This window comes from Caloenas nicobarica, chromosome 2 (genome assembly GCF_036013445.1).
Source record: "Caloenas nicobarica isolate bCalNic1 chromosome 2, bCalNic1.hap1, whole genome shotgun sequence".
In the NCBI taxonomy this organism is placed as follows: Eukaryota; Metazoa; Chordata; class Aves; order Columbiformes; family Columbidae; genus Caloenas; species Caloenas nicobarica.
In genome coordinates, this window is record NC_088246.1 from 132,433,960 (window position 1) to 132,506,048 (window position 72,089).

Here is a 72,089-nt window from a genome sequence, read left to right on the forward strand (position 1 = left end):
TGGCAGCAGTGTCCTGTTTTAACTGTGGGTCAGAGGAAAGAGAGAGTTGGGATTACTGGATGCAGAACTGCTGGATATGGAAGACTGATGAAATGGGAGATTCTGAGGAAAAAGGAGTTCTCTAATAAACATCCCTTTATATTTTTTTAGCCACCTGTATACCCATGACACTACTGCTGCCAAATGTAGAATTTGTTAATGCATAACCCATGCTACACAAGCAAAAAGGCAGTAAATAAATGGTTTATCTACTTAGAAATATGTGCCCAGTTATTCTGAGAGGCGAGGTAGGAAGTTAGGGAATTGTAAAGAGCTTGCTCCTAAGCAGGAGTCAGAGGTGCCAATATGAGGCAGGTAAATAAATGCAATAACAAGGTTGCAGAGGCAAAAAATAAAGGGCCAAGTCTCCTAGAGAGGAGTATGGGGACTGCTTGCTTGTCGGTGGAAGGACACAGCAGAAGTATGGAGGAATGGGGGGGAAGTGTGAGACTGGGACGGAAGGAAGTGGGGAGGAGGATCTGGTGCTTGGATGACCTCATTCAACCAACATTCAACACCTTAAAGTTTAACAAAGAAATGAGGCAAGAACGGTTCTTCCTGCCTTGCCTGCACAGCAGACGCAAAGCTGGAAGCTGCTGCTGCTAGTGAGGGTGGCAGCCCATCATGTCACGGTATCCCTGCAATGGTCCTACTCTTCTACAATCACATTCAGCTCTCCCTCATACAACCAGCTGTGCCGCATAGATCAATTCCCAAAGCCATCATTGCCTCAGAAAAAGATACTGCGTCACAGTCCTGACACTGGAAAATAATTTACCCAGCGTGAGGAATGAGTATTTAGAGGTGCTAACAGTCAAGGCTACACACTGAATAGTAAATGACTGGCAAATAAGCTATTAATTAAAATAGAAATTGATTCCATCTTGTGGGATTTAAGGGGAAATAAGATTCTCACAAGGTCTCTTCTGAGTGTTCTTTTAGTACAGCTAAAGGCAGTATTTTAATTTTCAAATAATCCAGCCCTATAATTAAAGTTACATTTTGGCCACAAATTTTAAAATATTAATGAAACTTGAATAAGTCTGGACGAAGTGCTCTGGGCAAAATATAGAAATATGTTAATGAGCACCTTCTTCAAAGATCTATTTATGAAAGAGCCATATTCCAACTGACAAAGTTCATTGCTTTCATTGTCCTTTGTAATTCTAATTAAATCTTCCTTTATGAATCAATTTTTAAACCATTTCTTCCTTTCATGCGCTTGTGGAATCACATATTTTATTAAATTTATATGGAAATTTACAGGAAATACAATAAAATAAAAATTAATAATCTTAACATCTTTGTTTTAAATATTGTGTTGATTTTTGCCATCTAAAATGAGTTGCTATTGAAAACTGAGGTGATATGTAGAACGACATAAATTAATTCTTAATAAGTGGATCATAACTGTCCGTGCTGCTATAATTTATAAAGACCCTGTTTTGCACAGCAGGGTATGAGTAATTTATATAGAGGAAAAAAGAATTACCAATAACTTATAATAGAAGAATTAGCATGCTTAGTCATGCTAACATAAAATGAGAATTAAATATTCTTACTGATCCTTGAACAGTCCTGTTTCAGAGTGTTCCAGCTGCACTATCGGGATGTGGATAGAAGTAATTTCACCTGACCTTTAGGCTGCAGTATCATGAGATAATAAAGGACTCCCAGCACCATATCAGAATTGTAATATCTAAATAATACAATTTTCCTGTGTGATCTACACATGTACTAGTTCAGATTTGCTCAAGAGAAAAAAAAAAAGTGGGTTAACTGTGCAAGAAGTTATTCTATCTTATCTAAAACTATCCTGTGCTCTAGATCTACTAGCTGTACAACAGGCATGATCCCCAGTACCTCCTTTGTTCCTTCGGCTTCTGGTTTTCCTGGGGGCTTCTTCACCCAGAATCCCTTAAAAGCATAAATCCTTTCTCTAGGGGAATGCTGCCTATCACCAGTGGAATTATGATGCCTCTGTCTGATTTTGCCCACATTAAAAAGACATGTGATTCAGCTGAAGCAAGGCCTGAGACTTGTATAATAAATCATTCTGTATTTCACTGCAGGATCTAATATTGAACATTCGTACCTAGGCTGGATGTACCAGATCTCTAGGAGAAAGGTTACTGCCAAGAAGCCACTTACTAGAGCGGATGGTGTGAGATGTTACAGGTACTGATGCAGATGATTCTATATTGGCACCTGAACATGTTTCTCAGATGAAGATGCTTTACCAGTGTTACTGTCAGTCTTGTTTGTTGTTATCTTCAAGTCATAAGAAACTTGAGTGTCAGTGCAAACTTGGTGTAAGTCAGTAGACTGTTCTTCTCCTCCACTTCTCATCCTCAGCATGGCACACAGCTTTTAAGACCCAGGATGATGTGGGAAGCAGAAGCTGAGTCCAAGACAGGGGCACAATCATGGCAGAGGCTGTCCCAGGGTGAAAATGGGTTCCTTAAAGATAGATTGCTCCAGGCCAGACAAGACATCTGAAGTCCTCTCATTATGCTGCAGGGTACTGTAAGTAAAGAAGAGAAATCTGTGTAGAAGCAGTGTCATAGGTCCTTTTTCATATGTGTTTGATTTAAAAAAAAATACCTACTTAACAGGGACAAACCAGACCCAAGAATTTCTGTCAGTAAGCAAGTAAAATATTTCTGCCTTGCACCATTTCTAGCTCTAGGGTCAGGACAGTGCAACTTCCTATACTTCTCATTCCCCTAACCAGTCGTGCATATTTCCCAGGTCGCTTACAAAAGCTCTGAACCTGCAAGATTTGGAGCACTGCGCTGCCATTAGTTTGAGGCACATTGTAGCACTGGTCATACCAGTGCTATGTAACTCAAAGCAGTACTCAGAGGCAGGACCTTTTAGTTTTGCAGCGCAATAGTGCTGCTGAAATCTGATGATTTCACTTGAAGTTACAGTTTGTCACCATCTGCCTTACTGTACCTGTGAAGGATAAAGCCGACAAACATTAATAGGACATCAAATCTGATACCGATGAATCTCTGACTTCCTTCCAGTAGTCAAAATGTGCCTCTGTAGCCAGTTCTACCTCCCAGACCATCTCTGGGCCACATCCACAGGCCCACAGGTACTTTATCAGGTGTTTCAAGACTTTTCCCACCTTAGTGAGGAACGTTCTAGGTCCATGATTTAAACTTGCTGGTTTTGTCCCTCTCCCTGAGATAACTGGCTGTGGATCTGGACTGAGGACCACTTGGCGATGTATAAAGAGAAAGGATCAGAAGGCAAGGGAAGGAAGGAAACAGTATACCCTCTGGAAATGACTGTCTTCCATGCCAGATACATGGTTTCCTCCAGTTTGCTGTTTAAGGGCCCTGTGTGGCTTTGTCATCTCCAGTCTGCTTTACTGGGTGCAATGGGAAGCGTGTAGGTGGTTGATTCTGCACCTGGGTGGGCTCTTTGGATAGTGCTACAAAGGAAGGGTGACGTTCACCAGAAGTGAGTCAACAGCAATCATGTAGTCAGTGCTATCCCCTGTCAGGGCCACCGGAACTCCTCGCTGCACCAAAGGGCTGTTCCTCCTGAGGTACTCCCACAGCCAGCAGGAATAGCACCAAGTTGCTCATGCCGAACAGTTCACTGAGTAGAGGGATCTCTCCTTGACAAAAAAGGGTGACAAAGAACACTTCTATTCCTCTCCATCACACTGTGTGCTGCCACTTGCGATCTTTTCTCGGTAAAAGGAGACCATGTGGTAGAAAGCAAGGTATTTGCAACCCAGTGGGAGAGGGTTGGGGGTGGAAACTGGCCTAGTGAGGCTAGAAAAGGGAAGGAGAAGGGCAGCAGGGGGAAGGAAGAAGAGGAAAGTGAGAAGGGGAATGAAGACTACTTATAACCATAGATACTCAAAGGGGGTGGTGATACTATACACTGAGATTTCCTTCTCCACTGCTATCAGGGTGTTATTCCCCAATACAAAGATGGTCATCTTCTTATATATCTTGGTAAATGATTATCGCAGCAATGTCTGTGTGGGTGTCAGGTTGGGGCAAGACAATGTGATCAATAAGTGTAAAAATTTGCCTTATGCCCTCCCCCTGCCCCCCAACAAACAAAAAAGTTTACCTAGATACTCAGGAGCAGCAAAGGAGAAAGGTGAAGCAAGAGGGGAATAGGACAGAAGTCAACAAGAAGAGATTTTATCTGTCCCTTCCCTTTCAAGGGGAGATAAAGTGAGGAGTCTAGGTGTAGCAGGAGATGTCATTCCTGGCAATAGCGACAGTGGTTGCAGCAGTCCAGACAGTAAATGCTTGGTACTTCTCCCCAGCCCTCAGTGAGGCAGTAGGGATTTCCATTTCTGTGCTGCTGTGGCCAGCAGGCCCTGCCATGAACACAGCCAGCGAGACAGAACTTGTCCTTCTGCCCAGGCTCGCCCTGTCCTTCTGCCTGGACTGGCCTCTGCTGGGCTGCAGCTCGGGCTGCAAGGGGAAAATATGGCAGAAATTAGCCAGGCCCACCTATGCCTCCTGAGCAGCTTCTCTCTGGTTGGCGTTGGAGATAGGGCACTGGGCTAGAAGGACCCTTGGTCTGACCCAGCAGGGCACTCCTTATATCCTTCATTTATTCTTACTATTCAAAGATTTCCTATGTTTAGATTTAGATGTTCAGAAGAAAAACAAAAGCAAAACAAAACAACAACAAAACCAACCAACCAAACAAAAACCAAACCCAAATTCTTCTAATTGCCTGAACTTCACAGCATTTCTGTGATACTGTTTCTGTGCCAGCCAACTCAGACAAGCAGTCAGGATGCTTGGGAAAAGGAAATTTTCTCCATGGGGGGGGAAAAAACAACCAACCAACAACAAAAAAACAAACAGCAACAAAACAACAAAACAAAAAACCAAACAAACAAGCAAACCTTGAGCATTTTCATTGCAAGGTCTTGGTCCAGAGACAGACTTCTCCACAAATTCTCCTTTTCAAACTTTTTTCTCCCTTTTCAAACTTTTTTCTCCCTTTTCATTTTGACTCCTTGCTGTAATTCATTTGGTGATAAAGATGCTTCTTTAAACAGTGATAGTGAAAATATACTGACATTCCCACCTAACTTTAGAAAGGCTGATATGGTGAAGTCAAGCCGTTTATTTTCCAGAGAGTAAACAAGGAATCAATGAGTCTCATGGGGTCAAACTGGACAGGACTGCACCATTAGGATTAAACTGTTAAACTGCTAAGCCACTGCAATGTTAAATGGTTTAACTGGCAGGAAGAGATTCAAAATTTGGTTTCCTCCCTCATACATACGGCTAAAGTGATTCATACATATACATTTAGAAATAAACTGTCAGCCACATTTCATATAAAAAGAATAAGAAAAATACGTGCAGTTCAGTACTACTAAATCCATCTATCTTGGAGTAGAAGTTGTTTTGGGGCAAAATGCTCCCATCCTGCCTCTGCAGCAACACTGACCACAAAAGTAACATTTAATTAAGTTAAACTACTTTATTGGGCAAATAGTTGGAGACAATAAAAAACACCAACGAAACTCCCAGTCCTGTTCCAAGTCAACCAGCAGCAAAAGGACTTGTAACAGTGTTTCTGTGCTTAAGGCCTGAATTTGTTGGAGCAGTCTGGGTACATCGGTTCAGGCAGAAAAAACCCAGCATACTCCTAAGTCCTCTATCCCCCCAAAACAAAAAACCTGAAAGAAGCATATGGTTGTGAGCTTTAGAGAGAGCAGAATCAGGAGACTAAATCAACAAGAATATATATGGTACCATATATCTTCCCCAATTATTTATTTATTTCAAATACATTAAATGTAAATATCGGTTTTCTGTGTGATTTAGTTTTGGCAGAAGTGTCCTCATCACTGGGTTACAAAAGCGTTGCTACATACCTTCCCGGCTCAAAGTATACTTGATTTTTTTGTAAAGTAGAAGTGACGGAGAGAATGCCATCCTAATTCACTGTAATTTAAAGGTTGGGGGAATTAATCAAGGACAATCAGTCTCAAATTCTTCTAGAGAGCCATGGAAATGGAAAACTACTCTTTCAGATGCTGACTGAATATCTCTTGTGGTACTATGTAAAAGAAAAGGGAGTGTGTACTTGTCTTTTGTCATATTTTATGAACAGTCACATTGAAACGATGAGTATATGTGCTAATATCTAAATGTCAGAGACCATTTATTTGAGAGTCTTATTGTTCTTCATTTCAAGAGTTTTATTGTTTGGTAAACAAAATGCTTTTTGATCTTTATATGCTTAAGAGGCAAGAGGAGCAAAGTAACCAGTTTTATAATGGACAAAAGTCCAGAAATCAGAACTATTTCCTGTACGTTTCTTTTAAAATGTATCTTCAAAGTAATTTAAATCATGACATTTTTTATTTTTGGTGATAACCCGCCTTCTATTCACCCCATCTCCCTGGTGGCCTGCGGCTCTGACATCTTTCCATTGGTTTTGATCTTTCTTGGATTTCATATTAGTTGCAGAATGTTAGCTGCTGATAATTTTTGTCCATTGTTGATCTTGGACAAAATTAAACTAAAAAAATAAACTGTTCTCAGTCTCAATTAGAAACAAAGTAGAAGCTCCCCTTAGCTGAAATAATTGCTTCCAATCAGTATAAATACACATGAATGACTTTTTCAAAGTAATACAATGACGGTAAAATTGCAGATCTGTCCTTGTGCAATCATCGTATTCAAATTTTAAAATGAAACTTTTTAAACTAGTTACATAAAAGCAAAATCTTCATGCTATCTATTCATAAGTATAAAAATTCATGTTCAAATAATTGTTTTAGAAATCATTGCATGACTTTATTTCAAATATTTCATGTATCTTTATAATGCAATTTATATTTGACTATTTACTGTTACAGACCTTCGTGATTATTTTTTCAGTCACTCGTGAGTGAGAAAAACATTTCTGACAGTTTTGCTCTTTATCATAGCGGTGGATAATACATAATAATAGGTTCCTTTTTCCAAAGGCCAGAACTGTGGAGTGTTACGAGTATCTTAGTTAAGTCCTGTTCTTTTAAATATTTTTTAAGCTTCTGGAAAAGACAATGAGATACCATGATTTTTGTGAACTCTGCTGGTGAAATATCAAAAGCAATGAATAAAAAACTTTCTCTATGATGCTACAATGCCTAAAGCTGGCCAACTCTTGAATGAACAGCATGTTGTACAACCTGTGCTAGAGATTGCATAGTTAATGCCTGTCAATAAAAGGAAATGCTTGGAAATGTTACCTGGTACATACAAAGTGTCCAGGCACTAGAGTGACTTCTGATAGATGATACAGGATCTTTATGCATCTTTTTACCCTGATAAATCTGGCCACAGGAAAGCTATGTCCCATTGCTTTGTTTTGGCTGAGTTGTGTCTCCAAACTACCAATACAGCTGTGCTTTATGAGAATAAAACAGTTCACAAGGTCCTCCACAATGGATGTGGCCAAGACATTTTCAGCTGAAGGAATCCATCTATCAAAAGATCTTGCAACATTGGAATAATTTTGTTTTGGATAAAGGTTTCCCACCACACCCAGAATAGCACAAATACCAGCATCCATCGTCTCATTTGTTGGCCTTGCCAGAAGCCTTTTGTGACAGTTTTTTAAACCTGATCAGGCAGAAAAACAAAAAACTGTTTGGGAAAAAGCTTAAAGCAAGGCTTTGAGTGCAGTTCCTCCATTTTAACCACCAACTTACAGATGAATATATTTGTTTCTTCTAGCGCTATGAATATTTGATTGAAAAATGGAATAGATTAAACAAGAGCCATTAAAAGCAAAATCAAATCAGACTGCTCAGCAACATGGTGGGCATATTAGGTCCCAGCAAATTAGCATTCAAGAGCCTGGTCCACATCAGGAAAAGATTAAATTTGAAAACTGGTCTCCCAGCTTACAGACATGTCTTCTCAAAAGTCTCCTGCTTAGCCATTTTTGTGGGAGCCTGGAGAAATTTGCCACATTTTTAGGACAAGCAGGCAGAGGGGAGCCTGGTTTGAGAGAGTCACCGGAGCTTACGTTTGTGGCAGCAGGTTTGTGTTATATGCAGTAAAGTAAGCCTCTAGGGATTGAACTTTAGGTGTACAGTACATTTTTCTGGGAAAAAAATGTTCCCATGACTACTAGTTGTCTACAAGAGCAGGCTACAACAAAACACTGTTTTTATGGGTCTAATATTTGGAAAAAAAAAAGTGACACCAAAGTCCTTTAATGGATCAAACTTTTTAATAGTACTTTTTGGTCAATGCAGTGCTGCGATCCTGTAATGTAAAGCAGCAAACCAGAAGGTATATTAACTAAAGATGTTTAAAATCAACAGAAAGATGGACTGGATTTTTCTTATTCCTTCTGTTTTCAATTAAAAGCCCAGATCTTATAATTTAGCAGATTTGCTAAATGTGTGTTTGTATGTAGCAGAGTCTTCCTCTCTGTCTTTCTTACTTGGTGTGTCATTCTTTCTTAACCCAATTATCCATACTTGGGGGCCCTGTGTATTATTTCTAGTAGGAAAACAAATTGGTGATGAAGTAAAATATATCTCATTCAGGCCCTTATTTATTTACCGTGACTGCCAGAATTCTGTCTCCTTGAACCCAGGAAGACTCAAACAGCAGAAGATACTCTTTCTGTTAAACTTGAAATAATTTTTTATTCATAGTTTAGGCTAAAAATCTTCCTTTGTGCCATATTCTCAGTGCTTGTCCAGCATGTACCTGGATTTCTTTTAAGTGGGTTTTTTTTCATTTGTAAGTGTTGTTGTTGCTGCCACAGCTATTCAGAAAACAGTTACTGAATCTGTCTGTCTGCACATGCCCTGTCTGCGTGTGCCTTTGGGAAGGAAGGATAGTTGGTTTTAGTTTCAGGAGACATAATGGTGCTTAACCATTTATTATAACACTTTTAAATCATGAATGGCAGTTATATCCTCAGTGTCAGAGGTTTAAACCAATCCAGAATAACAAAAAAGGAGAAAAGGGTCTCCCCCAAGCTGATTAAGACAACAGATCCAGGCAATTACATTTAATTACATACACAAAATTAGCGGATAGGTCAAAATATAGTAACAACACTTTATGCGGTCACAAGTCATACGGCCATAAACCAAATACAAGGGGCACAGTCACAGAGTGTAAAGGGTTTATTCACTTGCTGATAAATTAATTAACAAAAAAAAAATCAATGAAACCAGCCTCTTTTTGTATTAGTATTTATTTTATTGAATCTAAACCCTACATGACAGTAAAATATCGTCTTCAATCTGACAAATACTTTTCTAAAACGTATGATGAATACTCAAAACGAAAGATGGGAGGTGATGTTTGATCTATATTCTGTTTGAAGCCCAGCAGATGTCCAGTGCTGATAGAAAGGGGCAGCTACTGGGCTTTCCAATGATTGATGAGAACCCCATAAATATATTCATTCCTTTAGAATTTTTCTGATTCTTGTGCACAAGCATTAATGTAAACCTTTTCTGATGCTTTGTAATGAAATAGTGCTTATGACTGTACAAAGAATAAATGGATTTTTATGACACATATTCTTTACTAGGTGATGATGGTGAAGCTGTGTCTTGATGGTACAGAGTCTACATCTTGGCCTCCAGGGGTCTAAAAAGGACGGAAGTCCATCTAGCGAGACAAACAGCAAGTGAGTATTTTAAAAATGCAGATTTGATGTGTAGATTGTATTGAGTTTGTCTAACTGAGTTTGTCTAATTTTTGGTTTCTTTCCCTTCTCTTCAAACTGTTTTTGATGGCCAGACTATAAGTAAGGCTCATTCTTCCATACCAAAAATGTCAGATGTTAAGGCATCTGGGTACATAAACCCTGAAAAAAATCGCATCTAGTCTGTGTATCCAGCTGCACAGTGGCATTTTACCTCACAGAGTTTTGCTAGAAGAAAAAAAAATTGTGCCTGATACTTTGGTGCAGAAAAAATTGTAAAGATCAACCAATACAGAGCATAACAATTTTTTCATATTGCAGTGCCTAACTAACGCAGTACCTATAGCATCTTGTGAGACAGGTTAGTTTCAAAGTCTTCAGGGAAACTACAACTAAAACTAAGAAAGAGGATACAATAACAAGCGGTGTGTTACTTGCATGGCATTGTTTCTCTTGGGCCCATGAAATTTGGAAGCATTTATAGAGTCAATCTGAAGCCAGCTGGCATCTGATGAATTTCAACCTCAGTCTCTCACTTTCTGAAAAAATGAAAATACAGAAAACCTTTGCAAGCTAGTATAGCCGTCCTGTGAAGACTGGAAGCTGGTCAATCCTACCGTTAGCTCAATGTACCAAATTACACTAAATAAGTGGAACATTTTCCCAGTCAGCTTGCATAAAAAATTCAGGTTAGAAGACTTTGATACAAATACAACAAAGTATGTATTGGATTCCTAACCTTGTTGGAAAAAGAAATGAGTAGCTACAAGCTTTTGAATTCTACTTCACAACAAGAAGTCTCGTGGCTGGTCTGAATCCACAATGAAATTCCCGTCCTGATACCTCCAGCCATATCCACGTGTTCCGGACTTTTGTGGAACTTACGTGTGAACACCCAGCGCTTTCTCTTTGCTGTGTGTCACCAGCAGCTGGCTGGCTTAGCATCCTCTTGCCAGCAACAACGGGTGGACGCGGCTGGGAACGGCCCCTCCTGGACCTTTCAGGGTGGTGGCTTTCGCAGGGCCGAGCCCAGCTTGTGGGAGAAGGCTGAGGTCCCGGCCAGGCCGGCCCTTGCTGCCCGCGGGACTCGAGGCACCGCCCGGGGAGCTGGTGCGGGCTCCGCCGCCCGCGGCCGTTCCCGCGCGGGCGAGGACGGGCCGTGCGGGCGCGGGTGCCGCTGCGGGTGCCGGGGCCGGGCGCGGTGCCTGGAGCGCGGCGCGTCCCGCCCCGCGGGTGCCGGGGAGGGGTGTCCGCCGCACGTCAGCGCCGCCCGCGATAAATGCCCGGCGGGGCGGGAGCCGGGAGGAGAAGCGCGAAGTTCCTCGGGGCGGCGGAGGCGACGACGACCCGGAGGCCGGCGGGGAAGGCGGCGGCGCGCTCAGCGGCAGCCACTTGCCGCGGCTCCGCTGCTGGACACGTCCGCACCCGCCGCGCCGCTCCCACCGCGCCTGCCCGCCGCAGCGAGCGGGGCAAGGCCGTGCCTGCGCCCCCCGGCCCCGACGCGGGCCTGGCGAGGAGGTGGGCGGCGGAACGAAGCTGGCTGCGGAGAGACGAGGCAGCCGCCGCTGGAGGGGTAAGGGCATTGGTGAGGGGCGCCCGGCCGCAGCATCCCCCCCGCGGCGGGGGGAAGCTGGAGGGCGGCGGCATCCAGGCCGCCGCGGCGGCGGGGCGCTGCGGTGGGAGAGCGGCTCCTCGGGGCCGGCCGCTCGGTGCGGAGCGCGGCCGGGGCTGGGCTGCCGGCTGCGGGCGGCGGCGCTCCGGGGAAAGCCCGGTTCTGCCCCCTTCGCCTCTTGTTGTTTCCCTCCCGGGGGCTGGGTCCGGCGCGGTCGGTGCGGCGGGATTCACGCTTTTGCACTCAGGATGCGGGAGTGACCATGACTTTCCTACCTGAAGCACTCGGGCATGTAATAGGCAGTGTTGGAATATTGTAGTCTTGGAAGTGGTGCTACTTTTTCTGAGAGTTATCTATGCTTTCCTTTGTTTGGTGAAAAAAAATATAACTCTATTTCCCCTCACTTTCTTGGCCAACTTGAATACCTTTAGTTTTATTAGATTTTTGAAAATCATAAACCAAAAGCTGTAATCAAAGTCATATTTTGAAATGCATCAAGAGCGAATATTTCATATCAACTTTATTGTGTTTTTCAGTTGGGCAAGTCTTTTAACTTTTTTTTTGTTCTTAAATTTCAATACTGGAAGACCTTATCTATAGCCTAATCTTCGTTGGTGTCTGGCTCCTTTTAAGTAAATATGAAAAGCATGCTTTCTGCCATGTGGGCAGTGAAATGTGCGTGCCAGTGTACTATATAACACTACCTGAACAAAGGGAAGTTCGTAAGGTTGAAGATAGCTATCTTCCCAAAGCAACAGTGTATACTTGTTAGAATTAAAAAAGAAAAAAAAAAAAAGTAGCTTCCTGATTTCTCCCACTTAAAACAACATTGGCGAACTCCATGCAAAATACAGTTTGGCTTTTGTTGTTTAGTAAGTTCATACAGGCCAGTACTCCAGCCTCCAAATTACATTACTCTTTCTTGTGCATTTACAGCCAACAGAGCTGGAAGAAAGACTTTGTCTTGGAGCTAACTGCTGAGCATTTTGACATCATTCATCATGAAGTATGTAGTACAGGAATGCCTCAGAGTAACTACCTTGCTATTCATAGCTCAAGCAGTTTCTGCAATGGTTCTTCCCAATGCCACGCTCTTAGAGGAACTTTTGGAAAAGTACATGGATGAAGATGGTGAGTGGTGGATCGCCAAGCAGAGAGGGAAAAGGGCTATCACAGACAGTGATATGCAAAGTATCTTGGATCTTCATAATAAATTACGGGGTCAGGTGTATCCACCAGCTTCCAATATGGAATATATGGTAAGGAAAAACCGAAAGTGACATGCAGAAAGAAATGTTTGTAGAATAGTTACTGTCACTCAATTTTAGCTTGCTTTTTTCTCATTTAACGCACTTGTTACTTGTCTTTTTTTTTTTTTTTTTTTTGTACAGGGGTGAACTGTGAGATAAAAATGCCTGTTTGTGGATCAAATGTCATATTCTACTGATATTAATGGGTTTAACCTCTCACAGCTCTCCTGAATTTAAGTGTCAATTTCTCAGTGTAAGGGACCAATTTCTATAATTGCATTACTCAAAATAGTTTATTGTGGCCTAAGAAGTTACCATTTAAGAAGAGTACTGAACTATGGAGTTTCAAAATAACATGGATTCTCTCCCATGCTTCTAGGTCGGATGGAATTTCTGAGCAAAATGAAGCTCCCATAACCAGCAAGTCTTCTATTTAAGTTGGCATGTGCTACTAGACTGGAGTCCTGTATGTTCCTATGTTTAACAGATTAATAATGTAATACATAATTTCTGTTTATATTTTTCTCTTAAGAAGGCTCTGTGTTTGGTTTGTTATTAGTAGTGTATTATCTCAAGTTTTTGAACTTTGATTTTATGCCATACTTCAAGGCTAACTATATCTCTCCTTGCTAATTAGATCAAATCAAGTCTTTAGAGCTTTGACATAGTTGAGAGGTCTGACAAGAATAGGCAACTTCTTCTGTATTCTTATTTCTGCAGAAAAGCTCATGTCTTTCTCCTGTGTGCACACCGTGTGTTATTTGTTTATCTGTCCAGGCACCAGAGAAATGCCATTGCTATGGGTTGAGTTGTTTATACCAAGTATTACACAGATTTCCTGACACTTTCCATTGTAAGGCTATGACAGAGGATCAGATTAACACGTTTCAAGATGTAAATATCTTTCCCAGCTTGGAGTGATGCCTCTCAGCTTGGAGATGTGATTGAACTGAGCATATATATATGTGTCCTGTAGAAACCATCCTTGCTTAAACCATCAATAAAGGTGGTTTAACTTAAGTTTACCTATATGAGTGTTACTATATTAGACTAAGAGCCATCAGAGAATTAGGCGTCACGTTCCAGCTCCAAACAAAGGAATTATAATATCTGAAATCCCTTTAACCATTTCAGCTACAATTGTCTGCACATGTCCTTGAACTTTGTTTTCTGTTGTGACTTTTTCAGACCTTGATATAATATAGGTTACCTTTTTGTTCCCAGTAACTCGGGTTGATTTGTTTCTGGAAAACTTAAGAAAAAGTTGTCCAGTTTTTTTGTAAAATGAGAATAGGAAACACAGTATTGTTTTCCTATGTTAAAAGACTGCAAAACCTGAGATTCTACAAAAGGGTAGCTTTGATTTTTAGTTATGTCCTTTTTTCCATTCCTAATACGTTTGCCTGTGTTATATATCTTGGAAAGAAGACTTTGGATGTACTCATTGGAGTTAGATTTTTGACAGCTATATTCTTCAAATTTTCCTCCTGTACTGCATACACTTTGGCCTAGACTTTGTGTTAGGTCTATATCTGGAACAAGTGTTTTTGTTGTTGTTGTTTTCTGTGCTCCCCAAGGACCCCTGACCCAGAGTACAAGTAGCATGGAAAAGAGATTACTCATTTTTAATGTCAATGAGATATTCTTATGTCCCATTATTCAGAACAGGACAGCAGCTTTCAAGAGAGTGAGAGAGAGAGCTTTCAAGAGAACTGAGAATTGGGATGGGCAAGAGTTTGGGATTTGTGAACGTAAGGGATCTGTGTAAAGGATCTGGTCAAAGGGATGGGTACATTTTCAGGGACAGGGACCCATGAGAAGGGCACGGAGAGAGGTTGAGAGTCTGGTCGAGGAGATGTTGAGGAATCAGTGGTGTGGAGGCAAAGATTATTTGATGAATAGGTTTCTGGTCATTTGCACATATGTTTTTATGATACAGTTTGTAATTGTGTAATTTGCCACCTTGTTTTCTATATGAGGTGTCATAAAGGGCTGGTTTATTGTTTAATAAGAGCAAAACTTCAGTACAAAATTGTAAATGTGGTGTAGAACCACAGATTGAACAGCAAAGAAGGGACAATAAATGGTAGTTCATTAAGGAAGCATTATTTATTTTGTGTAACGACATTTCTTTGGAAAAACTAATATCTGGTCATTGTCACAGTGCATATATGCAAGAAATAATGCAGGCAAACTCCATTCTGTCATTTCATAATTTTCTGACAGATATTAAAATTGTATAATTATTAGTGCTAATTTTTTGTCCATAATTGAAACAAATGCCTGTTTTGACACTTAATAGTTACTTTATTTTTCTAGATGCATATATAGAATGGACAAATACCACTTTTTGAGATAAAGAAATAAGCACTCTTAGATGTGTTTTTCCAAGACACTGTGATCTCTGGATCAGTTTTCTGAATGACAGAAAGTTCAAACATCCAAGCATTGACAGAATTAAAACTATGTATGGCTATTTTTTTGTAAAATAAATGGGGATGTTTAATTAAAAAAAAAGTTTCATCAGATAGACTCATACCCCTAAAAACAAGTCCTTGCAATGTGATACATTAGGTCTTACCAAAGGTGAGTTCCAGTGCTCCAGAACAGGGAAACAATCCTTCTAAATGTTTGCCTAATGTTTGGCAAGCTAGATAAGTACAGCTGCAATACTTTTATCTACTTTTGGGGTGCTTTATTACTATAGACATGCTGGCAAAAAAAAATCTCTTGTTACGGGCACAGTCATGTCACAGTAGGTTCTGCTTGTAGAAGTGAAGTTTTATGTCTTACTGAATCTGAATGGAGGTGATCAAGGTCCAGGTGCCTCACTGATGCAGCCGTCTCTCTAGAAGTCTGCCATATGCTTGGAACTGGGGACAAGAGGTGTGGTTTGGGGTTTTTTTGTGGGTTTGGGTTTTTTTTTTCTCTCTTCTCTAGCGTAAGTCATGAAACTGGCTCCCCTACATGGTGAATCAATGCATAGCTAAGGAATGGGAGGCACGAAGAACCACACTTTAGATAGGAACTATTGGTTATATGCCTTACTTTCAAAGTCCAGCCGTACCTTTGAAAGAACCACAGGGCTAATGCCACATTCTAGTTTAAGTTGTGCAGAGGAGAAAATTTTTGAGGATGGTCTCCAGCATGTAAGATCTCGGTTCTATTCAAAAAAACCAAAACAAACAAAACAAGCAAACAAACAAACAAAACACCCCCCCCCGCAACAAGAACAACAAGAAGAAGATGAAAACGTTGAGTTACTGATTTTTCTGTACAGCTGACCACTCCCCTTTATGACTTGAAAAAGAAGAATGCTGGGCTGTCACAGTTCAGAGACCTAAAGTTATTAGCTGCAGTAACATTCACAGTAGATATGTCTAATGAACAGAATGTTCTCATGGTTGTCTGGCTGAACTTACTGGATGAAAAGTTCATCTTCCCAAGTATTGTGGCTCTGGTGGTGAGCGGTAGTGGGTTCCTAGGGTAGGAGGGTAAGAATAGAGCATGTGAACAGAGAAACTTCTGCAATGAAACCTCCCAGCTTCCAGCAAACTGCGGTTTAGGGTATTCCTAAATCTGTCACTGTACTTTTTGCGTTGAACAGTCCCAGGTGGGATTTTCTTTTATTAATCTGAAAGCTTTTGAGTCCATTGGTATTCTTTGAATCCATTGCATCAAGCTGCAGAGGTCTATAAATTTAATTATGCATGGTATGAAAAAGTACTTTAAAAAAAATAATTTACTCAGTGGTCACGTTGTTTTCAGCCGAAGAGCCCTACTCTTCTTACTTGAAAACTTCTCTTATGTGAAAAGATATTCCATTTTGTTTTCCTTCTCTATCTGCTATAGCTCTACTGTTTTCCTTTTATTTCAGAGAGAACAAATCAAACTGTTGATAGTTATAGCTTCCTAATAGTGTTTAACATTCATTTGCTTTTTGACTGTGGCTGATCTGGAACTGACGTTTTCATAGAGCTGCTCACAATGGCTCCAAGATCTTTCCAGTGTGCTAAGAGGTCATTTACTACACTGCTGTGTATGTTTATTTGGCTGTAATCTCCAGTAATGTCCTCATTATTTTGCATGTGTTGACAATGAATGCCATCTACTATATTGTTTTCCAATTACTTAGAATTAGCGAGTCTTCTAGTTCTATCTTTTATTTTCTTATCTTATTTTTAACTACCTTAAGTAGTTAATACCATCTTGCACTCCCTTTTCTTGGGCTGTTGTGAAGAAAGTATATAGCAGAAGACCATGGACACATCTTTTAGGAAATTTGAAAAATTATTTATTATTCTTAAATCTGTTTTCTGTCTTTTACCACGTTTTTATTTCTCTCATGCTGGGTTTATTTTTTTTTTAATAACTTAGTGAGGAATATTTTAGGAAACCTAACTTCCCTTAACCATTTCCCGTGTCCTGTTGACACCTTCAGAGAAGTCTAATATATTTGGGAGGAATTCATATTATCCATATATTTAATACGTTTCTGAACTTGTCCTATGAAATAATCTCGATAGAAGTCAGTTTCTAGCCTGCAGTTTCTCAGAATCTACTGGAAACTTTAAAAAATATTAACATCCATGTGCTGTTTTTTCGTTACTGTGGCAATGTATCTTAAGTCCGATATGGATTGTCTGGCTTGCCTTTTTCCGTATGGAAGGATTCTGGCGTGAGCACTTGCATGCCTCCTCTGTAGGCAACAGCAATCCAACAGATTCAGTTAACTCCTCTGCACTGGCCTTATATGACCTTATGACTGCATGTTAGATCATTCTTTCCTAGACTTCTTCGTTCAAGGCTGAGAGAGTTGTTGAATTGTCAACGTTACGACTTCTATGGCAAAAAAAAGAAAAAAAATGTTTCTTGAAGTTATAATGAACAGTTTATTGTGAAAACATATGGTAGATGCATACTGTATATATGTTCGTCCTGCCGCGTGCTGTACACAACTGTTTCCTAGTGAAGAAAGCAGTAAGGAATATTTTCTTTTTAGTGTGCACAAGAATTTAACAGCACTAGAAAGAGAGCAGAGAGTGATGATGTTCCCCAGCTGCCCTTCCAAAGCACCATAACAATGCTTATCAGAGCGTTGTATAAAATATCAGACTTTTGACATTTCCCATCCTGGGTCATTAACACCAGCGTGGCCTTCACACCACGTACGTGTTTGGGGGACATCTGTATGTAAGAGATATCTGAACTAGTACTGAAAACTGAAGCCAAGCGCTGCTGGCTGTAGTCCGTCTGACCAGAGCAGGGTGCTCCCGTGGCTCTGGTGTCCCTGCCTGTTCCTCTGCTGTCCTGGAGCCATCTGTGCCTGCACAACCTCCCTGGGCAAACGCCTGGCCTTTAACACAAAAATGGGAACCATCAAGCTTTGTCATACACTTGCCAATATGTGTTATCATTTTGGAATACAGAAAGCAATACATTCTTCCTGTGGTTAAAATAGTTATTTGGCGGATTGACTTTAGACACCCTTATGCGTTCTACTGCCATCAATCCCACCCCTAAATAAGTATCATACAAGAGGCTGTGACCAAATTAAGAAATCGGTACATGTGTTTGCTGTACAGACTGGATTGATGTGGAAGGTCTTATTTTACCTTATTCAGTTAGAAAGGGTTTTATTGAATTATTAATAAATTCTTACTAGATTGTAAAGTGTCAATAAAGCTCAAAATACTCGTTTTAGGCACCTTAACCTTGCAACTTCCTAACCTCTTTATCTTTTTAATTACTTCTTCTTTCTAAGCATTATTTGTGGATCATGGACTGAATTTGCAACTTTTTTTTCCTGATAATTTCATTGGCAACATTGCACCTTAATAACTCTGAACATATTAATGAAAATGGAGGGTTTTTTCCATGCTGATCATGGTCAACACTTTAAAAATAGTTGTTATTACTTGGATAACAGAAGTTGTTAGTTCCTTTATATTCCCAAGAGTTATACTCTGCAAACAGAGAGGACTCACCAAGAATAAAATTTACAAAAGCAATTTTGACTAATGAATTTATAATGCATTCTATTTTACATTATTCTTTTAGTATTCATTCTTTGATTTCATATGTATTTTCCCAAACAAATGAATAAGTCTAACAGCTTATGTGAGATCCTCTTTCCATGCATCTGCCTTTGCTGTACTGAAAAGTGTTTAGGTTCCCACCTAGATAGATAGCAATGCATTTCAGCCTGGTATTTCTTAACACCTAGCGACACACTGCACTTTATAATTACTTTAATTGCAGAACATCTCTGTCCTCTAGGGCAAGGAAGCCTTTACTTATTAATTATTTTCAGTTGTCATTTGGCAAGATCCTGCTGATACATGCTAGGGATGTCGTTGCAAAACCCATGCTTTGCTTCTATGAAGTTTTATTTTGCAAACCTTCTGAAGAAAGTACAATCTTCTAGAGGTCCTTTTTAAAAAGTTCAGATTAGAATAATTTATTTGGTGCAGCTGCGTGGTTCTTAGGAACAATTATGGATGTGTATCTGGCAGCAGTATTGGATCCGTATTTTGTTCACAAGGAAAAGAAATACTTATACTGATTCATACTCTGTGTTGGTTTAATACCTCTGAAGGTCTTAGCTTGAAAACCTTGATAGTGATGTGTTGAAAGTGCTGATACCATATAGTTCCTTTCAAAACCATGACTGACTCGTGACTTCTGTGGGGCCTTATATTTTGGGAGGCTTGAAGATTTGACCCTCCATTTCAGTAACTTCACGAAGACTTCAGAAGAAGAAACTTAAGAATGACGGACAATATTTCTCAATTAGATTTTTCTTAATTTTTCCTCAGGCAAATTCCTGCTGTATTTAAGTACAGATCATTGGACTTTGGATCATATGAACCCACTAGCAGATAGAGCTCTAGCATGGATAATGGTAAAACATTGTTCATGTCATCATAGTGACTGAATAAGGATTGAAATAAATTTTTGGCTATTTTGTGATACTTTTATATCCTATGATCTGCATAAGTCTGGATGTAGCAGTTTCTCTCTCTCTGTCTCTCTCTCTGTATCTGCCAGCTTCCAGCAGAGATTTTTTGTCTGTAGTATACTTAAGAGAATTGAAACAGCATTAGGAAACATAAAGGAAGGCCTCGTAGTGGACTTACACATTTTGGTGATTTTTTTTTTTTTTTGTGCTGAGTAGAACTTCCCTTTTAAATTTTCTAGACCTTTCTGACAAAACATTTTCATGTCTCTGTGTGGTGTGTCTTGTCCATTTTGCCAAAGCTCTTCAGGGACACTTGGTTAAAAACAATTCCCATTCATTTCAAGTAGAGGACTTTGGTTTGTGGAACCCCTGAAGTGGCTGGAGAGCACTTTGGGTGCCAAGAACAGAGCAGCTCTTTTCAGAGTGAACCTGCCTCCTTCCCTCTGGTTTTCCACTTTTCTGCTTCACTTCAAAGGTTGGTGGAAGTGCTTCAACTTCTTTGCCTGTGCTCAAAAGCTACTGACACTGCATCAAAGAACACAGTGACGTTGACTTATCCTCTTATTCTCTCTGGCAGTTTTAGCAAAGGATTGTGCAATGTGAAGTGGCCAAGAAAGCAAGTGGATAAGTCCACATTATGACTTTTATTGATGTAATGCCAACAACAACTAAGCAACTCCAAGTAAAGAAACTGAAAGAGGAAGGTAGCAGAAAGGCTCACTGTCTCAAAGTTTAAGGGAGCCTTCCCAAATAAAATAGTTAACAACACAGGACAGACACTGTTCATCTTTTATTTTTGCTGTCAAGAGAACTTCTTCATCCCCAATATCAAAAAGATTATTAAAAATTCATCAGTAGCAGAGAATCAGAGCTTAAATACAAAATACAAGCTGAACACAGAAAGAATCAATGAGATTTATAAAAGTAACTCCATGCAGCCTGTCATCTTCATGATATCTGCCTGGGAATCTTCTTCAAATTAAGATTTTTTTTTAATTGAAGAAAAAAAAATTCTTAACATATTTTCATTGAATGCTAGATATGAGTTTATCCTTTTATCTATAAATAGAGTCCTCAACCTTAGATTTGATGTAAGTAGAGTGACTATCATAGTTAGAAAAGCATGATTCATTAAGACCATCTTCTGCCCATATAGAGAAGGACAATTTTTACTTTATTTTGAAGGTAGATAGCAGTTTCTTAAAATGATGCTATTTCACTCATTAAATCCAGAATTTTGGCTGCCTGTTAACATGTCACAATATATTTGTCCTGAATTCCCTGGTGGATTTCCAAATGGTCAGGTACTTCTTTAATACATTTTCCAACTCTCTTTTTATAGATCTTATTTAAACATATTTCTAATGGTAGTGCCAACTCACATATGATCAATGGGTGCTCTCTGGCAGTAAGTTCAGTTCACTTATGTGAAATCACAGTGGTCATCTTTTAAAAGCAAACATTTACTGTGACACATATTTGAGATACTGCAGCTAATTCCTTTTTAAAGTCCAGGAAATTCTGTAGCACCTGAAACTCTGCTGTGTGAAAGCCATCGGTTACAGCTAGTTTATCGTGGTAATCGCCACTAGGATTTGAGTTAAGGACCCGTGCTCTGGTCAATTCGTAATTAGCTATAAATATTTATTAATACTATTTGTAGCAAATGGGTGTAATTCATACTTTGACAATGGACAAAATGCAGAAATCAAGATCAGCTCTCACATCGCTGTTGCTTATCTTCTGTTCATGTCAGAATGTAGAAGTGAATAGATGATTTTTAGTCATGTTCTAATAGTAAGTCTTTATGCACTGCTTTTAAAAAGTAGCAAAGTAAATGTACTGTTTCAGGACGCCTTGGAAAGCTGAATATTCCAACAAGGTTTTTTTAACATGCTCAGAGTACACACAGAATTAAATGTGATTAGTCATGTCTGCTGGTTCCTATTCCTGGTTTTACTTTTTGAACACAAAAAGCTCAAACACATGAAACTGTAATAGGAAGATACTTCTAAATATTGGTGAAATTTATTCAGTGTTCGGGAACAATATTTTTGGCCTCATACCGCTTTCCTGTTTCCAGGTAAAAGCCACAGTTTTCCTGCTTTTTACTCTTTTCCAAAAGAGCAGTTGAAACCTCAGGCTCTATTCAGGGATCTCTGCCCAGTTTAAAGCTCTGTAAACTCTTGTCTACCACATGGTAGCATGTGAGGTCCTTACCATTTCATTTCTAGGCAGGCAGTTGTCCTCCAATGGAAAATGGATAACTAACTTTCTTGGTAGTGGAAAGTTGAACAATTTTAGCTATCCTCTTTCTTTGTGCTTAAAGGCTATATCAGTACTAGTTAGTATGGTTGGCTTTGTATGTTCAAGGAGAGTTGTCTGGTGTTTCAGTACTCCTGAGTTTTTGTGGTCACTCTGCTGTATGCTATAAGGGACCTTGGGCTAGTATGGAGGTAAGCATCTGAGTCATATCCAAGTTACTGACTTTTCAGATGTGCTAATTATCAGTACTTTCCCTGGACGTCCTTCAGCAGCTTTGCTACAGATGAAAATGCCTCACCCATGTGTAACTGAAAGCCAAGCTGATGAAAACTGCTAATGTCTGTTCATCAAGAAGATATCATGTCAAACCAATCTATTTTAGCATAGTGTCTCAGAGAGAAGTTATAGGTGTCATATTTTTGACTCAGGAGAGTTTTTGATGTTCTCCACCCTGACATTTTTGCAAATGAAAATTGACAGAAACTCCTTGTTAAACTGTCAGGAGATTGAAGGTGTTGATGCTGTTGGGGCCTATCGCTTTTTGGTTAAGCACTTAGGTTATGACTAGTGTGAGCAAAGAATACACTTGAAAACTTCATAATACGTTAACAGGGACACAGGTTAAGGTTGTTTTAGAGAACACAATCAAAATTAGAAGAACTTGACAAGTGGAAGTAATGGCCTGGAATCAACATGATGAAATTTAACTGCAAGATATGGAATAAGGAAGAAACCAAACAGGTAAAATACAAATAATAAAATGTAGAGGTAACACTCCAATAAAATGATGCAGGAGTTGCACTGAGTTAAAAAAATACTGTGAGACAGCAATCTGTGAAAGGAGACTTCTCTGTGTGAAACTGATGAGACCTTGTCTGACATGCAATGTCCGGTTTTGTTCACTTTTTTAATAAATGGTCTTGCCATTCCAGAGAGAATTAATAAGATTAATGGAATTGATTATAAACACAGAATATGTGATTTATGAGGAAGGCTGAAGGAATGAAGCATCTGAATTTGTTTAATCTGGGAAATAACTGTTACAGGAGAGTGATTTGTTTTTTCTTGGCAATAAAACATCAGCTGGCATTGCATGGCATACTAAGGAAATCATCTTTACTCTTACAGCCATAAAACTCCAGAAGAAAATGACAGTAAATATTATTCTGAAACTACTGTTACTAATTTTAATTTAGAAAATGTAGATAATACACATATATTTAATTCTGCCTCAGTGGAAGAGGCTAGATAGACTACAGTCAAGATCAGTCTCTTGAAGCATTTTTCAGCTTTACCGTTGTGTGATTTTGTGCTGGTACCATGCAGCGGATTTCTAGTTCTTAACTGTATTTCTGGCTTATTTGTTCATGGCATTTCGCATGCTATGTTTCATCTTTCCTTTTTTTTTTCCTTCTCAGTGTTATTAGTGTTAAAGAATACAGTGGATTCTATTAAAAAGTAAATAAATACCCATACTGTACTGTGGTATTTACTTTACCACTCTCTCCCTATATTTAGAATGTATACAGCAATGAGGTATTTATACTATGCCATGGTAAATGTTTACTTTCAGTGATGCCCGCTGTACTTACTTTTCCATCTTTACTGAGCTTAAATTTTAGCTCATTTTTGCTTTCCATATAGTCCCATCCCATACGTTTTTTTCCGCCTTCCTATGTATATGAAAATCTCTCCAATTAAAATGTTATCACTGTATTTTTTGTATTTTACTGGAAAACATTTTTTTGTGCTACTGGTCTTGCCAGTTCTGTTGCAATACCAGTTGGTATAATTGGTAGACGCTCTTAGACTGGTCTGCCTTGGGCGACAATGTGCTCTTTTGATTCAACATTCAGAAAACACAAATGGTGGGATTCATCTCACTAAGCTTTTGATGTCTGTGGTGTAGATGTCTGCATTTGAGCCAGTCTCCTTTACAACTAGTAGTGAAAAATGAGAATTTCCAACACACAGTTTATCTCAATTAAAGGTGGGTAGCTAAAATTATCTCCCTCTATAGGTGCCTATTTGTCTGGGTAACTGCAAAGGTAATTTAGGTAATTAGCTCAGATGTAGGTATCTGCCTGGAGGCTGTTTAAATTTGTGGGAGGTTAATCCCACCCCATGTGATTAGTTTGACTGTTGATGAATTGTGATTTAAGCTGCGGTATCCTCGCTGAAACATCAGCTCCTCCATAAGCAGAACATCGGTTTCAGTCTGCACGTTACCTGAACCCTGTATTGACAGAGGTTAAATACCATAATTTGTAGTCCAGTCTGTAAAGTTAAACTGGTGTTAGTAGTGGTTTATTTTAATGTGATATGTTGTAAACCAGAAGGATTCAGAAGATCCATATTGCATGCAACATCCCTGCTGCAAAACTTGTAACGCTCTGGGATAGAACAAGAGCTGGCAGCTGGAGTCAGCAGCTGCTACTACCATTCGGTTTCATCTGCCACCTGGGTTTTATCCTCAGCTAGTCTATCATATGGGGAACATTTGTGAAATGCTGATAGTGCCATTCCTGTGTGAATGTCTTTGGCACACCAGGTTTTAACAAGATACTGATGAAGGCAATGCCAGTGTTGGCAAGTGTTGTGGTGCAATAGGAGCAGATTTGTAGAGCAAAAGAGTTGGTGCTGAGGACCTGACATTCATGGTGTCTACATTTCAGGAGTCTTTATTTTGAACTAGGTCTAATCTGTGGGAATTGAATACCCACTAACAACTGCAAAGTGTTAGATACACTCTTGGAGCACAACTCCTGGCATTTTATCTTGAAAGGATCCGGTTTGTCCTCTGAGAGTGCTATGTGATGCACAGTAAGTGGGAGTGATCAGGAGTTTCATTTCTAACCCACATTTCTGATCTAAATTTAGAAAAAAAACCACCAACCCTAATCCACTTTGAGTTCAGTCGTGGTGGTACTGAAATAATAATATAATATAACATAATATATAATCACTATATTATGGTCTGTATCTGATGTTTCATCTCTTGGAAATTTTTCTTAGATTTTTGTTCACATCTGCTTTAAGGATGGACTAAATAATTAAAACAAATGCTATTTTCATTAAGCTACTGACGATGGTATCATAGGTCTACATTTTCTCTGTGAGCATACAGGTATATATTTCTTCTGACTCAAACAACTAATTCATGAATGTTGTGGAAGAAATTATTGAATTAAGTTTAAATCGTCAGAATTATGTCATTCCAGTCTATATTTCAGTAGCCAGCCACTGATGACACTGGTTAAAACACGACAAATGCCTAATTCTGGTAGGGAATAAAATACTATGTTGCTGTGATTCTTCATATTCTTCCATTTTTATTCTGACTTTTTTTTTTTAAATGACAAACACCTTGGCATGTTAAAGAATCCTTAATTAGTTCTGTATTGGTTTGAAGTTCTTCATTATGTACATTTCTCTGAATGGACATTTTTATGTGTTTTTGGAAACCGTTGCTTATGTATTTGCTTTCCTACCTTTATTTTTTTTCTTCACTGCTTTAATTAGGAAGGGAACACTAGGAGAACAAAAGCCTTTTGAATTTTATGAAATGAAACATGAAAATATATGTTTCATGTCCTTTCTTTGTGTATGGAGATGCTTTCATTGTTTGAAGCCAAAACTTTGCCGTCATGTAAGTGAAACAAGGGATTGCTATTAAGAGCACAAGAATAAAACTCCTATTCCAGTAAGGAGATAGGTTTTATATACTTATACAGATTATTTTACATGTTTGTTTCATTTAGCCTGACATGTGAGCAAACACAGAACAAATATGATAAAATGCATTCTGTTTAGAGCTAATCTGCCTGGATTGGCATGAAAATACTTTAACAGTCTTTTAATCCTTATCAGTTTTTCTTCATATGACTTCAATCAGAGTAATTAATTTAGGGAGGAAATTTCGATCTCTCATTTTAACTACTGGAAGAGAAGGACAAAAATCAAGGTAGCATCACTAAGATAAAGGAACATCTTCCTGTTCTTGATCCAGTCTGAAGCAACGATTAGGCATGTTTTTAAAGCAACAGATAACCTTATTTAAATTCCAACTGTGTAACTGTAGAAACGGCCTTTAAAAATATCCTTAAGCTGATTTACCCTGTGTTAGCTGTTATAGGGGATTGCAGTCTGTCAGATTTCTTTTACAAGTTTTTCATTTATTTTCAGAAATTCTGTACCCGTTCATGATGTTATTAACACTTGTGTAAAATTTTTACATCACTGAAGTAGTCAGATATAGATTTAATCTGAGATTAGGATATCAATTTCCCCTTTTTATTAACAATCATTAGAGCATTCCTGGAGATTGAGAAACACTTTTTCATTTCTACATTGATTTGGAGTTGTGTTGTAGGGACTGGAGACCCAGGTAACTGTGACTTCTACTCTCTTCTGTGGTGTGTGGAGGGTTTTGTTTGTTTGTTTGTGGTTTTTGTTGTTGTTGGTTTGTGGTTTTTTTGGTTTTGTTTTTTTTTACTGGCTTTAGGAGATTATTGGTGTTGTAATCACTTTTTTCATTTTAAAGTCTCTGGGAATCAAGAAAGTGACTTGGATCTCTAGGAAACTCTTCGGAACTGGGACAATGGGTCATTTCTTCCAGAATATTTCATAAATTCGATGTAACTTAGGAGAAGTTGTATTAATTCCAATTTCTTTTACAGACGCTTTAGGAAGTGGTGGCATTGATGAGAAAATGAGACAGTTGGTGAACACTGCAATTAAAGAGATTGTTTACTATGCACGATTTAAACTTGACAGATTTTTTACGTCTGAATATGTAATGATTTTGAGATTTACTCCATCACACCCCCAAACAATAATTAAATAATTAAAATGAAGAAGAAATTAAATTATATCTTGATAATCTGCTTGGTGTACCTCCATGCTGTGGACTGCAATATGGCACTGAGATACCTGAAATAGCTTTGAAATGACTGGCTCCGTTAACAGTAATAGTCATTGTGTATTTGAGTGCATTTGAATTCAAACATTGTCTTGATGAAGAAGAAGCAATGTTGAGTTGTACTGTAGGTCAATATTTCTTCATGACCACCTTCTCATCCAAAGAAACCCCTGAATCAAACAAAACATTGTCTGGCAGGATAATAGGCAGCATTTTCTGGCAATAAACTATGGTAGCTATACGTGCATGATGTCCATGCCAGGTGTTTTTTGTATCTGGCTTTAAAAATAAGGGATTTAGGTGTTAAAGGTGCAGAAACAAATGAATCCTTTCTTCTATGGCACACACAGAGAATTTCCTGACCAGCTGACTCTTCTGGAGTGAATTCATTGTATGGTGCATGCATCAAGGAGAAAAGTAAGACGTGTGATAGAATTTACTGCAAACCCAAAATAAATATGCAGGTTTTATGACACCTGATTCACTCCAGATATCTCATAACATTTTGAAGTTGGGGTTATCTGTTGATTGATCAGCCTACTCTGCCTTTTGGTTAGGAAGTATAATTGGCTGAATTCAATCCTTACACAGCAGCAACTATTTACTGTCAGATTTCTGATTATTTTTATAACAAAACTTTTCATTCACTACTTTTTGTGAAAATTTTGGTGATTAAACTTCAAGCAAAATTAATGAGTGTATGAAATGTATGCTGTGGAATTCCATAGCATAGATAAAAAGATAACTGGGTTTAAATTCTGCTTTATGAGACAATTGCCATGGGATAGTATCACAGACATTTTACAGAAGTACTGAAATACGAATTACTCAAGTTTTAAAAATCATTTTCTTTGTCCACTGTTACAAAGATTAGATTGCTAAAGCTGTTTTTTTAGAGAACAGTTGATAACTGAATAAATGACGCAAAGATATTTTTATATAAAAATTTACCATGCTAATTAAAACAATGTATCTCATTAGGCTGAACAGTTACTTTCTTAGTACATTTTAAAGATTTCTTATTTCTTTGAGCCACTAATAAACAACAGTTGTTTAGCCTGTTAATGCTAGTTAGAATACTTTTAAATTTTTGATTAAAGAAAATGGAAAAATTTCAATTGAAATGAAATTTGATTTTAATCCTCTATTTACTTGTTTCCAATGAAAACTGCCAAAAATTGTCATTAGCTCAATTCTGACTTCCCTATTACTTCATTCTCTTCCATCGCTCTCATATATGTCATGAGCTGATGACTATGGAGTTTCTGTCATTAGACCTGTCATTATGATTGACATGGAAGGGCAGTGACCAAGAAAGTCTGTTACCACTGTCTTAGAGGACTTTAGAGCAGAATGAAGCTGCTTCAAGGACAGTGCAGTATGATGGGCTTCACTTCATCATAAACAGTAGTAAATAAAAATCCTGGAAAGCACCAGTGGGACAGATTTAAACTCTTAACATAAAAAGAAATAGAGCGATTAGCTCATGGATGGGCCTTAAGCTATGACCTCTTGCCCTTAATTAATTGTGCAGATTCCTTTCTGAGATAATCTTGCACACACAAACCCATTCTTGGGGAGAGTGGCGTTGGCTCTCTAGCTCCCATACCAACCTTTTCTGGAGTCAGGAGTGACTATGCAATGAGCAAAAATACCCGAGCACCCCACGTTCCTCATTACTCATATTGTCTCCTGCGCTATGCTTCCTGCAAAGAGCTTCAGTGCATCCCTTCTGCTCAGCCATGAAGGTTATTTCTTTGCTGCAGCTATGGCTGTGGCCTAGAAGTGTGCCCATCTCTGGCTAGGCAAGCAGGAGAGAGGGGAAGGCAATATTTTATACCTGGATGAAGGCAGAGAAAGAGTTAAAAAAGAAGGAACTTTTTTGAAGACAATATCCAATCTCAACAATACCTTGGAGTGTGGGTGTTCATCTGTGAGGAGGATTAACAATGAATTTAAGTTTTGCGTCAAATGCTGTTCTTGCAGACTTCTGAATGGCCATGCCATACATAACTATCATTAGGCTTTAAAAGGAAATTTTGTTAAAGATAACTGCTTCACAAGCTCAAGGAATTGATTCAAGCAACTACTGTTGACTACCTAGCTCTGATTTTCCAAAAAATCATTATTTCAGTTAAAACAGCTGCATAAAATATTTTGAAACTTGCATGGAGAACCGCCCCCCCCCCCAACAACAGTACAATTCCTTTATCTGTGACTGCTGTTTTCAGAGCTGAACATGTGGAGGGATGCTTTACAAGAGCATATATTGTGGCATTTGTTTTAAAATGTTAGTCTCGTGACTCTGCTATAGAATGATGAAGCAATGGTACTACAATTTATAAGAAAAAAATATGTATAGGGGAGAAGTGTGTTAATCCTTACGTTTTTTACAATGGGTACAGCAGGAAAAAGAACTATTTATGATGGTGCAACAAGGAAATGGAAGAGGAAATGATTTATACATATATGATTTATACAAACTATCACATAACTTTCTAATTTAAGATGGGAATGTTTTCTTATGAAAATTAAAGAATGTTGTGGCTTGTGACGTTGAAATATAGGTTCAGCAGGGTGAATAGAAAATTCTTACTGTTTCCTAAAGTCACTGAGTTTTGTATCCATATGTGGGTTAAAAGCTTTATTCTGTCATTATTATACCATTAGAGTAATTCTGTCAAAATAAATGTTGCATTTTGGGAGTCAGAATGTACCCTGTAAATTCTAATTTGCTGATAATAACAACAGACACAATGGAATTCAATACATTAGAGGGTTTTGAAGAAGAGAACCAAGAGCAGATATTCAAGGATTAAACTGGGTGATATTGAAGTCCTTACATAACCATGGTCTTGCATAACCAGGGACATATTTGATTTTAATGAGTTACCTGATTAATAAGGTGAAAACTGCATGTTAAAATCAACAGAAAAAAAAAATCTAGCACATGGAATTTGTCTGTTATATTTCTGTATTCTTTGGCTATGTTAAGGAGTTTTTTACCTTTAATCTGTGCCAATAAAAAGTAGACATTGTCTCCAGTGACTGCATGGGAATTTGGGTTTGGAAATACTGAATTACTGTTATTTAGATAACAGTCTCACTCTAAGAAACTTGGTCTGAACTTATGATGAAATAATTGAGCTGCTATCAAGAAATCTATTTCCTTCCTGGAAGTATTTCAGTTTCCTACCCTGAGCATTGGTATCAGAGAGTCAGATATCTAGAAACTATTTCTGCAACTATCAGGAGATTTAAGAAATCAAGCAGCAGTATGGATACTTTGCACAAGAGAGACCACTTTGAGCAAAACCCAGCTTAATGCAGTAAAACCTATGCATACAGAGTATGGTATAGTTTCCTTCTAGAAGTCTAGGTTTCAGTATGCTTTTGAAAGAAAGAAACTTGCATTTGCCTTTCAGCTACAAGCCTATTCTTCCATGTCCCTTAAAGAATAAAAACCAAAGATATAAAATTGTGATATAAAACCATTAATAAACTTTTTCTTTAACATGTCCTAAGCATGCGTCTTACTAACATGACTGCCTCCATTTTTACCAAGTTAGCCATAAAAGCAATGAATTACAGCCTTACTCCAGTTTCTTATTTTGTGTTTACACTGTGTATTATTTCAACAAAAGCTGATTATAGAAAAGGAAGAGAAAATCATTTTCATTTCAAATAAGCTATTAATTTAGAGGAAATAAAGCCTTATGTTGAAAGTGGCTTGGATAATACCCTTTTGTCTAAGAAAATGCCTGTTATTAAAAAGAAATCTTACAAGACAGAAAATGTACTTAATTTAGCTTGGAAAGTTGAACTAAGCCTTTCAGTTTCATATTTGTCTTTTATTCACTGCAGCATGGCTGCACATGCTTTCTAAAGGGAATCCATTGGTGAAAACTTTTTTTTCCATGTAACACAAATATGGGGCATACAGTTGTCAAGTGTCACTTTTTTCTTGTCTTGGTAACAGAAGCTTTAAAAATGGAAAGTCTTTTGCTGTTTCTTTGTTTTTTACTGGTTTTGTTTGTTTGTTTGTGGGGTTTTTTTGATACTATGGGATACCCACTGCGTGTTTCTAAGATGTCCTTTTCTTTCAAATTTCAGACATGGGACACAGAACTGGAGAGATCTGCGGAGTCGTGGGCTGAAACCTGTCTATGGGAGCATGGGCCTGCAAGTCTTCTTCCATCAATTGGACAGAATTTGGGGGCACACTGGGGAAGGTAGTTAAAGATGTTTTATACTATACATGATTTATTGTTTTTAATAAAATTTGATTGTTACTTAAAGGAAGAATGACAGAAGCTACAACTTTTTAATGATCTAATAGACTGCTACTGGCTTTCATAGGTACAGACCTCCCACATTTCATGTGCAAGCCTGGTATGATGAAGTGAGAGATTTCACGTATCCCCATCCTCATGAATGCAACCCATACTGTCCTTACAAATGCTCTGGTCCTGTTTGTACACATTACACACAGGTATGTAGGTGGGTTTGGTTTTTGTCAACTGTGGAAAACAGCAGTCAAAGCCTCTGGTTAGGTTGCTGTGTGACACGTAGAACATATTAATCTTGCAGTATATACCATAGCACTATAGTACAAAAAGGTCTTGTTATTAGACTCCATGGTAAGAAGCAGTGGGTAGCAGTGACATAGAGTAGGTTTTTCATACAAATCTTTAGATTTCATCCTCATAAATATAACTTCCTTAACAAGATTAAGGAAAAAGCTCGTGAACTTCAGTATTGAGTGCTACTGCTCAGTGCACTTTGCATCATCTAGTCTTTGTGCTGGTGTGCTGGTCATCCTTTCTGTAATATGCTAAAGAAACAGTACATTTAAAAAAAAAAAAAAAGGTTTTTTTAGGTAAATTCCTGAGATCAAACAACAGTTTTTAACATGTTGCTTTACTTTCAGCAATATTTTGGAATTGCATAGGAACTAACTTATTTGCTACTTCTGAAATCTGTGTATCTAGCCAGAATTTTTCCAGAGGAGAACCAGTCATGTTTTCAGTGAGTGAGAAATATGTGATCCTCAGATTATACAAAAATTCATGTAAAATATTCAATATCCTATTAGAAAACTTGAAAATGATTGATTTTTAAGCATTTATTTTCTGTTTGTTTACTAGCACAATTTACAATTGTATCCAATTTTACCTCCATATTCTTATTTGCCATTTCTGTAAAAATGCCTATATTTACACTTATCTATTGCATGTGAAATCTGCAATACATATAGGTAGTTCTTTGTGGTACAGATTCTTCACAGGACCTGTCTCTTTCAACTCCTTAATTCTACTGGAACTATACAGTTGGCTTACCTTGAATTAGTAAATAGCACCTGTCATATTTGTCTAATTTGAATGTTCCAGCCTTTGTAGTTCAGATTATGTTGAGATATGCAATGAAAATTGTTTCAACAGATGAATAAAGGAGAACAGCCACCTTAGACTGCAATGACATGAAAACATATTTATTTAAAATCCATTACTTGAGTCTTTTTGGTATATGGGGTTTTTTGTGAATAGTTTTATCATTTATGTTTCCTCCTTTCTCTGCTGACAAATATCTGTTCTCACAGTCTAACCAATCTAAACCCCTCTGAGTCCTTAGATTGTACTGAGAACTCCAGGGCACAGGAACTTCTTCTAACTCACAATTATTTACTATTTTTGATTCCAAGAATCAGTTCTTCAGATCATATTTTGTAAATATTTTGCTACGCTTTCAAATACATGTTTAGACCATTTATGTAAAATGAAAGCCATATCTTTTGTATCAATATAAAACTTTCTTTTTTAATAAGGATTTAACCAAAAGGCCTTTTGACAGTTGTACTTAGGTCACTTCAACCCATTTATAAGAGGGGAATGTAACATCGCTTTTGTGGTTTGAGTTTTGTAAGTTGAAGTTTGGAGACAGTTTTGATTTCATGTTAATCAGCTTTGGTTTTCACGTCTTTCTCTTTCCTTTTCTTTAGGTTGTTTGGGCTACAAGTAGCAGAATCGGTTGTGCAATTAATTTGTGTCATAACATGAACATCTGGGGACAGATTTGGCCAAAAGCAGTCTATCTTGTATGCAATTATTCTCCTAAGTAAGTAGACTGACACCCAAAAATATCTTGAGGGGGCAAAATACTTTATAATAATCCAGGAAATAAAATGAAAGGAAATCAGTCTGAGTTTTCTATTTTTTTGTACTGTTACAAAGTAGAGCATTGTTCCCAAGGCAGCCTTTGGCTGCACAAATACTCTTGTGATTTTCTAGTGCTTCAGTTTTCTGGCCTGTGTTTTAGCATACATCATCAGAGATCTTTCTTGTGGTGTGATGTTTGTCTGAAAAATAAAATCTCCGCATTGTGATTTTAAGTTTTGTGTAACACGAAGCCCATGGTTAAGACCAAATTCTATAGGATAACCCATTTAGGAGTGTGGAGCCTGTTCTCATGTAATTGTGGAATTTAGTCTTGGAGTGCTGTGCAAATCTAAAAAGATCTTACAGCAGCTTACAACAACACTTCACTTTTTTTCTTCATAGACTTTTCAATTACTTCTTGTGCATTTGGTATATCAAAACTATGTTATGGTCCAAGTGTCTGATGTTTTTCATCATTTATTTGTCCACATATTAAATGCTGTTTAATGTTAATGTGTTAATTTACTTTTTTTTTTTTGGTGATGCAAAGAGGTAACTGGTGGGGTCATGCTCCTTATAAACCCGGCCGCCCCTGTTCTGCATGTCCCCCTAGTTTTGGAGGAGGTTGCAGAGAAAATCTTTGTTACAGAGGTATGTACTCTTTCAACAGTACAACTATAAACGGGCAGAGAAATTGAACCTTTCTTTTACTTTCCTCATTATGCTTTAACATAGTGGAATAGAATATATTCGTCATGTGCCCAAAGATCTGGTAGGGACCTTCTTTACTATGACGACTGAGGTCATGTACTTACGATACATGAGGCTGAGTCTCACCAGAGGGAGCGGAGAGAACTGAACTCCTGCTGAATGAGGGCTTTTAGTACACAAAGGTGTAGACTGTCACTGTGTGCCACTTGTATGCCTTTATAAAAATATAGTGGGAGTCTATGCAGTGATTTATTCATAAAGAAACGTGTTATCTCAGCAACATGGCAATGTGCATTGCTGTATTCTGTGAAATGTCAGCTGGGATGGTTATTAACTTCTTGCAGTTTTGATAATGCTATTTGTATTTTATAGCATTGAAACACAACATATTCTAAAGCTGCTCTTTCTTTTTGTTTTTCTCAATGTAAAAGTAATTTAGCAATTTTTGTTAGTAACTTTTAAAAGTTATTTATCTATTCATATGAACCATGGAAGCTGCACCACTGTGCCCAAATACCTTTCTTATTGTTCTTGCTTAAGTAAGAAATGTAGATCCAGTCATGAGTATTTCAGAATTATTTTCATTAAGTATGAATAGAAGGGCCTCATTTTCAAGCATATGTTTTTGTGAAATCAGCTTCTTTAATTACAGGTTATCTATGAACCTGGTAAAACTTCCAATGTACAAGAGAAATTTCGCCTTTGTTCTATTGGTGTTTCGATGACATAAAGAAGATACTAAAACAGGAGTGTTAAAAGCACTTTCATACCTCAATTGTGCTGCCTATGCTAGAAAAATTCTACCTTTTGTCAGCATCTGAAAGATACTTGAGATGTATTATTAAGCTTTCTTGCTTATATTCATCCATCATTTTGTGAGAACAAAGCCACACTGCCAAAACATGGTAAGGGATTTACATTCCAGAAACAGTGAATTTTTTTCCTGAGAGATTATTTTTTTGCCTGTTTTTCTGAAACAGAGGATTCAGAAAGGCCTTATTCTCCCCATGAGCCAGAAGAGGAGACCAATGAGATTGAACGGCAGCGATCCAAAGCCCAGGATGCAACGGCACAAAGCTGGCCAAGAACTCATTCACCTTCAGGCTCCACAGGCAGTGATGACAGTGAGAAAAATGAAGTAATAAGCACACAGCAAATGTGTAAGTAATTTACCTGATTTGCAAGTGGTCAACAAATTTGAATTATATAGTATCAAATTCATTGCAATGAAATTTCTTTTTGCTTGTTTTAGCTCAGATTGTTTCATGTGAAGTAAGGCTAAGAGATCAGTGCAAAGGAACAACTTGCAATAGGTATGGTAAATTTTACAGTTGTCATTCTGAGATTATTATAAAAGGCTATATTTGTATGTGAGCTGGAATATTTTTCCCTTTTTGTAATCCCAGGATTTAAGACCAAGTTGTATTTTATTTTCTTAGATATGAATGTCCTGCTGGCTGTTTGGATAGCAAAGCCAAAGTTATCGGAAGTGTACATTATGAAATGGTAAACATTTTAAAATTAGATTTTGTTCTAGTAGATTGTTTAATTAAACAGCTTTTCTGTTGAAATATTACTTAAATTCATATTAAAAATGGATTTTGAAGAAATCAGTATTTACTAAAAATAAAAGCCAACATCAAATGTTTAAGATAACATCAGATGATCTAAGTTTGCATCTGCTATTTTGCATGTACTGTCCGAATGTACTTCATTCTTATACATGCACAGTAGAATTTTTTGTCCACGTATTTGGGTGTAAATATGTGAAGGTGCAACTTAAGGAGAAATACAGCAAATTTTGGGTACACTGATGTAGATCATTTCAGTAAGGCAGGCCTACTTGTGTAAGCCTAATGCTAGCTGAAAATATACAACTTACTCTGTAGAACTGAAAAACAGTATAGGAAATAGCAGCAACTGTGAACAAGTATACTGTGAGTATAGTGTGTCTCTGATTAAGGCACAGTGGTGTTTTCTCCATGTGAAATAATACCTGCATAGACCACATCAAACGTAATAGACTATCTACCAAGTTTCTAATGACACATTGTAATTAAAACCTGATTTTTTTACAAATAAATTACAATGTGAAATAGTGGCTTTTTCTGATATGGAACTGCTTTTCTTGCTGTTTTTCAGCAATCCAGTATTTGTAAAGCTGCCATACATTATGGCATCCTAGACAATGAAGGTGGTTGGGTTGATGTCACTAGGCAAGGAAGGAAAAATTACTTTATCAAGTCTTACAGAAATGGCATTCAGTCAATTGGGTAAGTTTTCTTAAAATGTGTGGAAAGTTTTTCACCTGTTTCTTTTTAATTCATACAAAATGTATCACAGCAATAACATTTTGTTTGTACTTTTCCATAAAGAAAATGAAAATGCTATAAAAAGGCATGCAGATATACAGGTATTACATCCATTCTGAAACTTCATCTAATGTCTAATGGTGCACAGAAGTGATGCAATAATGATGCGAAAGAGGGTGAAATAATTTACAAAATCACTTGGGCAGTAAATTAGTATTTGTAGTTAAATAATCTCAATATTTGGAGTATTCAGTTAATTCATTTCCATGTGTGTATTTTTATTGTAGAAAACTAGTACATATTAACACTGAACTAGATTGTTCTACACTTTTTGGACAAAGCTGGTAATATTTCCAGGGCTGGCCCATAGTCATAGTAATCAATGACAGCTAACAAGGCAATAAATTTTCATGTTCATGTTTGGAAGTGACCCTCTTGTACTGTGCATATGAACAATATGAACCAAATAGAAAATACACCTCTTCCTGTGTGTTTGATAGTTTCATCACAATTCCACAATTTACATATGATAGTTTGTGCCAATATTTTGCACAATTTCTGTATTGGCGAGTGATGGAATATTATTGCATACAGTGGAAGCGTTATTTGGAGGTGTATTACATGGTTCAGCTACTTGCCCTAAGACTAGTATGTGAAAACAGGTCCAAGAACTTGTTGATATGCTAAAATTAAAAACAGAAGAACAGTGCATAAAAGTGGAGAATACTTAGCTGTTTCCATATGTAATTATCCCATTATAGTACATGGATATTAGTATGTTTGAATCTAAGATATTATTAGTATTTGCAAGTTGCACTTCACTATATCTTAATGTATACTTCAGAGATGTGCATTGCTGTCCTTAGCTGTGTATATAGTTAGTATATGTGTAATAGTAGTCAGTCTGTAACAGTTTATGTAGGAGTAATGTCGAATTGAAAGAAAACATAGTTTTGCTGAGTGATTTACTTGGCTCAGGTATGAACACTGTGTTGTGCAAATAAATGCCACATCCTGTGACAACTTTCATAATTTCTCCTTTCAACTGATTTACCTAATCCAGGATAGAGAGAAACACTGACCAGATAGACTGAATTCAGTGGCTGATAATTTGGGCTACCTGGCTGGCAGTTAGGATATTGATATCAATCAGTTTGAGTCATCCAATGATCTGGCTGTGGTTTAAGTTATCCTCCCCAAAAATGAAGATACAGACAAATATCTGGTTTTAAATGCTTTTATACAAAGAGAGAAGTAAATCTAACATATTAGAAGCCAGCTTTCTTAGAAATGTAGGAGTAGTTAAAATGTAGAAAATCTTCCAACTAGAAGGAATTTATTATCCATCACTTGAAATCTCTGTGTTTGTATGCCATCTGAGACAAAACTGTATGGGAGTCCAGTTTACAGAGTGTGTTTTGTCACCTGTCCTCTGAGAACTGGAACTCAGAGCGAGGTATTAACCCTTGGTTTTGTTTGCTGTGGGCATGGATAATCGTATGACTGCTGAACAGTAGTGGCCATTTTGGTTTTGTGATTCAGATGTTGTAAAAAAAAATAGATGCCTTATAGATAAAAGACTGTTAAAGGACCAAATCTATACCTTTGTATCTACAAGTATATTTCAGGAAACTCCTGCCGCTATTTGTGCTCCCTGATGACATAATTCTTCATTAATGTCCTGTAGTACTTAGGACATCACTTTTTAGAGTGGATTTACAAAATACTGTGATCAGGCATCAACTTCATAAATCAGTTTATAAATCAAAGCTCTAGACGGAGCTTTGCATAAACCACATATCTGTTCAATGAATAGATAAAATGACATGGATTTCACCTCTAGTGGATATTACAGAACAGAAAGGCAGAAAAGGCCATGTCAGTGCAACAGCAAATTTCCTGATCTTAGAAACATAGAATCATGGAATGGTTTTGACTGGAAGGGTCCTTAATGATGATCTCATTCCAACTCCCCTGCCATGGGCAGAGACACCTTCCACTAGACCAGGTTGCTCAAAGCCCCGTCCAGCCTGGGCTTGAACACTTCCAGGGATGGGGCATCCACAGCTTCTCTGGGCAACCTGTTTCAGTGCCTCACCACCCTTATATCTAATCTAAATCTATCCTCTTTCAGTTTAAAGCCATTACCCCTTGTCCTGTCACTACACACCTTTGTAAAGAGTCCCTCTCCAGTTTCTTGTAAGTCTATTTGATTCAAAGGATCTTCAGCTCCTTTGATTTATAATCAGGATTGATAATACAGATATTTTTTCAACTGCTGCATATTCTTAGTATAGAAAACCATTTTAACAATATCTGAGCAAGCTAATCAGCAACAGAATACAGTGAACTATTCCCACATCAGTGTTTGGCAGTGCTAGGGCCACGGAAGTATGAGTTAACTCCGTGAAAGCAAATTGGAATCCAGAAAATGAGCAAATGTGAAATTGGTGGGCCATACAACTAAATAAACCAATGCCAGCAAACAGTTTCTAAATACAAATTGCAGTAACATGGAGAACATAGCAGTAATTTGCTCCAAGGGTGAATAGGGAATAATTTCCATGTTGGTGGTGGTGGTGTTTGGTTGGTTGGTTTTGTTTTTTTTTTTTTTTAATAATAAACAACTTTATGGGTGCCAAAACAACCATAATCAGCTTCTTTGTTACAGGTGAAAAATATTAGAATCAGAAGCATATCCAATGAGTTGAATGAGGATTAAAATAGGAGATAAAAGAAGTACAATAGAAGTGTTTATCAGTTGTAATGTAACAACAGGATGTACATACCTGACTTTATATAATGACAGGAAACAGATCTGAGTACCATATAATTACTGAGCGAAACAGACTGTTACATGTTTTACTGGGTTTCTAGTAATACTGGTGATAATTTAACATATACACATGACCCAAAAGTAAAAGTTAATGAAATTTTTCAAAAAGCCTGCCAGGAGAAACTCTTCAGTGTTGGAGCTGTTTGTAGGAATGAACCTTTAGGGGGAAAAAATCATCTCTTCTGGTAGCTGGGTGCTTCTGAGCAGTTCTCAACCACAGATTTTAGTTGCTATATTTTTAGGGACAAATAGATTGCATAATTTGTTCCTAGCACACTTATTCTCTCAGCAAATTGAATTACTGAAAGAGCTTAACATGCATTCCTGATTTTCAAACAGATTCACTGGGAGTACAAAGTAAATGTGTCATTGCAATAAATAGATTCACAACTGGGGAGAGGGAATGCAGTGAGTAAAAGTTGATTAGGGACAATGTCTTGAGTTTTCTTGTAGATGCGCTAATAACAATTCTCCTAGCTAGAAGAAATCACTGAGAGATGTTATTTACTGGCTATTTCTATCATTTCTTTTTCAGAAAATACCAGTCTGCTAACTCCTTCACTGTCTCTAAAGTAACAGGTTAGCATTTATTTCTTATAAACTCCATACTACTTTGAATTATGTTTTTTCAAAATAGCACACGTTTATTTGTTTCTATTTTCTTTGTTCAGTTCAAGCTATCACCTGTGAAACAACAGTGGAACAATTGTGCCCATTTCAAAAACCAGCCTCACACTGCCCAAGGTAAAATTCTTTGAGTTTTATTAATTCAAAGTTCTGCCGTATTATCTGTCAGTTACTAATTATCTATGTTCGTCATTGACAAAAGTAAGAACAGTAGCTGTAGAAGTGAAGGCAGAAATGTTTTTCCAGCATCTTAGTCTTTGGTCTAAGGTAGGTAAAGATGATCTACAGGCTTTTTCATTATGAGAATCTCACTTTCTTTTGCCCATAAAGATCTTTCTTTGGTCCCTTGGCCAATCTTAGTGAAATCATTGTTGCTTAGACCAAAGAGTGCAAACTAAAATGCATTTTTCTTTTCTGTTGTCTGCTATTAAATCTATGCACCTTAGGCAAAACACACTTTCAGTTTGTTTGCCTGTAAAACAAATACAATAAAAGAATACGATAAAGCTACTTATTGCAGAAGTTATCAACTTGTTTTGGAAGATAGAGCGAGCAAATACGTTTGCAAAAAAAAAGAAATATACATTGTTAAGGTAAGGTGTGGTCTGCACATCACTTAACAGTTTTAAATATATGTGTCATTTCTTTGAAGCTTACATTTTAACTCTTTGAAAGGAGCCTGTGCTGCAGTATTTTGAGGAAGGAAATCAGTAACAGTTCTTAAAACCATAGATGCGTCAAAGGTAAATACACTGTAGCATGATTTACCGCAAGCTAAGCTGGAGATATCCACAGGATTACTTTCATAGCAACCCTACAGCCAATACAGGAAGCCAGTACAAAGCCAGAACTGCTAGGAAAACATCCCTTCATGTAGCACTTGGGTCCATGAACTTGTTTGGTGTTTGGCTATGACTCCTGGCTTTCTAGCTGGAAGATGTGGAGAAGTAAGCGAAGGAGTGGAATGCAGGAATGGATAGGTGCAATCTCATGTTTCTATCTTTTTTTTCTTCATTATTAAAAAATAAAACTAGCTCCATTAAGAGAAAAATAGGTTCTGTCTTTAAGAAAATTTAAAAATTAATTTAAAATTACTGATTAATTCTGACGCATCAAGTTAAGGAACTTCACAACAGCAGTGATTCATTCAAGATTCTGTACATGCTCTTAATTCTGAAAATGTAGTCTTGGGAGTTACAAGCAGTAATCAGCCATGGCATTGATTGCACAACCAAATTTTTCCCTCTCATGCCCTCATCATAAATCTGTAGGTTTTCAAAAGGACTCTTTGACATCTTGCATCCTTCAGACAAACATCTCTCTCCTAGGCGCATCATCCTGTTTGAATTACCCGTCTGGGAAGACCGTAGCTTGCCCAAGTGCTGTGACATGCTGAATGTTGAGTCAGTTGAAGCATAGACAGCATCCTGGAGAAGAACACTTTCCCAGGGCTCCTCCATGTAGGGTGACTCCAAAGCTATTAGGGCATGACCCACTTTTTAAATGAAACAGCTTAGAGTAGACCTAGAGCCAACAGATACTTCTTCCCTGTAGCAAATTACAATTACCAAACAAGATGCTTGACACCTCCTGTCCTGCTGTTAGCTTCCCACATGGTGTTCCTGGGCACTTTGGAGCTCTAGCAGGTGTAAATCACAGAGAGAGTTTTCTCAAAGGTTAACGAAATGCAGCTGAATAAAGATAGTCTTTGTTTCTGTGGCTGTCTGATCTCCTAGAATCACCTAGGAATCTCATTACTTTCCAACATTTTTCATTTTAGCTGCAGATGCCAAGTGCTCACTCTCATTATAAGTTGCTAAATTGCCTTGCATCATCAGGTCCTCAGCATCATAGCAGGTCCTCATTCAGATCTGCCTCTCCTGAGCAGGTATTCAACTATATAGTTTGTGTAGGGTGCTGTAGAAACAGATAAAAATATGAGTGAACAGTCTCTCTTCTCACTGGCTTTTTATACTTGCTTCACATATGTTGAACAAGAACACCATCTGCTTATCCAAAGGGGAGAAGACCAGACCTGTTGAAGTATGTTTTTGAGCACTTTATTATGAACCACAACTTATATCAGCAGTGCTTTCACTCATAATGTCAAAGCCTCAAGAACTGACTGCCTTTTAGTAGCAGTATGGACCCAGGTGTATGCATCATCAAATTGATCTATAGTCAATGATGATGTAGTAGATAACATAGTAATACTCTGATGTCATTCTTTCTAACTGTGTGTGATTTATTTTTGATATTTCAGGGTGTATTGTCCTCACAACTGTATGCAGGCAAATCCACACTACGCTCGTGTAATTGGAACACGAATTTATTCTGATGTAAGTATAGTGATTTACATTGCATTATATAAGGGAATATAAAATCCTATGAAAAGTTATAATGTAAAGATAAGATATTATACGGATATCCAGTTTTCCTCCATGTGCTGATTTTTTACATAGTCTTTTCAAAAGTTTTTTTCAGAGGCTCCCTTTTAAATTAATAGGACTCAGCTGCTGAGGGTACAGAAAGTTATTTGAAAACTCAGTGTAGACTTCAGTAGTCTCTGGACCCATATTTTCAATTTTTTATCAAAATACCCACAGATTTGTTTGGTGTTGGCAGTGTATACTTATTTAAACCATTGCTCTTTAGATCCTGATACAACCATAACTTATGTCAGATTAAACTAACAAAAAAAATTAATAAAATTAATGTCCACAGTCTCATTATGTTGGATATTTCTTATCTGTGCAGATAGCTAAATATTTGCAGCAGGATTTTTATATATTTGTGTAAAGTATCTGACCTCATATTATTTTAACAGACTAATATTCTATTTTTTTGGTCATTCTGTTTCCTAGTCAACTTTTTTTTTTCCCCCTGTTTTTTCTACATCACATTTAATCCTGTAGTGGGTAGAAAGAATTAAAAGAAAGTTCTTATTTATGCCCCTCTTTGTCATCTCTCTGTGGAGAAGCCAGGATGTAGTGGCAGAGAGAGCAGTTCCCGTACAGCCAGTACGCTGTATGTTTCAACTGTCTTTGAGATGTCGTAAGGAATAGTATGGCAACCAGCTGGGTCAGATGATGATTTTCAGTACTTTTCAGCACTGTGAAGTATGTGCAAATAATATGCAAATCTGTATTCATCATTATTTTGAAACTAACTAGTGTCCGTTAGATTACCTGAGTAACTTGTCAGGAAAACACTCTTGTCCATAAGTAGTGTTACTTGTGTGAGCAGTACTTCCAGTTTAGGAGGTGAATTGATGTGTGCTTGTGGAACTGGATACTTAATGTATATGACAGGGGCAGTGAAAATAGATTCAATGAAAGTCCATTTTGTGGAATACAATTTTCTTTCAGTTCTGTGGTTGTAATCAAAGGCTACAGTCAAAGTTTCCCAGTGTGTTAGAAAATACTTTGTTGTAGGAGAAAGAAGACCCATTTCTGTTTAACTTACACAGGAGAACTTCTCAGAATATGTATTTGCTTTGGTTGGAGAATCCCAAATGACTTTAATTAGTATTACAGAGTTACACTTTAAAATTATTTTAGATGTACTATCTCATTATTCATCTCCGTTATATAGAAATGTGTGCAGCCATACTGCTTTTAGGAAAAAATGGACAAAAATACAGGTAAGAAACCAGGGATGGGAGTCGTCTGATCAACTTCAGGTGCTGTCAGAGTACATATCTACACTGCAGGGGCTATTCCAGGTTATGCTCATAGAAGTTTATAGTACATACAGTGTAGTGGTAAAGGAGGTGAACGGGTACCTGCAGAGCAGAATTCATTTGACCTTTTCAGAATGTCTACCTCAATAAGAGATGAATTGCCTAATAGAGATCTCTTCATCTCAGTTTCCAACAGAAGGGTCCTAGGGCTTCTAGCTCAGGTGTAGGCAGATGTGTCTTTCCTATATTTACACAGATGTTCCCATCGACGGTATCAGTATTATGTGATTTTCTGCAATGGTTTTTTGTTACTAACTATTTCAAAACTAAGATACTTTTTAATTGAAATTTTCACTAAATACTATGATTGGGTATTTTGTGCATTATAACATTATTACTGAACTAGTTTCAGGTGAAGTATTTATAGAGAATAATGTATTTAATAAGCATGTTCTCTTTTGCAGTTTTTCATGTATTCACAGACAGATTTGTTCATAGATACAGATAATTCATTTTCCCACTTGTCATAGCAATTGTATTTGAAATTTCAGTTCATGACCTGCTTGGTTGATTCCACAAAACAGATGAGGTTTCTGTGACATTCGTGCAAATTGTTTTGTTTCAGAAATGCATATATATGTATATGAATGTATACATATATGCAGATGACTATTTATTTGCATTACTGCTTAGGCCACTTGCATTCAGTAAATGAAGAGGATTTTGCAGAGATATTAAGGAAAAAAGCAAATAACATTAATAGATATCACTGATGCAAAAAGAAAAGTTTACAAAAACATTTTTGCAGTATTTATGAACATCTGGTTAAACTTCTGCTTTTTCATGCTTTGGTCTGATCAGACATTCATTCTTAAACTCATTTCATATTTTAAGGTGAATTCTTTTCCTCCCTGTTCCTGAGAAGGCTTGTTCTCTGGTTTATCAGTAGTACCCCACAGAATTTTTACCCTTTTTTTCCTCCTGTTCTTCTTTTATCTTTTGACATTGCAATGACTGTGTCTAACTTGATTAAAACATGCTCCCCTTGCCCCCTAACCCCCCTCCCCCCCATTACTTCATCTTTCATTCTTCCAGCCTTCTAGCTATTGTCTCTTCGTCTGTGGCAGATAAACCACAGTCATGGTTCATACAGCCAGGATCTATAAACTTACGTGTGTGGAGTTTTCATGTCACACCCATCCATCTGTGCTCTATACCCTGTATTTTTTTAGTTGATCTCCTTGTTTCACTTGTCTTGAGGTAGACTGCAAGTCCTTAAAAAAAAAAAAAAAGTTATTTCTTACTCCGAGTTTATGGTACAATTAGTTTTCTTTTCTAAATAGAGCTATAACAGTATGAGTATGAACTGTAGCATGTGTCGTTCTCAGCAAACAGAAGTACACCCTCTACTCTGCTCTCATGAGACCCCACATGGAGTCCTGCATCCAGCTCTGGAGCCCTCAGTACAGGAGAGGCATGGACCTGTTGGAGAGGGTCCAGAGGAGGCCACCAAGACAATTAGAGGGCTGGAACACCTCTCCTATGAGGACAGGCTGAGAGAGTTGGGGTTATTCAGCCTGGAGAAGGCTCCGGGTGGACCTTATTGCAGCCTTTCAGTACTTAAAAGGAGCCTATAGAAGGGTGTGTTTATGACAGGACAAGTTGCCCAGAGAGGTGGTAGATGCCCCATCCCTGGAGATGTTCAAGGCCAGGCTGGATGGGGCTCTGAGCAACCTGATCTAGTTGAAGATGTCTCTGCTTATTGCAGGTAGGTTGGACTAGATGACCTTTGAAGGTCCCTTCCAACCCAAACTATTGCATGATTCTATGATTCTATGAAATTACTCCTTCTTCATATGGCACAAACACACTGCTACCTTTGTGCTTTGTGTCCCTGCTGGCCCCACTGCTAAGAGTTTCTTCATGGTCATGATTCATCTTGTTGGGAGACTGGGAAAAAAGAAAGTTTCCTCCTATCTTGTACTGAAGAGTTGGTTCCACCTTTCAACTTTGGTTTATCCATTTTGCCTAAAACTTTTCAGAATTGTGTCATGTTGACAAGCATTTTAACAATGTCTATATTTTTAAAGCACTTTTTGAAGTTACCTTATTTGTGAAATAAAATAAAAACTTTCCCAAGAACTGGATCATGGCAGGCCTGATGTGATTATCTGAACTCTGTTGGAGATGATCTTGCAGTATCTGCCCGTACATAGGTTGTCTTTTGTTGTTGCTGTTAGTCCCTGGTTTATCAAGTACCAAAGTAACAAATATTTTCACAGATAGAAAGAGAGGCTACAATAGCTCAGTTGAAACTTCTTTCACTTGCAGATTTTTTTGGTAACATTTTATTTTAATGGACAAAACTTAGATGTGTCTGTGGTAGAAGTTCTTAACCACATTCTAGCTGCCTTATAAGAACTTCTAAAGAGATGAAGGTTTATATTATATTTATCCTGTTTTTTTCACAGTAGGCAACATTTTCCCAAATGAAATCTCTTACCAGTAGTGACTCTATATTATGGGTATGGATTGAGCATTTCTACCAAAAAATTGAGCCTCCTTTTAGGAGCTAGATATCAACAAAGGTCTGTTATCTAAAGAATTTGATAGTTTTGCATAATTTCATACCATCTGAGGACTTTGGCCATATAAATTTTCGTTTGAGTAACCATATATGGAAATACTTCCTTAATGCTTGTGCAGAAGTATTCATTATTCTCTGCTGTGGTAAAATATAAACAATATAATGTAAAAAAGCTATTAAATAGTTCTGTATTCCCATGATGGTGAGGAAGAGATGCATGTGGTTAAAATGCATTTGCAGAGTCCTGCTATGCTGTGGTAGATATTTGGTATTTTGCTGAGTAGCTGAAGAAGGAAAATAATTAAGCAGCTTGGTATTCAGATTCTATGACCTGTTAAATACTAATGAATTTCAGTGGGTTCGCAGCACAGCCGTAAAGCAGGGTCATATAATGCTGTATGAAATGTTTATGTTAACTAAAAAATACTGTCTTATATATATTTTGGAGTGAGTTCATCAAAATTAAAGAAACACCCCCAAATCTATGATGAAGACTTCCAGAAAGTGACATAAGGCTGCTAAAGCAAAATTAACTTACCAATAATATGCTGAAATTTGTGATAGACCTATGTGTGAAATCCTGTTCTGCTTAAATTAACGGGAGGTCACCTTAACAGTTCAAGGAAGTGTGATCAGGATGACATATTACTAAGTATAGGAAATATTATGTCGTCAGTACTGGAATCTGGTTCCATTTAGGTGAAGATTACCAAGCCAATCAGGAGTTCTTGGAAGCTCAAGGCAGATAATATTTTCTTAAAAAAGGTATATTCTGTATATATTGATAAAACTACATGAATTTATTAATCTGTATTCTTATGAGCTAGTTCATAATTTAATTCTTCATGTATTCAAAAAGTATGCACATTAGTTCTCCAATCTAATCTGGAAAGCAGCATCAGAATATCAGTTTATTTTTCATCTGAAAATAACCTCTGAGTTGGCCTCATCAACCCAATTCTTCTGACCTCTCCTTTTTCACATATCCCATATAAGTGTGTTGCCTTTAGCTTTAAAATGTTGTGCATTAGCCTAGCTGTACTTCATTGATCCAGTAACCAACTGTGGTACCAACCCCAGCAATGACCCCATACTTTACTGGAAATGCCTTCCAACAAATAGTCAGCCAGTCTTCTGTCAAAATCTCCATCCTTTGACTTTTTATTTCTTTTTTACTTGACCAGAAACTTCTAAGTAACATTGGAACAGCCAGTATCTTAGGTGCTGTCAAATGCAATTATGAAAGTACCTACCTATCTAATGATGTGCACAAAGTTGATTACTGCTACAGAGGTGACAAACTTTGATTTTTCTTTTCTCCAATTGTACCTCTAGGTTTTTTCTTTGTGTGTGTTTTGTTGTGTTTTTTTTTTAATATCTCCAATGAGAACTGAAAACAAAGTTGCTACTATGTTATAGTACTGGTAATTAATACTGTTCTTCTCATTCTTCTGTAGTTAATTGCCTATGAATCTCATCTTTCATTTCTTTAGACTGTAATCCTGTATTTAAGAGGCCATTTTCCCCCCTGTATCTTTGAAATTGCATATGATCAATCTGATCTTAAGTTACTCCCATAGTATGAGTACATAAAGGATGCTGTAATCCTAAAAATAAATTGACTACTGGTGTCCAGGATGTAACAAAAGTCTTGTAACCCTGGGAGAAGGAGAAAAAGTCCAGAGGAGCATAAATGGCATCCCTTCTGGCATGTGTGAAAACTGCAACTAGCAGTGTGAAGAGAAAAACTCTAAAGCATCTTTACGGAAGATTCTTTGCATAAACGATTTGAAATCTTTGCTCCTAGAAATATTGTAACATTAAAAGATAAACTATATAACAGTGAAACTGACAAGTTTATGCTTGGAATGAGACTAGGAAAATCATTGCTATTTTAAAATCCTGATTTTACGTAGCATTAAGATTACAAAATAGCTATGCTAACAGATATAAATTATTCCAATTATAACTAGAAGAAATGCAATTCTTGTTTAAATAGTGCTCTCTGTGACCAGCTATTGGTATTTATATTGGCTAAGTTTTTAAGGTTGGTTGAGGAAAGACCTATTGCAGTGAAGAATTTGTCCACAAAATTATTTGGCTCCAAGTGGAGTACCACTGTAGCTGGAGCTACACTTTGCTGTGCTATGTATTGAAGATTACATTCTGGAGTATTTAATAAGCTTAATTCCTCTGACAATTATTTTTTTTTAAATGCTGAAAGAGTAGTAGAGAACTGCAAGTTTAAATTGATAATTTAAATGAACATTATCGAGATTGTCACTGAGCAATACGTCTGTGGATATTATTTATGCTACATAGGTTCATGAGAGGAGTTAGTGGCCAGAGAATGTAGGTTTTGCTCAGATGAAATGGCTGTAAACTTCACAGAATTTTTGCCTGCGTAAAGTTTGTGGAATTAGACCCTAATTTAAAAATTCTTCTTTTGAAGCAATTTTGAAGTCTTTACCTCCTGACTGTTTTTCCTCACTCAGAGTTAAGGAGCTAAAGCCATTAGTCTGCCATTAGTCAACTTTCATAGCTAAGGTTCTGTTTGATGCTCAGATTGTACCTTTAATCTAATTAGCTTTTAATGTTTGCCCATGCCTGGATAGGAAATTGTGGCGTTCCCTTCGAATATGGATCATATCACCATTGTTTCAGGTTTTGCACCTAGAAATGGAATTATTGCGGTGTAACCCTCACCTTTGGGGTAGGACACCCACCTGGAAACATCTGACTCCAGTGGGCCTTTGCTGTTCTGTGGTTCTCCTGTTTGGCCCTGGCTGGAGATTAAACTGAATCTCCTGATCTATAATAATTAATGGGACTAAGGTTAGAGTTTTACTACTTCTCTGCTGTTGAAATCAAGGCTGATAGAGCCTTTCATTTTGAAAGGCTCAAAAATTCTAACTTGTTCCTGATCCTTGAACTGAAATAGCCTGAAATAAATTATTTTGGGGTCATGCTGCAGGAGATCTTTGAAGAGGAAGTGTCTGTACTCCTATAAATTGGCCTAATTCGTATGAAACTGATTTAAATGCTGTAAGAGTAATAGAAGTGGTCATGTAATAAATTTAATTATTTTCTAGAATTTGGTTTAAATGTCTTTATCAGTTTTCTTCTAAAGAATTTTGAAATAAAAGGATGAATGAAAACTAATCTTCTCCGCATTCTTTCTTAGATGTCCAGTATCTGCCGGGCAGCAGTACATGCTGGTGTGGTCCGCAACCAGGGTGGTTATGTTGATGTTATGCCAGTAGACAAAAGAAAGGTGTACGTTGCTTCCTTTCAAAATGGGATATATTCAGAAAGGTACAGAACCCAGTTTCAAAGATTACATTTTACCCTTCACCTCAATAAGATTTACAAAGTCTTGCATTATGTCTGTTTGTACCTGCGGCAGTGCTAGAAACCAAACAAATAGGCCAACATGGGTGATTTACAGAGCTTGTGTAACAGCTGTGGTGACTTTGGAGAAGCTGTGGTACCAGAGCTGCCTGCCTCCTCTAAGCTTGTAAATCATTACTCTAAAAAGCTGCTTATGAAATAAAATAACCCTCTTGTTTACTTTGCTGGTTCTTTTGCAACTAACACATTATTTGATAAGAAAATTGCCTTTGCTTTGTTTGGGATTTTTTTTAAATTAACATCAGTGATTTTTTTCTGTCCAAGTTAGAGGATCTGCAATAGATGTCTACAAGTAGCTGATGTGAGTTCATGATCAAATGTTTATTACCAATTACATGGTATGGAGCCAGTGAGCCTGGATCATAAATAATATTCACAAGCATTAAAATTCATAATTTTTATTTTTTTAATGATTTGACTGTTTATACCAGTGTTTTTCCGAAACACATGAAGATGCTTTGAAAGTTCATTTAGTTGTATTCAGTGTATTCATGCGTTCTATGATGATAACATATGTCTGCATGTTGCAGATTAAATTTAATCCGTGAAGGAGTTCTCCAGGTTCTAAAGAACGAGAAATTACCTAAAAAAAAAATCTTGTCCCACTCTTTAGTCCTGTAAAGCTATGAATGATTTTTACTTCTAAAACTGTAGAAATTTGTGGGGGGAAAAAACACCAAAAGTTTCTGTAGAGAACTTGGAAGTAGTGGTTTTAATAGGAGGTTGGGGTATGTCTTGCCTCTTTCCCTCAAACCTTTCAACAAACCTGGAAACTTGTAAAATACAGATTTCCTTTGCTTAGTGGATGACTTAATTTGCACATTGTTTGGTCTTTACACATGACCATCCAGTTCCCTCAGAAGAAGTGCTTCCTTACTGACACTTTTGGTCTCCATCTAAATCTCCTTACGGAGTAGAGATGTAGCCAGGAAAAGTGTAGCAAATGTAATCATGGTTTATGCTTTACCATCCTGGTAAAGTTTGAAAGGTCAGCAGTTTGGAAAACAGTCTCATGCAATTTTCCTGTGAAGCAGAAGAAGATGGATTGTAATGCCATTGCAGGCAACCTGTTTCATCGTGCCCTTCCTTACTTTCACCTCCATTTTCCTTCTCTTCCCAGATATGCCTCAGATGGGGTCTGCAAAAGTGAAAACAGTGAGACATGGTTTTCAATATGACATGCTAGTTCAGTTTATAAGACAAAAATATTTATTCTAACAAAATTTCATTGCAGTTAGGCATTTTTGTTTCATTTCTTTTGAAGCCAGATATTTATCCATTCAGAAGGCATTTGCTATGTTTTTCTGAAATATTCTCTTTAGAAATCTGTTCTTCAGCATATAAGCAACTAACAAACAAGTGATCTCCTAGGACTGCAAGTTCTTTCCAAATACAGTTGTTAGAATAGAGACCATAAGATGCATGCTTTCTCTTTTTCTTAAAAAGTTTTTTTTTTAGTGTTTTGTTTCAATGGAGCTTTATTCTTTGAACCAGAATCCCTCATCGCAAGGGATTACTTGATTTTTTTTTTAATGTTATGATTTGTTCCTAATAAGCTGCTTGGAAGAAAACTTAGTCTGAAATTTATATAATTTTTATTTGTAACAGCTTTAAAAAGAATTCTTAGATAGTTAAAGTTATGGGTAGTCACAGGAAGAGTCGCAGGATCCTAGAATTGTATTTCACAATAAAAAAAAGTTGTCATGGGAGTGTTCCAGTCTTAAAAATAACATCAGAAATGTTTTATGTTTCAGTTTACAGAATCCTCCAGGAAGCAAGGCATTCAGAGTATTTGCTGTTGTCTGAGTCCAGCAAGTAAAATGTAAAACAGGCAAGTGAAAACAGAGCACTTGGAAGAGAATAATGAAGGCTGTTTCTTATAATTCCTAAAATTTGTATAAAGCTGTAACATTATTGTACAGAAGATGTATACTGCTTTCCACCAAAAAGTTTAAATTACATATATATCTAATGAAAAAAAATATGTAAAAGTAAACATGGGAGAAAAATTAATTTGAAAATCTATAATGATATATAACAATATTTTGAATCCTGTGTTAAATATTGCTATATTTTCTTAGCAGTTACTCCTATACAGTTGATTCAAAGCTCATAAATGTTCTTTGTTTCCTTCATCTGAATATATTATTGTATGGTGCTTTATATATGCCACTAACAGTAACCTTAAAACTATACCATAGGGAGGCCTGAGTTTTTATTTCCAAGGTACATAAAAGAAGCCATCCCAATAATTCAATATAATAAATCATGCCTTAAAGTAAAATAAAATATATATAACTTTCTGATGATTTACAGTAGCATTAGCCATGCAAGCATAAATGAAGAGCTAGACTGTTTTCAATTTCACACTAATCATAAATACAAATACCTATTTTGAAATAAAATGGAAAATATGAAATATAGGGAAGGCCTGGGTCATATTAGCATGTTTTCCTCTAAAGAAATATTTTTAAGAGACTAGGCCATTCACATTTATTATTTCTTAAAAATGTTAATAAATAAAACGTTTATTGGGTGCTGCTAAGCTCTTTAGTTCGAATAACCAATTCATTATGGCCCAGTCCTTTCACAAATATTCAGCTGTCTTGGGATGTGTGAGTGAGAGATAGACATATATAACCTTGAAGGTTTCATATTGAGAAGTGGGGTAACCTGAAATTAAGGAATAAGCCATCAGTTCTGCAATGCAGTTCTGCACACATACACGCTTTATTCTTGCCATGTGACTCCTTCAATTTACCTAAATTGGATTTCAGCAAAAACATAGAACTGTACACATACATAAAAATTTGCAAGCTTGAGGCCTTAAGCTGTGCATGGTATCCATATACTATACATTAATATGAGGGTAAATGTTCAAGAAAAACGTAAAGAAAACGGTAACAAAGGCTATCCTTGCTCCTCATGACCTGGCAAATACTCCTGCAGGCCAGGAAGTATAGTGATACAGAGCCCAGTGACGATTATGTCATTTGGTGCTTCACCATGTTTAAAAATTCATTTATGGTGAACAGCCTTGTGCATTAATTTTACCATATTATGGTATATGAAGAACATGTAGTGGTGATACTATGTTTCTTTCTATGAAAAGTGTATTGGTGCTTTAAGACTGAAAAGCTGTTAAACTTTATTTTTGGTATTTTTTGTTTCTGTTGTTAAATTTATTTCCTCCAACTTGTAAACTTATTCATATTCTTCATATTTCAGAATAGTATATTCTGCCTTCTGTTTTGCTACATATACTACCTCACGTAGTTAGGCAAGCTTTGTTAGTTTTTTCAATCTGTTTTGAATAAAATTAATTTAGATAGTAAAAGTATGTTTGACAGTCTTTGTTTTTGGATTGTTTGTCCTGCGTCTAGAAGAAAAAAGTAACAGCCAACAACAAAATTTGCTTCTTTTTTTGTTTTTTCTGACCTACACGTTGCAAGCATAGGACCAAGCAGTAGACATAGTCTGAGGCTCTAAAAGCTGTAAAGGCAATTTCAGCACACGACTTGCATTCGTTGCATTGGGAGTTTTATGGACAAATCTTCTGGCTGTTTTCTCAAGTTTTGACCAGGGTGTTTGGGAACAGATTGCTTTCTCATTTTCATGGAGAACTCCGTGTCAGGAAGTGATTAAAAAAAAAAGAAAGCCACCACCTTTTATTCAGTCCAGCTCTTTGCTCTTGTGGTAAATGTTTATAGTGCAAATGTTCTTAGCTACATTTGTTGGGAACAAGCAGGCTTTTATATTACACATTCTTTTTTTTGCTTCATAAGACTAATGGTCAACTTGGGAGTTCCAGTTGGGAAATCTATTTAACTGATGAGGCACACAAAGAGTCTTTGATCTATAACCCCTTTTTTTGCAGGTGGTGGCAGGGGGCCATTGAAAGAAGCTTTATATAGATTTTGTAAAACTGGCATTAACCATTTTTTCGGAATTGAAACCAAAGTGCAAGTAGACTTTGGCCCTGATGGGTCACTCAAAGGCTTGAGATAGACTTGCACTGCCTTTCCTTAAAAGCACCAAAGCAGTAACACAGGAAGGTCTTGGGGTTATCAGAACATAAAGTGGAGTAAGGCCACTTCTGAAATTAAGGACAGAGAGAACTGCTGAGGGAGACATTTGAAACGAAATGGTGGGGATACAACCATAGTGCCTCTTTGCACACAGGTGGGACGCTTTCTTGCAGCCTGGCCTTGCCATCCAGCAGCTGTCCATGTCCCTTGCCTGGGCCATGGTCCCCAGCAGTTCCCTCAGGAGCCCCTGAGAAGCCTGCTGGGTGCTCCAGAGCCTGGGTGGTGAGCTAGCTCCCTCCCCTTCTGACCAGGCAGTTGGGTGCACCCCTTTCTTTGGGCAGTACAGAGTCCGGGGTGAGGTAAAAAACAAGACAGTCACACCTTCAGTCACAGCCCCAACTTCCTCGGTTTGGGTAACTGGGTGATTGGAGTGCCATGTGGAAACACAGTTGCCACACGAAATTTCTGCCCTTTTCCTCCCTTTGTTCCTGACGTCATATTTGTTCTGCATATCTTTGCTTGCTGTCTTCTCTCTCATCTGTACAGTCCAACCTACATTTGCTGGGCGTTCCTGCGCCAGGGGTGGACCCTTGCTGCTGTAACAAAGTTAGCGCTTGGTGGGAGGAGAGGTGGGGGCTACCTCCAACATGTGTGAATGGTTGCTATGAGCAGCTCTACTAACCAACACGGTGACAAGAAAGGGAGGCGAGTCACTTTTTCTCCTCACTTCTTCTGTTGCACAATTTTGGAGTCCTGTTGTTTTTCCACATACAGTGATTCTATCCTGTTATAATATAAATATTCCAGCTAACATCAGCTTTTTGAGGAATCCTCTTCTGTATTTACTGTAAGTAATGAGTCAATGAGTAGACATTTCCAAGCAGTCGTAGAGTGGGAGCTGCACATTGGTATTTTTGTCTGCACCAGAAGCAACTGTATGCCAGATGGTCACAACTAATTCATAGAAAGCCAAAATGAGTAACTAGCAGTATCGGAAAAGCCTAATGAAAAAATATAGAAGAAAGTCAACTTTTAAATGCTGAAGTATTATTTGCCTAACCAAGCAGCTACAAAATTATGTTCTCAACTTGAAATTGAAAAAAAAAAAAACGATAATCAATAAGAAAGTAAAGCTTAATTCATGCTACTCATAATATTTAGCTTGCCTCCCAGGAAAGACCTATAAGTAGCCAACAAGAATTATTACAACTGATACGTAACAATCCTCTGCCAAAAAAAAAAGAAGCTGTTTTAGTATGTTGATGTCTGCCAGTTATAATTTTGAAAGGGCTAACATGTCAAGAAATGTAAACCCACTAAATACCCTTAAAAGTGTATTTGAAGCAGGGAAGTTATATGAACCTTTTCCCCTGATCCTGTGGTATTTCCCCTTACAACTTGCTCCATGAGGAATCTTTTCAAAAGAAAAGCATAGGAATCGTTTGGAGACGAGTCAAGTATTTGTCAAGCATAGTTCACTTTCCAGGTGAGCTTTTCTGTTAAGATTGATAGCCTCTGCTATGCTGCATCCTTCCAGCTGGAGCAGCTAATTTGATAACTAAGCAGGAGTTAGTATGAAAGAAAGTGGTCAGACCCAAACAGATAATTGTTTAAAAATCTCTCACCATTTTGGTAGCTGTGTGAAGATACTTTAGTCTTAGGCAGCTTGGGACTCATGTCAGCAGACAGCTTACAGTACTAGCTGGACAAGTACTAAGGAACCTAGGAAACATTACCTAAACTTTGTGGATATTGAGGAATTTTAGAGAGTTTCCAGATTTCCTTTTGTCTGATAGGGGACAGTGTGATCTAGAAATTACACATAAAGTATGTTTGGAACCAAGCCTGAAACACGGGTTGGGATAACATCTGTAAGTTTCTGAAGTACTCAGTTTCAAGTTTTATGTGAATGTTGACTGTAACCTGCCTATGGATTCTCAGTGGATTTAAAAGAAGAAAAGTAACATCAGCATTTTGTGTGTATTGATACATACTTCTCCACGTTGAGGGTAACAGAACACTGGAATAGGCTGCCCAGGGAGGTTGTGGAGTCTCCTTCTCTGGAGACATTCAAAACCCACCTGGACGCCTCCTGTGTAACCTCATCTGGGTGTTCCTGCTCCGGCAGGGGGTTTGGACTAGATGATCTTTCGAGGTCCCTTCCAATCCCTGACATTCTGTGATTCTGTGATACACTCAGGAAAATGCATGGGACTTCATATGGCAGAGATGTAACTGAGTTACTCACATAAACAGTATCTTCTATGTAGCAATTGCTTTTGAAGTATGTTTTGAATTTGGCTTAAAACTCAGATAACCCAGCTTCCTGTGAATACACAAGGGAGGGTTTATTTCCTGCAATTTCTGTAGTCATACAAAGGATCAGATTTAGAAATGTAAATATTTGGTAGTTGAAAAGATTTTTCATGGAGTGCAATATTCTGTTTGGAATTTATATAAATACTATTTGAAATGCCGTACTGTCACAGTTCTATGTCTTAAGGCTTTTTATAGCATCTGTGGAACTCTAGGGAATTATACAAGGAATGAAAAGCCTGAAGAGTTTTGTTTCATTCAGTGTATAATATGCATCTCACAGAGCTTTAGATATACAAATGATAGTGTACTTCAGTATTCAGAAAATTGCATCATTGCATATGGTTTTATAAAGACGTACATTGTGCATATGGGAAAAGAAACCATGCTGTCAGCCTTAGCTCTAGCCTGTCTTTGCTGTCAGTAATAAATGATGGAAATAGTATTTTATATATGGTCACTATTAATATTATTGATATTGTTATTAAATTAGAAGCCTTTATCATGTACTAAGGGGCTGTGAAAATACAATAAAATGTGATTCCTGCTCCATGTTAACATAGGATAATAATGTGACACCTGAAATTTGACATCAGCTGTTCAATGATCTGTGTTAAATGCCTTGCTCATCTTAGCCTGTTTGCTAGCAGATGCCAACATCATAAAAACCATCATAGCACTTTTCAAAAAATACTATTAATAGCAAGTCTTAAATTTTCAGAAGCTAGCAAAAGCCCCCCAGTCAGACCAGCTCAATATCACAAGGCACAGGAAAATATGAGAGACTGAAAGAGGAAAGTAAAGAACACGCAACAAAAACATCTAGTCAGGATGCTCCATGTCTTGCTATTCACATTGATTTCTTCAACAATTACCCTAGTTATTCAATTCAGTATCTGCCCCCAGTGCTGTATCCAATATTGGTTTTGTGTTTACGAACAATGGGGTGAGTGTCTGAAGGCACGCAGCAAAGTTTTTGGTTGAGAACTGAGATACACTGGCCAAACAACATGAGTAAGTTTGCAACACTATATCTTTCAATAGACACACAAAAGACTTCAGTTGCCAATGGCAGTAACTCTAGGGCTTTTAAATTCACTAATTTAATTTAAAGCATAAGCTTATAATAAAATAAAAATGTCATCACCTGCTAACTAGTAAGAAATTTTGTTTTTCAAAGAATTGCCATTTATTTCAGCTGAACAGAAATTGCTGCAGCTAACACTAGCGATGTTAGCAATAATCTTGAAATTTTATTTAATATAAAGATTTCTTGTGCAGTTTAACAAACTTTATTTGGTGTGTTTGCAGTATTTCTGAATGAATGCTGTTTATGAAGACAATGTCCTTATTAGGAATATAATAGAATAAATACAAGAGCTTGCATTAGATTTGCTTGCATACATTTTTGGAATTACTTCCAAAGGCTGAGAAACCTTTACAAATTTGTAGTAATGCTAATTATTTTTAGGATGTTCAAGAAACAAGAAGTGCTAGGAAGTAGTAAGACTTCCAAACTTAAACTTCAGTTTGATAAACAAGTATTTCAGTTGCTTAATTATTCACTTAGGCTTGTTTATATGCAATGTAAATAGCAAGCTGGCTTTGACTTCTCATGAATTGCTGCTGCTGTACGTCCCAAAGATAAATTGGAAACAGTTGCTAAATAAATCTCCCTGTAGTCAGTTCAATCTTCATTCCTTATTTATCTGTTGAAATCCATCTGTTTCTTATTGATGGTGGGTGTGTTGTTTTTTTTCCTACTGAAAGATCATGTCTTCTGAATAAGCATTTCATTTATTGTGTCAGAATGACTCTAAGACCTTTGGGTCTGCAGGCTGCACTGAGCACAGAAACAGAGCAATCATTTTATGCAAAAGGACTTAGTCTCAGATTTTGGATTTAGCCCAGTTCAGTACACAAAGAAGTGCATTGTATGAATTGATTTAGTGCTTGCTGTACTGGAGGTGATAGTCCTACTCCAGCACAGCTATAACTGAGCCAAGAAATAGTTTTGTGAAATGCTGTGAGCCCCCCTCTCTTATCCAGTAAGAATTATGGGGTAAATTAGATCAGTTTGCATTTTTAAATGAAAGGAATAACAAGACAGATGGGTTTGGTGGCTTTCTGATAAAGACTTACCCTTCTGCCACTGATTGAAGGTTTAAGTATGTTGTATCAAACATGTTCAATGACATGAAGATTGTGCAGATGCAGTGATTTTTTGCTTGGCACCAATATAAAACCAATTTCTATTTGGAAGTTTCTGTTCCAGCTGCTTCAAAGCCCACACAATTTTAAAGCAGTTTTCTGAAAGTTACAAGGTAATTATTTTGGAAATTTTATTATTTGTAATATGTAAATATTTGTCCTAGAAGTGAGGAAGTCACACCTTGAATGAGATGTGCTGTTGCATCTATTACACAATATAAATATTGTTCTTTGATTTAGCACTTCTTTTCTGCTATTACTTCAGTTCAATTTTAGTTTTCAGCACAGTTCCTAGAGAAGTACGGTCAAATCAAAATAGCCAAAATATATTTAAGAAAATCACCATCTCTACCAGGTCTCTCCGAAGACATTCATCTCTTATTTATCTCACATCAGTACAGCACGTAAACAACTCAGAACCACTCCTATAAAAACTGCAGTTTGTGACTCCCCAGAAGGCTGACTTTCCAACTCAGCTTCTTACTTAGCACTAGTCAGAAGCATAGGCAAAGGACTCAGTATCTCTTGTAATATACTGAATAACTTAACGTCCATAGTTTGTCAAAGAATCGGGATTTAACAAGAAAGGAGAGCAGCTAAAGGCTAGAATAGCTGAGGTCTCAGCAAACATGAGAAATGCCTCTTACAGGAAAGCAGGACACTTTGATATATTAGGAGACAAACTTACAGGCCTGTATCACATGATCCATGAGTAGAACTGGTAGATGCTGCTGCAATACAAAGAATAAATCTTAATAAAGATTGATCTCTGTACTTTAAAACTGTCTGGTTAGTATCCCAAACCAAATTACGTTCAAATAACATTTCAAAGCTCATTGTTTTTCTTAGATGTGTAAAAAGAGGCAAACACAAGGTCAGTGGGGTTGAGAAGGAGAATTTGCGTGTAGTTTGACTGGTAGATGGATAAGAGCTTGCTGAGATATACTGATGCACAAATACTAAATCTGATGCAAACTTTAAGGTTCATTCACAAGCACCCAAACTCTCTGTAAACAGTTTTCCAGTAAGCTTTGTTCTTTGTGCAAACAAATCACTTCAAGGAGTGTCCATTTCAGTTACATATACCTGTTTTATAGAAGCAGAGGAAAACAACAGAATAAGTTTTATGCAAATATGGCTTTAAAGTTAGTAATAGCTGTAAGAAATATTCCTTATTGTGTTTCAGAAATACATCTTTAAGCATTGACACTGCTTATAATATGGAGCTACATCTCTCAGTGTCCTCTAATGAAATAAAAACTATTGGGGAATGAGTATGTGTTTGAACTGCTATAAGAGTCTCGAGGTGATGGATCATGAAGGTCAAATTATTGAGAAAATAGGACAAAGTATTCAGTAAGCAGAAGACAGGATGGAAGGTGGGTTGTTGGCCTGGTTTAACCCCAGATGGCAACTAAGACCAGGCAGCTGCTTGCTCGCTCTCTCCCCCCAAGTGGGATCAGGGAGAGAATTGAAAGGGAAGGGAGTAACTCATTGGTTGAGATAAGAACAGTTTAATAAGACAGAAAAAGAAGATAAAATAATAGTAGTAATAATAATAACAATATATCTAAAAAATAAGTGTTGCACAATGCAGTTTCTCTCAGTCCCATATAGCTGATCCTGGAAGAGCGGACACCCAGACAGCAGTTTGTGCTCGAGCCTGATCATGCTGAACAGCCAGTCCCAGAAAAGAGAGCACCCAAATCTCAAACAACCAATCCAAGAGAGAGAGAGAAGACTCTAGCAAGCTGGAAAAGCTGGGTCCGGCTATATAGAAAGCATGATGTTGGCCAGCCTGGCTGTCAATCTAGGCGCTGTCCTGTTGTGTTCTGTCCCATCTTCTGTGTGCATCTGCAGCTGGAAAGCTGAAAAAATCCTTGGTGTCCTTGGCAGCCACAAAAATATCAGTGAGTTCTCACCTGCTTTTCATACAAACTCCAAACCTTTGCCTCACTACTGGAAAGAAAAAAATTAACTCTGTCTCAGGGAAAAGCATAGGAAGTTCAGCGTGTTACCACATTATTCTCATACTAAATCCAAAACAAAAGACCATGCTAGCTAGTAAAAAGAAAAGGTTCTAACTACTACGAAGAAATTAACTCAAGCCCAGCAGTTTTATAATTGTGCCATAAAAGGTTTCCCAAACTGCTTAGATTGGTTAGCAGATACATCTTATGAGGTCTTCTAAACCGAACAACTGTCGAGCTTGTCTTAATTTCTTGAGTTAAATAATTCATTATTTAAGTTTGTAGATATAAAGGTGCCAACCCATCATTTCATTTTGAATGAATTACAAGGACTTTAAAACAAACCTAAATTCCTGTAGTCTGTTCATCTCAAAACTCATCCCTTTGCTTGTTTCTTCCAGTCTGTAGTTCACCATGTATCTCTACTAGTTTGTTGATCAGCAATGCTCTCCAGACATACAAATTCCTAAACAGCAATATGTTAGGAGTGAAAATAGAGAGAATATGCATTGGTGAAAAGTTATAAAAGGTGCAATTTTATGTGGGTTATCCTCATAGTGCAAGGAAAATAATCTGCTCTTGAGGAATGCAGTTTGTGTCCCCAAAAAGCCAATGTGAAGGAAATAGCTTCTTCCAACCTATTGACTAAATGGTACGTGTTAGCTGAATGACTTAGACTTGTTATTCAGTACAACTTCCAGGTTTGACCTTGGAGTTACTAAAAGTATCTGCACAGTTGAAGTTGCTACCTAGCTCTTACTCTCATAACTCATGCCTAGTGACAGAAGTGACTGTGAAATAGAGGCAGTGTCTCTCCTCCCACCTAACCCAGCTGCTTTGAGTCTCAGCAAGAGCATAAATGCCTCTTTTCCTTCCTAGTCAAAGGTGGGAGTTACAAAGAAAGATAAAATCTTGAGAGGATGTCTGTGGTGATACTGCACTGCACAGCAGGGCTAGAGGGATGGCAGGCACCTTGCAGGGCTGTCACTCGAAGTGTTCATGTGAAATCACAGAGCAGAGAGGGAGGGAGGGAGTCCTGCCATACCATGAGCATGTACAAGGAAGTCTGGTAACAAAGTCATCTTCAGCACAGTAACAATACTGACAACAGTCAGTTTTTGTGCACTAGGAAATTTAGCAAACTTTATTATGAAGCAGTCAAGCTGTTTATTGTTAGATATAATACTGCATATTTGATAAATGAAATGTTGGGTTGTCTTTTCAGTTAAAGTGGTATAAATCATTAACAGAATAACCCCACCAATATCTGTGATGCTCTTCAAAAACCGGGGTAAAGATAGCTGTGCATTTCATAATTCTAAGAATACTTCTGGAAGAAGCAAGTTGCTCACCAACTTATGCCACCATCATAAAATTTTAGCTATGTCAGTGTTTCAAATGTTTTAGTGAAAGAAGGATCAGCATTACCTGTTCTGAATAATGTCTTATCTTGATACTAGGTGCTTTAATAAGAAGAGACCTTTATAAAAAGGTAACTAATCTATTTCTGAGACATTCATGTCTAGGGTGATCACAGGATCACAGAGAGTTTGAGGTTGGAAGGGACCTCTGGAAGTCTTCTGGTCCAATCCCCCACTCAAGCAGGGCTGCCTACAGCAAGCTGCTCAGGACCATGTGTAGACAGTTTTTTAATATCTCCAAAGATGGAGACTCTGCCACCTCTCTGGGCAACCTGTGCCAGTAAAAAAAGTGTTTCCTGATGTTCAGACGGAGCCTCCTGTGTTTCCCTTTTGCCCATTGCCTCTGGTCCTGTCACTGAGCTTCACTGAAAAAACCCTGGCCCCGTCCTCTTTGCACTCTCCCTTCAGGTAATTATAGATGTTAATAAGATCCCCCTGAGCATTCGCTTCTCCACACTGAACAGTCCCAGCTCACTCAGCCTTTCCTCATAGGAGAGATGCTCCAGTGCCTTAATAATTTTTGTGGCCCTTTGTTGGACTCTCTTCACCATGTCCATGTCTCTCCTATACCAAGTAGCCCAGAACTGGACATAGCACTCCAGGTATGGCCTCACCAGTGGTGAGTAGAGGGGAAAGATGATGTCCCTCAACATGCTAGCAATACTTTGTTTAGTGCAGCCCAGGATACCATTAGCCTTTTTTTGCCACAAGTGCACATTGCTGGCTCATGTTCAACTTGATGTCCATCAGGATCCCCAGGTCCATTTCTTCAAAGCTGCTTTCCAGTTGGGTGGCTCCCAGCATATACTGGTCCCTAGGGTTGCTCCTCTTCAGTTGCAGGACTTTGCACTTCTCGTTGTTGAACTTCATGGGATTCCTGTTAGCCCATTTCTTCAGGCTCTCGAGGTCCCCCTGGATGGCAGCACAGCCCTCTGGCATCACAACCACTCCTCCCAGTTTTGTGTCATTAGCAAACTTGCTGAGAGTACACTCTCCCCCTTCATCCAGATCATTAATGAAGATGTTAAGCAGGCTTAGACCCAGCATAGACTCCCGAGGTACACTGCTACTTACTGGCCTCCAACTAGACTTTGTGCCACTGATCGTCATTCTCTGGGTGAAGCCATTCAGCCAGTTTTTAATCTGCATCACTGTCTGCTCATCAAAGCCATAATTAATTAGCTTCTCTGTGAGGATCTTATGGGAGACAGTGTTGATCTATTGACAGAAAGTATCACCTCTATGCCTTGTGTCTAATTCTTCCTACTAGTCTGCAAATAATCTTCCCAAACAGTGGCTGCAGGATCAGGAAGTTATATGCAGGGATTAGTAGGGATTAGTTGAGGTTTCTCATTCTTTAGGTGGGGGCAGTGTACAGATACTGGCAAACACTATTCTTGATGTTACACTACAGTCATATTTTCATATTATTCTCTATGAAAATTTTTCAGTCTCATCATGTGACTCTTCAAGCTGGGTTTATGCCTGTGACCTTCATTTATTATAGCTCTAAGCAATGTCCCAAATTTCCACTGCCAGGAGCCCCAAAACCCACCTGAGAACATGTCCTTTACAAAATGGTACAGTGTGCTGAAAGTGACAACCAGTTTTGCTGTTTCAGAGAGATGTTATTCAAGCTTGTAATTACCAGCAGACCTCTTTAGACCTAAAGTATTGTGTCTGTCTGTTCATGGCTATTTACATCAGCTGAGGGCTCAACTCAGAAGATTTAATGTAAAAGTGAGAAGCCTTGCAATACCATGAGATGAGATAATACTCTGCAAAAGCAAATCTTTTCTACATTAGCTCCATAAACAAGACAGAGAGATTTCAGTGTGATGAATGAAATTATGCTTTTGTTTGATTTCACTGGAACAGCTCTGGTGGAACAAAGGAAGCAAAGCATTCAGGGTTAGAAATGTTTGAGGAAGTGACATGAACTACAGAACATTCAAAACAATGGGAGATTATTTCAGAGGAAAAAAAGACTAACAAAGAGGTATACAGATTATTCAAAATACTTCTCTTGGATGCAGATGATTTGCTTCTCTATCACATAAGAATGACTGGCCCTTATTTTCATAGAATCATACAATTGTTTGGGTTGGAAGGGACCTTAAAATTATCTAGTTCCAACCACCCTGCCCTGTTCCTGCCCTGGGCAGGAACATCTTCCACTAGATCAGGTTGCTCAAAGCCCTATCCAACCTGGGCTTGAACACTTCCAGGTATGGGGCATCCACAGCTTCTCTGTGCAACCTATCCTAGCCCATGTCCTTCTTATGTTGGAGACCCCAGAGCAGAATGCAGTACTCCAGGTGGGGTCTTACAAGAGTGGAGTACAGGGGAAGAATCACCTCCCTTAGCCTGCTGGTCATGCTTCTTTTGATGCAGCCCAGGATACTGTTGGCTTTCTGGGCTGCAAGAACACGTTGTTGGCTCATGTTGAGTTTCTCATCAACGAACACCCCCAAGTCCTTCTCAATCCGTTCTCTACACATCCTGTCCTTGTGCTTGGGTTTGCCCTGGCGGCCCATATGCAGGACCTTGCACTTGGCATTGTTGAACTTCATGAAGTTTGCGTGGGCCCACTCCTCAAACCTGTCTGGGTCCCTCTGGATGGCATCCCTTCCTTCCAGCGTGTTGACTGCACCACACAGCTTGGTGTTATCGGCAAACTTGTTGAGGGTGTACTCGATCCCACTGTCCGTGTCACCAACAAATATGATAAACATTTTGCTTCAAATGGCCAGAGCAGGACTGCTTATAATCTCATAAGGAGACTTAGTCTTCCCAGATCTTGCTCCATTCCCTCCACTACACACTTTTTCTCAGCAGTCTTATTCCTGTACATCTGTGGTGCTGAGATATGATCCAGTTGGGTATATCGCTCTGGATGCCAGCTTTTTTACACAGCAAGCTGACTAGTCTTGTTACCTCCTACTTTTCTGAATAGAATTAGTACACCAAGACACATGAAGATCTTCTTCCAAGCAAGGTAGAATTTACTTTACCTAAAGAAAAAGAATAGAGATGGGAAGTCTCATTGCAAGAGGCCTCTTAAGCCCAGGATACGCCTTGAGCTTGGCATTCCCTGCCTTCTCTTATGTGGGCTGGTCTCAAACTTGACATGCCTGAATATTTTGGGGACGAAGTTACAGTTTCTTTGGCTTTCAGATAATCTTTGTGTTTGACACAACTGACAGCTCCCTTGACCTCTTTCTGCCAGCGAATTTATGCCCTGGCACAATGGACAGGGTTTATTGGTTTAAGGGACACAGCTTTAGTCAAACAAAATCTGCTAAATTTACTGTCATGTGGAAGAAGCAACTCCCTGTAATGGCCCATTGTCCCAGCTGCCTTTGAGATGCATGGCTGAAATGTTTCTATCCCTGAAGCTTTTGCTTCACTTTCCACTTTGGCAAACAATATTACTTAAGAAAAATAACACCAACATTTAATCACAGTGATTTTTAAAAACTCAAGCCAGATTTTCAGCTGGTGTCAATCAGGCCAGCTCTCTTGATTTCAAGAGAAACTTGCTAAATTACACAAGCTGATGGTATAGTCTACAATCTTCAAAAACAGAAAATAAACATTGGCAAAGCTTCTTAAAAGGACATTTAATTTGGATTCATAGTCTGTCACCTCCATAAACTTTTACAACAGAGCATGCATGAGTTCCCATTCCCAGGCTCATTTCCTGGTCAACAACACAAAATGGTAACACAGGAAGCAAACAAGACTCTCTTTAAATTGATGGTATTTTAAAAATTTACTACTATTGAAATAAATGTTTCATAAATACCTGGTTATACAATGGAGCGTATCTCTTCCAACATGAAGATTTCAGGAAACAAAACAAGAGAGAATTGGATTTGCTGCATGGATGGGACAGAAACTTGAGCCTGCACCGCAGAGCAATTTTACTGTCATTAATTTTCTTTGACTATGAGAGAGGAGCTGCTTTGGCAACCCCTGCAGAGCCCCCAGCACACAGCCTATTTATGCAGACTGAATGCAGAGCCAGAATTTAACCTAAGCACAGTAAAAATAATGGATAATGCAAAAAGCCAGCTGTTTAGAGCAGTATCACACAAACTAATAGGTACTTGTTTTTAAAGACATAGGGAACTCATGATGAGTCATTTCTATATGATATTTTGCCTGGCCCCAAAAGCATCCCAAATTCCATTGGAGTGCTCTGATTTTTCCTTTGCATGTGAATATTTAAGGGTCCTGAACAAGGCCTTCTTTAAATTAGTTGTGTGGATCTACTCTCTGCTATTATTAGTTGGAATATAGATTGCATCCTATGATTATGTGTGGCATTGCAAAACCTAAACCTCTCATTGTTAATACTGCTTCAGGAACACTGAGGGGGAAAAACATACACGCCTCTCATTTTCAGTTAATCAGGACAAAAATCTAATGACACAAAAGTTCCAAAGCGAGCCTTAATGAAGCAACAATGGTGGTGGGGTTTTTTTATTTGGTTGGTTGGTTGGTTGGTTTGGTTTTTTATTAAATAGATATTCATACGTGTTTGTTGGTATATCTCAACCTGTACTCATGGGGACAGATTTTCTAAAAAGTCTGATTTCTGGACTACAGGGTTAAAAACTACTGATGAAGACATAATATCAGCCTAAAAGAACACCTAATACACCTAGTCCTTTGGAAAATCTGTTTCTTGTAGAAGACACTAGATGAGATCAGAGGTTTTTTTAAAACCTACTTGTTATAATACTTCCTTCTGTGAAAAAAAAAATTCATACCCCAAACCATGAGCACATTTAAATTGCAGTAATGAAGCTCACAATGTGATAATAACATTTTTTCTGTTAATTTCCATCAGCCTTTCTTGATTGCAAAATTTTAATTGGTAATACCAAACCAGTGTATGTATATCTACGCAGAAAATATTTAGGGGTGGGGATAGGGGAATGATAAGAGAAAAAGAGAAAAATGACAATATGTCTTTTATATACTGGCAGTATTATTTCTATATTAAAAGATGCATGACACTTTTTGCACTTTATATTATCATGAAGTATACAGAAACAAATAATGATTTTCTGTAACTGTGCTGTTACTCTGAAGAATTCTCCCAGCATTTTGTGAACAAGTTTGGTCTTTCCGTTTTTTTCTAACCCTTCACTGTATGTTTACTCAGCAACTACCTTTCAAAGAGACAAGAGAAAAGGAGAATAGTAAGTAGTCCTGAATATTGCTGTACATTATATCCATAACCTTCACAGAAGCTTGTCCTGACTGTCAAGGTGAATTTTTGTTTCTCAGAGTTACAGAGATCAGGGCGCCAGTACAACTCAGGTTAACATTTGTCATCAGGAGTTATCTCACACTGCGTTATAACACCTGGCACACATGACTTAGAAGAAAAGAGCACTCCACATCTTCTTAAGAACTGGTGTGTGGGACAGAGCCAGGTGGCCAGTAGGCCAAGTTCATAGGACCCTTCTCAGCCAGGAACAGTATTGCTATGGTTATGCCATCACCCTTAACACAAGGCAGGAATGATGGTACAAAGAAATATGAATGCTACAATCCAAAGCTAAACAAAGTAGTTAACAGACTGAGAGACAGATATGCATAATTGGAAAAAAAATTTTAAAAAGTCTATTTATGGTTCTCTGTACTTTTGATCAGTTCCAGGAGGCTGTCCATTAATTCTGCAAACTGTCAGCCTTTTTCTGTGGCTCTCATGGATGGGTTTTATGCAAAATTTTACCTCTGGGTATTGCTTTTCCTGAGTGCAGCCTGCAGCTGGGAACCTGCCTCCCCTTCCTTTTTAGCTTTTGATTTTTTCTTATTCCTTTGCTTCTGTCACAGAGATTCATGCAACCTAATATTCGAGGTAACTTAGCACTTGTCTTAAGCACTATTGATTTTCTGACTTCAGAGATGCTGCTGATCCTTGGGAATGGATGAGCAGAACCATTTTCTAATAAGACAGTAAATAAAATAAGTTAACACTTGTTCTGGCATTTATTTCTTTGAAATTTGACCACTGTAAAAAAATACTGTCATCTGCTGAGGTGGTTTTCAAATCTCAGTAATAACTTTGTACATGGAATATTGTGATTCATATCAGCACTATTAACCATCACATTTCACAGAATCACAAAATGGTTGTAGTGGGAAGGAACTCCTAGAGGTCATATGGCCCAGCCCCCCTGATCAAGCAGGATCGTCTAGAGCCAGTCGCCCAGAACCATGTCCAGAAGGCTTTTGAATATCTCTAAGGATGGAGACTCCACAGCCTCCCTGGACAACTTGTGCCAGCGTTCAGTCATTTAATGCAAACACACGATGGTAGTCAAAGTACACAGGACACCACCACTTTCAAGAGAAAGAAACATTACAAAATATTTTGACGTGATGGTTGGTTTCTGGTGAACTGCCCTTAATTACAAGATTTTTCTTTTCATCCCTAACTGTACCAAAGTAGGCTACCTAAATCCAAGGATTACATACAGTTGACACAAAACAGGGTGAAAATAAGACTATCAAATCTGAAGGCAAAGCAAAAATGACATTTATGATACTTTTACCTAACTTATGTCTCAGTTTATCTGTATTTGAGGTGTGGCCAAAAATTTGACTCATATATTTTTTATCGTGAAAAAAAATCCTGTATTTTTTCATAATGTCCTTTGCTGTTAATATAATTTCCTTCCTCCCCATTTTCCAATATTTTATTTCTTGTTTCATTTATTGTTCAAACTTTCCCAATGCTGCCGTAATGAGATGAAAGACCTTCTTCAATACCCAAGATATACATACATATTAACCCACTGAACTTTTCTGACTCTGCTGGTGATAACCTCTTCAGGAAATTGTCTCATGTTTCCTAGCTATGGCTTCCACACTCTTAAAAAATGTAATTAAACTAATTTGGATTTGTTCTGTTGTTTCTTTTGCTGTTTTTGTTTTGTTCATTTGTTTTGTCTTGGCTTTCCCTCAGATGCTTTCCAGTGCACCCTTTTAAATAATTCCCAGGATTCTTCCTTCCAAAATGTATAAAACTATATAGTTTCAATTTCTTGTGAATTGCTTTGCTGCTGCTGAAGTCTCTCAGTGGACATATGGAGCAGGATATAATATTTTCTTTTTTCTGACTGCCTTTCCCTTGCTGTATTTGAAAAGTACTTAAATAGTTACATTTTTTTCTGACTACTGAGAAGAAAAGTAGAAATCATAGAGATCAGTAGAAAGACTACAAAATATCCAAAATATCTATCTCTCTTTCTATGCCTTTTTCTTGGGGAAGGGGGGATAGCAGGAGGAACTTGGGGGAATTAATTAATTAAAGCAGTTTTCAGTGAGTTTGAAGGCTCTTCCAGCATGATAGGTATTTATAGCAGAAAATCTTATGCTACATTTACACTGAATTTTTTTGGCTGGGTCAGAGAAGGCTGATGATGAAATTTGTCGCTTGTCCATACTGTTTACCTGTGCAGGAACCCTTTCAAAACAGCTCTGACTTGTGTCTCCCAGAGCAAAACTCAGCAGGATTCTGGAGGACAGAATTCACTTCAGGGCACCTCCACATAGTCTAGCCGATCAATCCTCCCTCCTGTATCCCGTCCATTTCTGTGCTATTATCACAGGACTGATATCAGCCAGACAAAACAGTCTGAGTAAAGGGAGTTACTCGTGTATTTCTGCCTTCTGTGACATTCCCTGCTCTACAGCATGCCCTGGAAAGACAAATGGGATTTATAGGAAGCCTGAGCTTAGACTTTTAGACTTCCAAAAAGATAATGCAGTTGCAAACAGGCTGCTGGGTACAGTGGAGATGTAGCCTACTGATGTATGTCAGGGTGTGAATATAGAGCGCTTCAGGCCTCATGTCATTTTGGGTAGGCTGAGGCTTGTTGAACCATAATAACTTACATAATTGCAACATTATTTGAGATTGAAAGTTTACTTTGTTTCATGATGCTGGTCCTCTTCTTAGAAGCAATACTTGAAGCTGGCATAATTGATAAAAATATAGCAGATGCTGAAGATTGATCTGTCCTTTGAGGGTCTAATTTTTCTTTTCTTACACCAATGTGTTTTGACAGAGTACTGATTTTCACAGGAGCGAGCAGGGTAAAATAGGTCCTGGAAATTTAACTAGAGATTCCTTTTTTGTCACAAATGTTTGTATTCATTACTCAATATATGCCTATTATGATTTATTGGGTTGCCTTGTCTTTTTAGTACTGGTGATGAAAATAAGTTTAGGAAAACTCCCTACCTTTCACATTAGTGAGAGAAGCCATATGGAACCCTAGGTGGAGACGGGCCATAGTGCACTCTACACATTTTGAGCAGTAAGAAAACCTACAGAAAGCTCACAATTTAGCATTTAAAAACAAAGTAACCATATGAAAAGAAACAGATATGGGGCTTTCTAATAGCTTTTAGGATCCTTTTAAAGAGTCCCTTTCAATTTGTTGTTAATCTGCAGCTGTGTGGACATTTTCAATATTTTCATGCAAGTATATATTTGAATAACTGTTCATCTCTTAGAGACTAAAACTGTCATGCTTGAGAAAAAAGTAGGATCTTGTGGTCAGTTTTGAAATAGAATCTACTTCTTATGCTTTCTGTTACTGACTAAATTCCCATGCCAACATTTGCTTTTTGTAAAATATCATCACCCACAGAGACTTTTGTCCACATCTTTTTGTTTAACACCCTCAATATTTGGAGGCTCCTGAAGGGGTAGTTTAAATTTCATATGATTGTTTCTATCCCCATGGACAGCGTTCCCTTTTTATTCCAATGTATAAGCAATCCAATTTAATTTTGATTTTGTTACTGCCAGGCTCAGTGAAAATAGAATCAAAACTACAAAGCTTGTATGCGCAGCAAATCCAACCTTGTTAACATGGGAGGTAAAAGCAAATAAGCATATTTGAATGTAAGCAAAATCATTTGTCAGTACAGAAAGATGAATCTCTATTAAAGTTTGAGGAAAAAAAAATATATATGGTTGCCTTTATAGTAAACTCTATAAAAATCTTAAATTTCATACAGAACAAAAAGAAATCTGTAGTTGCTATATAAAGCACTGGCTGCTGTGAAAAAAAAAGTTATTGAAATAAAAATAGCATTTTGATTGGAATTTGTCTGAGCAAAGATTTATGGGTTACAAAACCACATTTATATTGATGTATTTGAACTACTAATATCTCAATATAATTCTCCCACCACTACCCAAGAAAGAGATTAATGTTTTTGGCATAATTCAAGCTAACTTCAGTAACTTTAATAGTCATATGTCTAAACATGTTTGGCCAGGAATAAGTGCACCCATCAGGTGTGTCCATTGAAGACATTCCTTCTCATATATTAGCATAACTCCCCAAGTTAGAAAAGACATCCTACACTGGTGGTGGATAAAAGGCTATTACTGGTATTCACCAGTCCCTTCTGTCAAATCAGTTGGAGTTTGTCAACATCTGGACTTTTAGACTGTTGGGCACCCTGAAGGCAAGAAGGTCCTTTGGCCCAAGGTCCTGGAGGCAGCGGAGTCTCCCTCGGATGACATGGCAGAGCCTAGAAACCCAGCCAGGAGCAGAGCAGCTGGGGACAAAGAAACGTGGCCCCAACTCCAGGCATCAGGTGTGTCCCTGAGGACAGGCTGGGACATGGGCCTGGGTCAACAGGGCTCGCAGCCAGGCAGGTCAGGTCTGCAGGCAGCTGGACACCAGCCCTGCTGCATGGCTTCTCTTCACGCATTATCAGGTTGGGCATGGCAACAGTGTGGTTACAAAGCTTCTTGCTCCTTGTGATAGTTCTATAAAGGCTGTAATAAGATGGAGGACCAGGAAAAGAGGACAAGCTGATGAGTAGCTGCAGCAGTTTCAAAATGTGTCAGTCTTAAAGTTGAACTAATTTTATTTTCTGCCACAAGAAAGTTTTTAATAAAAGTTACTCAGTAAGAATGAGTGCAGTGCCTCTGAAGATTGACTTTTCCCTATTTGTCTGCTATGGCTTCTACAGAATTTAATTTTACAACAAAGTCCTTTGAAAAGTCTTTTTGTTCTGAAACTGAACCAAGAATGTTATTAAAATTTACATGTACTTTGTGTAACACTAGGAAAATAATTCCATATATAAAGACATCTTCAGATATAAAGATATCTTCTTTCTATCTACTCTCTAGCCTCATATGACTTATGACAGTAAAAACAAGGAGGATGTGTATCATGACAAAAATTCAGTAGTCCTATTTTGCAGAATGCATTGTGCCATGAAAGGTGTAATTACTTATTTGAATATAAAAATGTTAAGTACTACTGTCAGTGTCACGTTCAACTAGCAGAAGATGTTTTATTTTTTAAATGCTCATTGAGTCTTTCCTCAATGTAAAGGTCTTCTTCTTAGTAAAATTACTCAAAAAATGATTTTATCCTCTATATTCTAGTCTTTAAAACAAACCCCTCTAATCATGATGAAACTTCCATAAAAGGAGCTATCAAATGACACTGAAGTAAATGGGAGACAAATTAGGCACTTAACAAACAGTTTTTCTTTTCCCCTCTTTGGCACTTTATCCATAACATACTCTATACAGATCTAAGGTTAGAGAATGTCCATTAATCAGGCATCCAGTTGTGTTCAGCTCTACTGCTCTGCACTTCCTAACAAGCCAGATACTGAAAAATCACTGAAACTCCTGGCAAATCCATAGCCTTCTACAAACATGGGGCTGTATGCTAAGCATTTAACATGATCTTCTGGAAAGAAGAGTCAATAATATTGTCACATACATTCATTTTGTTGTAGTGGGGTTGGCTATCACCCATGAAGCACATAATTAACAACCATTTTTCATGAGTAAATCTCCTTGTGGGCTAGCAAATAAGAAGCATACTTACTGATAACTGTGCTCAGTGCCTGTTTCAGAGAACTTTTAGAGACAAATGCCCAGCATGCAATACCTGCTTGTAAGACCTGTTTGTGATACAAGTTTATTTAGAAGTCATGAACAGGCTTCTTCTTTAATGGCAAGATATTTGGGAGTTAGTTAATAGTACAGCAGTTACTGCCTTTAGTTCAAATGTTTTTGAGTA

General features: G+C 37.8%; 1 protein-coding gene across 3 annotated transcripts; it reads left to right on the top strand.

Annotated features, from left to right (window-relative positions):
• Nucleotides 1-11,090: 11,090 nt before the first annotated feature.
• On the top strand, nucleotides 11,091-52,234 carry CRISPLD1 (cysteine rich secretory protein LCCL domain containing 1). Of its 3 annotated transcripts, XM_065628187.1 has the most exons (15): nucleotides 11,091-11,290; nucleotides 12,266-12,588; nucleotides 30,840-30,958; nucleotides 31,086-31,218; nucleotides 32,725-32,840; nucleotides 33,432-33,532; nucleotides 34,573-34,752; nucleotides 34,845-34,905; nucleotides 35,032-35,098; nucleotides 35,735-35,865; nucleotides 39,276-39,319; nucleotides 39,412-39,484; nucleotides 41,631-41,706; nucleotides 48,821-48,951; nucleotides 50,802-52,234. In XM_065628187.1, the coding sequence occupies exons 2-15, from the start codon at nucleotides 12,331-12,333 to the stop codon at nucleotides 50,851-50,853; spliced, it is 1,542 nt and encodes a 513-aa protein (XP_065484259.1). In that variant the 5' UTR covers nucleotides 11,091-11,290; nucleotides 12,266-12,330; the 3' UTR covers nucleotides 50,854-52,234. The 3 variants fall into 3 exon arrangements, with proteins under 3 accessions (XP_065484259.1, XP_065484258.1, XP_065484260.1); XM_065628186.1 differs by lacking the exon at nucleotides 50,802-52,234 and having other exon boundaries at nucleotides 48,821-49,136; XM_065628188.1 differs by lacking the exon at nucleotides 11,091-11,290 and having other exon boundaries at nucleotides 12,419-12,460.
• The last annotated feature ends 19,855 nt before the right edge of the window (nucleotides 52,235-72,089 follow it).

What these genes read in the sequence shown, in the direction of transcription:
- CRISPLD1 (XM_065628186.1), top strand. Translation starts at nt 12,331, where the DNA reads ATGAAGTATGTAGTACAGGAATGCCTCAGAGTAACTACCTTGCTATTC. An exon ending in TTTGTACACATTACACACAG is followed by an intron (nt 31,219 to 32,724) that starts GTATGTAGGTGG and finishes CCTTTTCTTTAG; the next exon opens with GTTGTTTGGGCTACAAGTAG. An exon ending in AATGGCATTCAGTCAATTGG is followed by an intron (nt 35,866 to 39,275) that starts GTAAGTTTTCTT and finishes TTTCTTTTTCAG; the next exon opens with AAAATACCAGTCTGCTAACT.